General features: G+C 38.3%; 1 protein-coding gene across 2 annotated transcripts; it reads right to left on the reverse strand.

Moving 5' to 3' along the window:
- Nucleotides 1-8,165: 8,165 nt before the first annotated feature.
- On the reverse strand, nucleotides 8,166-34,223 carry LOC124171004 (UDP-N-acetylhexosamine pyrophosphorylase). 2 transcript variants are annotated; one of them, XM_046550122.1, is made up of 11 exons: nucleotides 34,110-34,223; nucleotides 25,316-25,456; nucleotides 21,963-22,123; nucleotides 18,015-18,219; nucleotides 16,713-16,888; nucleotides 16,455-16,627; nucleotides 16,009-16,202; nucleotides 15,732-15,872; nucleotides 11,370-11,549; nucleotides 10,656-10,715; nucleotides 8,166-9,116 (listed from the first exon to the last, which is right to left on the reverse strand). In XM_046550122.1, exons 2-11 carry the CDS (start codon nucleotides 25,429-25,431, stop codon nucleotides 8,936-8,938), a joined length of 1,587 nt encoding a protein of 528 aa, XP_046406078.1. In that variant the 5' UTR covers nucleotides 25,432-25,456; nucleotides 34,110-34,223; the 3' UTR covers nucleotides 8,166-8,935. The 2 variants fall into 2 exon arrangements, with proteins under 2 accessions (XP_046406078.1, XP_046406079.1); XM_046550123.1 differs by lacking the exon at nucleotides 34,110-34,223 and adding an exon at nucleotides 27,327-27,407.
- Between the last annotated feature and the right edge of the window lie 37,866 nt (nucleotides 34,224-72,089).

A 72,089-nucleotide genomic window follows, 5' to 3' on the forward strand; every position in this document is an offset into this window, starting at 1 on the left:
AAACGACGAGAGAAAACAAAATGAGAAGCGTAAAGGTAAATTACGTCAGAGAAAATAGAAATAGGTGAATAACGATAAAGAAGATGAAAGGGAAACAAATGACGATCGAAAATCATTTGCTATTGGTAAAACAAACGACGAGAGAAAACAAAATGAGAAGCGTAAAAGTAAATTATGTCAGAGAAAATAGAAATAGGTGAATAACGATAAAGAAGATGAAAGGGAAACAAATGACGATCAATAAAACAAGTGACGGTCGATTAAAAAGTCACGTGATAGCGTAATTAAAGATGGCGGAGCGTAATTAAGTGTAGGGGGGAGGTAATTAAAAATGGCAGGTGCTCCAGGGCGCTTTTTTTCACCCTACTGGTACCGACCCCTTAAACATTGATTTTTTGAACCATTCCAGCATGCTTTTGTTCCAAAGTGCTCTTTATGTACAAAATATTATAAGCATGTGATACAATTGTGTCCATGAATTATAAAGGAATGAAGGGAATGAGCAGGGCTTCCAGGGCTCCAACAGTAGATAGAAAATTCAAGGAAGACGAAACGAGGTAGTCAGTTCACGGATGTAGATCACTGTAGAGAGATAGTTCTTGTATATAGTGTGCAAGGGATAGAAGTTGCTAAGTATTTTAGGATGTAAGGAGAAAAGTGGTGATATAAATACTTTATCATGAACGTGATGTTCATTTTAAGAATAGACCAACAAGGAAAGGCGTGTAATCAAGACTAAATCCAGGCATTGAACTGGTTGGAAAAGAAAGTGAAGAAATACTCGGCTCAAATTTACCTACAGTGAGAGAAGTACTGTGTGTTTTCTCTATCACCAAATGGGTTCGAAATTTGTAAGACTTAGTGCGAGAAAAACCGTGAGAAATGCGTCTCAACCAAGGTACAAAACTCGAATTCTTGTTACTACGGTAAATAAGGCGATTGAAAAGTTAGAAAAATGACGCAAAGAATGGATGAACGTGCAACGACATAAAGAGAGCGCGAACTACAGTAGAGATGAAGAGAAGAGAATCTTTCGTAAGAAAACTTGATGATTTGTTTGAAATTGCAAGGAGCGGTACCATTGAATTTTTGACGCACGAGGAGGAAAGTGCTGTTAATCTCTCGCATAAATGTGCTTGGGGTGAAGAAATAAAGTTCTTACGCAAATAAAGAGGAGAACGAAATGCAGTTATTGGTGGAATAGATTTCAATATATTCAAGAAGAAAGGAAAAGGTGTGGTTCTCCGCTCCTAACAGTGTCAGAAGAATTAGAAATACAATGAAAATGTATTTTATTTTGGTTAATGTACCGAAATTCATGGACAGAGTGAAAATAAATTGATCTCTTGGATTGGAAGTATTGTTATGGCAATTAAATTCTTTCTAAGGTAAGCACGTTTCTTCAGAGGCTAGATCTTGCCAGTGTGAGCAAAGTCTTTGCCGAGAGAGGGGGAGGGGGTTGAGGGGAAGTCTGTAGTAAGTGGTGCGGGCCGTACCTCAGCGGTGCCGCGGTGCGGGGTGGCGCCCTGGGGGGGATTGCATTACGACGGACGATATCTCCTAAACGCTTAGAGATAAGGCAAAACAAACAGAAAATTGGTTCTAAAGGGAATTACTTTTACGTTTTACATAGGAATAGCATTTTTTCGACCCCAAAAAACTCAATTGAGGGTCCTTAGTACTTAGGGCTCTAGGGGCACGGGTTGCCGTTATTTTAAAGTAACCAAATTTTAACACGTGAATATAGACCTCATTTGGATCATTTTGAGACATAACTTTTCGCTATTCTGAAAAATAAGGGCCGGCCTAATGCCCACTGTAGTTCTGTAGTATAAGGATCAGATGGAAATAAATTGGCTTCTTCTTATTTTACCCCTCGAAAATTAAGAAAAAAACATAGTCGGCTCATTCACCCCACCTAAATATATCACACCAAGCTACGGGGGTGAGCTCGATTAATAAGTTTGAAGATATGGGCGACATCAATTGCGTTCATAAGTGTAGAATTATTAAAAGTATTTCATCATCATTTTAAACATCAGCATCAGCACTATCCTTCAAGCCGCTTCAATAGGTGTTTGGCGGGGTATGTTTGAACGCAAACCGTTTACACACAAGAAGAAATAACCTTACGAAATTACGCCTAGGATTTATTTAGTTCCTTTATTGTGCGAGTGAGAAACGAATTCCCATACCTCTCTGCTCGGCAAAGCATCTCTCTTATTTATCGTATCGGACCTGGATATGTAGTGAGGCCCAATTATGATTTTCTTTGCGTCGTTCCTAAAGATACATTTTCCATTGCTCAAACAATGTAAGTAAGTCTAGCGCGCAGACTCCGAGTCGCCTGCGGCTCCCAACCTAATTCGTTTAACATCTGAGAAACGCTTTCTGCACACCCACAGCAGTATTTGAGTGCGAAATAGCACCTATCTATCTCGTTCGAGAATATTCTCACAATACGCTTGACTAATTCTAACTTCTTCAGAACTTTGCCTTCACTTTATCTGTCGCCTTTATGTTGAAACTATCCACTGCACAGACATGGGGATAGATGGGCGATCTTCGCAAGGAATGTATTATTTATGTATATAATGAAAAATCTTGTTTAGTCTAGTAATAATAAATAAAAAGGACCTTTTTGATTAAGTTGCACAGGCTTCTCTGTTTCTTAATAACCATAACATCGTTGTTGCACCAGCGAGGTTTTTTTTACCATAAAAATTCAATTCAAGTTGTAAAGAATAAAAAAGTTGATTAGTTGGCGCAGAATTTCTAAGAAGTATTTCCAAGATGCGTCAGAGTTTTTATTATCTGCTTTAGCTACAAAGTCCGTGTACGATTTATTGAGCTTCTCGCCAAATTTAATAACGTTGGACGTATCAAATAAATAAATATTCCGTTTTAGTTTTACAAATGAGTCTACTCTAATTTTTAAGGTTGCAAAAATTACTCTATGATCACTTAAACCGTCAATAATATTGATTCGTTTTATCAACTTATGATGGCTTACTGCTAAAAGAACTCATGTTTTATTTCCCCTCATAGACCTGTAAACTACTTGTTTAAATTTGCTTCGCTTTCGCTCATAAACCCTCTGTAATCCAACTCTCTCTACCTATGACCATGTCTGCGTCCTGAAATTTATGCTCGATTTTCGCGCTCTTGTTTTCAATGCTATGGAAATTAACTACGACAAACTTGATGTCATATTTTGTGGACTGACTTTCGGTTGATTATCCACGCTTACACTCTAGGTGGGCGAATTACTCTAGAAGTGCTCATTAAATTGATTTAACTGCTTTCCCTGGAGTACGCGTTTTGGAATTTTCGTTTCCTCCAGCATTACCGCACCTAAGTTAATTTGATATTAAAAGTTTCGTAATGTGGATTACATTGGAGGCTACTTTTAGTTAAATAACTTCTGTCGTTTAAGAAAATCAATACTAACTTTTTCTTTATTCATCTCCATCATGTGATGCTCAGTTCATATGTAAAGTTAAGTTCTCTTGAGTGCGCAGAATTTGTGAAAGTGATTTGAATTCGTTTGTGGAGCGTAGTAATTTCAAACTTCCACGTGCCTGTAAGTACGTTTTTTAATAAATCCCTGAACACATTTTTCAAAATAGTTATTTTAATTTATATAACTGATTTTAAATTAAAAATTTATTATCACTCCTTTCTAAATTAAAATAAATTAAAACTTGAATTATCAAATACCACTGTTTAAATTCCAATCGATACGATATATCCAGTATGCATTCAAAACTCGTATGTGGCTGTACAGCGTAGACAAACCAAAAGAATATTTATCGATATCAGGAGTTCGATATTTTACATCTCCTAAGTTATTCGTACCCGACGCTCTTGCTCCGCAGATGTAGCACCTCATGATTCACCTGTCCGTCAGTGAGTTGCAAACTAAAAACAATCGTTTTTTTAAATTTCGAAATGACTATACTTCCCTGTAGGATGATAAATTATATCTGTATTAAGATTAAGAAAAAATTAGGAAAATAAAGTAAGCAATATAAGCATTATCTTTCCGTTGATCATTGTCAATAATAAACAGAACTTGATCGTGTAAATTCCAGAGTTGAAATCATTAAGGTCATCCACCTGCCTTTCAATGTAATGTCTTTGATTTTGTACCTTGTCTTGTATCTTTTTTTCACTTAAAGCGGATGGGATGACAAAATCGTGTCGACGACGGCCGTGGATTTCCCCTAATAGTGTCACCTAAAATTGTAGAGCCTAGATGAGAGAAGGGTCTCCGATGCAAGTTAAATTCTTTATCAAAAGTTTAGAGATAAAAGTAATTAACCAAGAGAAAGTGGAAATAAAACTTGAGTCGTTACCTGTTGCGTCGTCAATCAAACTAAGAGGAGCAAGGGAACTCATGAATAGGAAATCGTCTGAAGCAACCACTTGTTGCCACATTTGTTTCAATTGAGAGTGGCCCAAACTTCCATCAAAACCGTACTTAGAGATTGATGTGCATTTAATCACACCTTTTAATTCTTGAGTGGGGGAAGTGGTGGCCAAGCAGATACATTGTGGTTCAGTAGTGCTTCCCGATATTTCCCGATACATTGTGGTTCAGCAGTGCTTGAAGGTTTACTTCGCACATGGTCTCAGCTATTTTAATTCCTTCGTTATAAGCTGCCTTTTTTGCTAGCTATTCTGTCATAGCTGGAATACAATTCGTTTCCATGGCTCAGAGCTGTCCTACGGAGACACTGATATTGACTCTTGATCAACTCAGAGGTGCATCCTCCACTGTCACGTCAATGTGGACATTTTTCACATATTCTCCACTATGAAAGAACTCTCTTAGCCCGAGTAGGGGTCGTAGTCGTTTTTCTGCAATTAGCTGAGCTGCTGCAGTATCTTCCTTCTCTCTCAAACTAACACATGCCGCGAGAGCAAGCTCAGCAGTAGTGGAAGTAGTTTGTAAAGTTTGAATTTTCTTCTACGCGATCTAACACATGAGGTGCGAAATTCTTTTTTTGGTCGCACGGGAGATCCTGGCAAATAAAGTATGAATTTTGTAACTTGTAAAAGGTGGAATAGTATTTAATCAATAAATTTGAAAGAAATAGATTTTTACAAAAAAACCAACCGGCTCTCGTAGAAGTATCGGGAAAGTAATGAATGACATATTCTGGAAATGTTATTGATTAAGCGAACCAATTTTTGTAGCGACACAAAAATCGTTCATTGTTTCGGGAACTCTCTCCATTGTTTAAGGTATGACCATGAGATACGTTTTATTAGGAAATCACTGAGAAATTTCAGAGCACCTGAGTTTTGTCTTAAATTTAGCCTCAGCCTTAATGCAGCAGCATTTTTTTTTCTCGGTGAATGATTTTTTCCCCAATTTCAATATTATTTTATGCATATAAAGTCGATTAACCACGTGAGGAGGCATTTTATATTAAACGGCGGAAGGAGCCTATATAAATTTTAAAAATAAACAATAAATTTATAGAACCTATGGCTATCCAATGTCCTGATGAGTACACGGGGAAGAACGTGTGGTAAATATGTAACAGACAGGAGTAATCTATAAGTCAAAGTATAACTGAGAGTATGACGCACATTTAAAAAAAGTTAAAATTTTCCGTGGAAATACCCCGTTAAGACAGTCAAAGGCTCCACTCCGCGGTGTCATAAAACGACCGTTTTCGCAGTAGAATCCTGGGGGTCATGTACATAGACAATTTGAGAATCGGTATCTTGAAGCAAAACATAAAAACGGTGAATGCTGAGCGTTAAAACCCACACAGTTTCAATAACCTTACCGCGTGGCGGCAAATCCAACTCCTGACGTGCGGAGACGAACCCTGCCGTGCGATCGAAAACTCAATGTTATTTCCGGCGTCGCAAACTTATTTCAAAGATAACTCCTCAAAAAATCTTCAAAGAATGCTCTCATACAAGTTACTCCGCGGGACTTTGCCGAAAACCCATTTGAAACTCTACCTAAATGTAAAACTTTGTCGAAAAACAGTATCCGCCATTTTGTAACCGCACGGTGAGAATTTATCGATGATATTCTTTAAGATTACGGAAAATTAAAGAAAAAACACCATGACAACAGATTATGTGGTTTTCATTCTGCAAGAATCCACCTATAACTTCACCATCTACTTTGGAAGATTTTCAGAGAAAATTGAAGACGGGCGTTTTTATGGAAATTTGCTCACGTTTGAGCCTCTGTATGTCAGTAACGGGTGAGATCTATGCCAAATGAAGTACATATCCATACATTTCAATCCTTTTTGAGTATACGTGCGAAGTTTCAAGTTTATAACTCAAAAAAGCCATTTTGTAATTTTGTCCAGCTTTTTCAGATTTCCGCCCACTGTGCGCCGGCCAGTCTGGTCGACTTCCCTTATGCGAGGGGTAGGATAGCACCCATGGGATAATCTATCTTAAGCCACCCGTATAGCCCCGGAAGTCTCAGCCTCCGCAGCAACAGGGGGTTGTTGTCTTGTTTATCTTACCTTCAAATGTAGAGATGATATCTGCCGAATCAGAGCCTCAAATCAAAATAGATTTTCACCAAAAATTGTTGAAATATATTCAACACAACTCTTATGGAGTAGTATTCATCGAGAAAAAAGTAATTTGGAGCAATTTTATTCACCTGAACATTGCCGTCCAGAAGGATTAAGGAAGCAAAACCAGCTTAGGTCATGAATTGGCCCACCTCTCTATCATGTCTCCCTCATTGCTTACTATCATTCCATCCGCATTATACTCATTATTCTTCTGTAGCACTACATTTCCAAAGCCTCCACCCTTCATTTCTCCACCGCTGTCATTCCTCTTTAGGGCGGATCGGAAAAACCGATTTATTTCAAATCCATCTGGCCCAGTGAAAAAAGTTGAAAAAAGTGAAAAAGTAAGGCCTCAAAATTTTGAGACCTCTAGGTGAACCCCTGACCCTCGCTCAAACACCATTTAGGGGAGGGTAAGGTAAAATATCGGAAAATTTAATATTTTAAGATTATTTCCAATATATTTTGCCGAGTTACTGGCCTTTGAGGCCACAAATGTCGAGAATTTTGACGTATCTGCCACCATTAAGCGACAAAATGCCAAAGTGCGCGTCCGCAAAGAAAATATTCCAATGCCCACGCAGCGTAGCGGATACAAGAGCGGCAGGTCGATCCCGTCCCCTCCCCGCTCGCTTCTTCCCCTCCCACGTCTCGAATACAGCAAAATTCATCCTGCATGTGTTGCTAGGAGGGGGCTCATCTTTGATAAATTAAATCGGCAGATGGTAGCAAGTAAAAAAGAATTCGTAGTGAGACGACTTGTCCCTTTTTTGCAGTCTCGTCGGCGTTAAACAAATCGACGTTTCCAACTTTTAGAGGAGTGATGAAATATATTTGCATTGTTCGCGATATTTTCAAATCCGAGAATGCTGGCAATGAGCCTATGGTCTATGAAGAGGCCTCTCGAGTGACTTGAAGGGTGAGCGAACTTTGGAGACGGGTTTGTCTTCTATAATGTCTGTGACTGAAGGCCAGTAGGTAACTCAGCAAAATGCATTGGGAATGGTCATAAAATATTAAATTTTCCGATATTTCACCTTATTCCCCCTAAATAGCGTTTGAGCGAGGGTCAGGGGTCTTAGGATACCAAGAGGTCTAAAAATTTTCAGGCCTTATTTTTTATCAGTCCCGCGATTTTTTTCACTAGGCCAGATGGATTTGAAAAAAAAATCGATTTTTCCGATCCACCCTATTGCTCATGCCCCTCATCCGTAGAGAAAATTGAAAATTTTATTTAAAAAGTTATTTAATTTTTCTCATTAAAGTATTTAACTATAATAATCTATGAATTATTAAACAATAATGCTAATAAAACTTTTCTATAAACGTATAATTTCAACTACCACAAATAAAAATTGCTTATGGATGTACCTATTACTTTATTGTTGGTGGGAGGGGGGCAGCAAAATGATCTTCAACCCCCTTACCAAGCCCCTAATTCCGACCCTGAACTGGACAACTGTTGACTTGATGTACCAGTACATCTTAAGACAATTCTATTAACCTTTAGAAAATCGGCATTCTTCATGAAGGGTGATTGTGTAAACCATCTGAGGCATTGGGGTAGAAGTCAACTGAAATAATCTCATGAGAGAAACGTGGCCGGCGAAATATTTATTGAAAAGAAAATACAGATGATCTGTAAGGAACACTCACTGTACATATGAGAATAGGTATAGATACATTATTAAGACATCAAGTTATCTCTGAATTGATTTTATACGACATAGGAAAATATAAAATGAGCATTCAATCTTTTATAAAAAAATCGTATTAAAATATATACAATCACCAGTTTTACAATCTATTAATTCAAAAAAAAAATATAATAAAAAATTGAGCTTCCTGGAAATTGATGCAGAAAAATTACCCCAGGCCTGTGTTTGGATCTTTCCACCTCCTTCATTCATTATTTCACCCTTGGACACAAATTTTAGGAAATCCAGTCATTTCATAGCAAGATTTAATTCAGCATGAATGACCAAAACTTTTAGTGATGCCCAATGTATAACTGACCTGATTCAGGCCAAATATTTTTAATCACAACTCCTATACCAATGCACAGTATCCAAGTATAGGCAATATATAGGCAAATATATTTAATGAATAAAAATTTTCTTCATAAAGTGCTAATCTTTGAATAATAATGTTATGTATTTGCAGCATCTTGATGATGCCTTCTGTACCTCTTTCTTAGCACTTTTAAGTCTGTTTGGAATTGCGTAATTTTTTTTTGTTTTAAAATCATTTACATTATTTATATCATGGTGGGAGAGTATTGAAATGTTTTTAAATCACAGAAAATCAGTCCATCAAGTCATTGAGCACACCTTCACCATATTCAAACAAAGGTGCTGATATGAGGATGGTCAATGTTCTCCTTTGTCGCATAAGTTCTTGTTGAAGCTCTTCTCCAGTGGATGCCGTAGGCACAAAGGAGCCTGGAATTTCTTGCTAGAAACCACATCTTCCAGACCTTCTCCAGCATATGATAGCAGTGGAGAAATCTCACAAACAGGGGGACCTTTCCACTTAATGTTTGAGTGTTTACTGTAAAATTAAGCAAAAAATATTTTTCAATGATTACTTATTTAGTCAAAGCTAGTGAATTTTCTTGTAAATTTGTAAAACAACTCATTGGTAGCAGTGGTTGGTTTTAACTTGAGTATAAATGAGAAGTCCAAAGGGAGTTCTAGCAAAAGAATATAACTAACATGTAGGTAAGGCAATCAAGTGTACGCACAATGAATTATTTCCCTCAGCATTCAATGATGAAAGATTTAAACTCAAAGATAAAATGAACACTGTTCTAAACCCTTTGTAAAATGTGAATGAACACATTTCCCATGCCGTTGGCGTTGAGAACATGATTCCCTTTAAATAGCATGACTGCAAACTTAAAGATTACAATTTCTCACCAAGGAATGTTTAAGTCGAACCTTAATATCTAGGCATAAAAATACTTTCATTAAAAATCCAATTTTGCTTAATATAAGAAAGAGAAGAGAGTTATGTAATATTTGAAGAATTACCTATCTATGAATTATCAAAAATTAAGTAGTGGTGATTAACCCTGGATCAAGCTACAAAGAAGCAAAAATAAGGAAAGGAGTGAGACAAGGGTGTGCACTTTCCCCTGTGATGTTCAAAGTGTTCATGGAGAGAGCTATCATAGAAATAAAAAAGAAACCATCTTAAGTAAAACACCATGCAAAAAAATAGTATACTGCGATTTGCTGATGACCTAGAAGTCACAGCAGGGACTGAGAGAGACCTGAAGAAGATTCTATTAACTAGAGAAAACATAAAATGATATGAATAGGACATGAATAGATATAAGCTGAGAATCAATGCAAAGAAGACGAGAATATTGCTTTGCAGTGGAGGAGAAGAACCATAAACTTGAGGAGGTAAAGGAGGTCTGCTACTTGGGTAGCTGAGTGATCAACAATGGACAAAGCAAGAAGGAAATAGTCAGTAGAATAAACTAAGCAAAGAGGGCAATGCTTTCTTCCTCTTAAGGGCTTCAGTACAGGCATCACCGAAGCTTACCTACCCTAAATGAGCTGAATAGGGTAGTTGAAATGTGTTAAGGGAAATGAATATTAGCGATAGATTTTCTTTGCTTGGTTGAGGTTGTGACTGTAAAGTTTCCTCTTCCACTTTTATAAAGCAAAGATCAGAATTAAGGGCAATGGCAAGATGAATGACCAATATAGCCCCTGAGAGCATTAGTGGGAAGTTCGACTTGCAGAGGACCTGGCACTTCCCCAGCTTGTGTTCAACATAGAACACCATCATCTGGTACAAAGACAAGGTAGCAAACACACTAGTTGTTCACCTTGACTTTTTTGCTGATATGAGGGTGTTCCCTGTCAAAGCCATGGTCAATAAAAGAAATTACTAAGCCCTTGCCTTGTGCATTTTAGGCATGATAAGACATGTGCGCAATGCCTTCCTGGGAAGTTAAGGCAGGACAGGATGTTTAGGGCAGTGGAGAAAGGCTCAAAACTTTTCAGGGTATAGCACATAAGAGCAGGTGTACCACACATGTAATTGTAATGCCAATATTATTTCATTCATACTCACATTTCATTGTTATTAGTCTCTAAAATAGTACCATTTCCATTTTGGATTGGAGAGGTTTTGCTGTAACACAAAAAAACATTAATTGGAAATTAATCAGCAAATGTGAAACTATCCATAGATATAATTCATTGATACATATTATTTCATAAAAAAGACTCCACATAGGAATGAATGTCTTAACTTTTTTTCTGATTTGAAATTGATTCAATGACTGCACTCTTTTATTCCATGTAAAAATGTGTTTTGAAATTTTTCTTTTCTTGTCTTCATGAAGTAAGGTATTTACCAAGACTTAATCATAAGAAATAATTTTGATTCATAGCAAGGGTGACTCACTATTAAGGAAGTGATTTGACTCTAATTTCTTGCCATCCAATGACTTTCAAAAAAGTTAAATGAAGAGAGTACTCATTTTTAAAGTGACATATTATGAGCAAAATATGTATGAGAATTATCCATTTTTGCTAATTTGACTAATTCTCCGCCATTAGCAAAAAAGAAACATTTATACAACCAAAGACCCGAACAAAAAAAGCTCCCACCCACAGCATAACTCTTTCATCAATAAGCTATCTGTGTATTAGCTTGAAATTAGTTCATGCTGTAAATGAAGTAAGAAAATCCACATGTTGAAGCATCACTTAAGTGCTTGTCTTGGGTGTTTCTGTTTTTATAGACTGTCCATCATCATTTCAGTACATCATCATTCATTACCCAGTGATAAACGGCATGTCCTTGTCATTCTCTAGCTGACCACCAGCTGCAACAATGTATCTTTGATGAAGGGAGTAGAGATCATGCCTTGCAGTCGTTGGGGTATCTTTTTCCGCACCATCAGCATTCTTCAAAGGACTGAATTCATCTTCCCTTGGCACTTCCCACACTACAAAGTCACTGAAAAATACATTAAATGAAAATAGGAGTTAAATATAATATAATAAATAGGAGCTATGAAATACTCTGCTCCATCATACACTTCCTAAGTAATTTTAAACCAACAATCTAGGAGGCTACACCACCTAGGATTTCAGGGGAAAAAACCGAGCAGGGACAGGATCATCAGATAATAATCACAATATAAATGAGCTGCCTTTCAAAAAAATTTTAAAAATTGAAAACAATTGACTACATAAATGGATGATATACATCACTTTCAGGAAAATATTACACCGAACGCCACTATGACGCAGCTAAAATAATAAACTCAGAAATAGCTAAAAAGTACAACCTAATGAAAGTTATCTAACAATGTTACAAACATACCCCTCAGGAAGACGTAAGAAATCATATAGCAACATATTTTTTTAGTCCCAAAACATGGTAGCCATAACCTTCCAATTGTTGAAGGTTAATCTGATTTTTTTTGGTTTGCTTGGTGGCTTTATCTGCATTCAGTGTTATGAATATTGATTTGTTTCAGGTGCATCATATTGAAAACATATCTAATATAAAGCCAAAATTGTATTAAAAAATTATTGTTTTTAAAAGGTTAATAAAGCTTGAGGTGGGTAAAAGCTGAGGCCACTTGGCAAGTTTTGCGGATGTCGCGCCACAGTTTGCACTTTGCAAGATAATCAATTGAGATGACCATGTTTATGTAACTGCTACTCAGCTTAGACTCCCACTCATACTAAAAAATGATAATGTGTGCTGTAAGGAGGACTGTCAGCATCCTAATGTGCACACCACGCGCCAGTCACTTGTGAAGGATATCAACAGTCCCGTTTTTATACACTATGTTTTTATACTTTGAAATGAATTCTTCATTTTTTTCTGTGCCCAAGCAATTTTTAAATGGAATTTTAGGGTAAAAAATAACGGACTTCCAGACTTATAGTCTCATTACCCTTATATTTACTAACTTTGTTGTTATTAACGCTGGAAACCCATTTAAAATTCCACAATGCTTAAAAAACCGTTAGTAATTCTTTTAGAAGAGTAAATCATTTAAAATCAACTACAGTGTGTGGTTGAAAAAGCACTAGTAATGCAATAAGTTGACCATGAATTTGTGCTGTAATAGGGTTAGAGGGTAAAGTCCAGTGGCTGGGGTAAGGGACGTTGGGCCCCAAATCCGAGGGACGAAAATACCCAGGCAACTCACCCCCAAAAAAGAGCTCCGTACAGAGAGGTTTAAAATATTCTTATGCTACTTGTAGCACGAAAATGTTTCTCTATTGTAGGTGCCGGCAGGAAAAGGTTAAAAATTGCTTAATTACTGCCAAAGCATTCGGGTGAATGCTTAGATATAAAATTCTGTTGATTCGTTCTTGCTTGAGGGGGTGTGCCCATTTGGGCACGCTAGTTGTTCCGGCCACCGCTCTGCATTCTGCGGAATCATATCTTCATAATTGTTATTTTTACTGTGTGAAACGACATATATTTTTGTATTTACCCATAACATTTTTTTTACTTGGAAATTTGAGGTAAGTTCAAATCATTTTACTTAATTTTTTTGGCTTAAACATTTTTTTAGCTGTCCAAGGAACTTAAAAGTATGAAACTCAGTTTTGGAAACAGTTATAGAATAAAAACGCATGTTATCAATGAGTTTATTGACAAAATTAGTCCTATATAGCTGGTAGAGTCATTGAATACTATAAATTGGGTTTTCAATTTCCGAGTATGATAATCAGAATTTCATTGAAGGCAAAGACCTTAGTCGCACTTCGTACATTTTGAGTGTGCGCAGGAAGAATATTCTTCATAAGCACATCAGCGTCTATCAAAGGGGACAAATTGGTGATCCCTACCATCATACCTTATGTCATCAGATATGATTGGTTGTACTTGATAGCAAATGTCAAACGCAACCACTAGGTTTGGGAAAGGTACATCTTCGTTACAAAAACACTTGTGCAATCTCTCGCCTAAAGGCTTACTGTGGTATATTTGACCCAGAATTTACAATAACAGCATCAAGGAGATAGCTTCATCCATCCATCACCATTTTTCTCCTCTAATAACATTCCTGTACCTGTTGATATTACACTGATATGATCCGTGAGATCAGTTCCGCCCATGCATATATTGTAGCTAGAGAACACTACTGGCTACTGAAATAGTACTATTTTTGAGGTAACACCTGGGAATCTCATGACCTTTATGAGTGGGTGTACCCCATGGCAAGATGACTAGACAGTCACCACCAAATAGTCATTCTATCTAACAACAACAATATTCTTGTTTTTCTCCCGTGCGAAAGAATGGGAGCAGCGGGGCTGCCTAGCTAGTTGTTTTTGTTTTTGATCAATGGGATACCTTTGGGTATACTTTTTCTCTGAACTGTTCCAGTACTCTCATATCCTTGAGATTTTAACTGACTTATAAGAGGAAACTAGCAAACAAATTGTCAAAATAAATGGAAAAGGGAAGATTTATTGCTTGCTCTTGTAAATTGTCCAACATGGTAAGCAAATAGGAAAAGCATTTACCTATGAATTTATGGTAGTTATTTTTGTCTTCAACACTCCATCCTTGCTATTTGCTGAAGTCCACCAAGTACTCTTGAGTATTCAAGCACCACATTTTTAAGTCGAAACTTATAGTTTCACCCCATATAAACTGTTTGCAGCTATGATTGCCAAAATATTTTATCTTGGATTCATCGTAATTTAGCTCGGCAGTTGGCACATAGTTTTCTGAACAAACGCAATTTGCCATATTTATGAATGGCCTAAGTGTGCACATTTTGCTGCTCTTATCTTAGTGATTTTTATCTGCACTTTATTTATATTTTAAAACCCTGTGAATGGCATTATAAACCAGAGTGTTTTGGACATCATCGCCACTCTCCCAAAAATACTCTTCCTGCAGACAGCAATAACCACTCAGAATAGAATAGAACAGAGAAAAATACAATTTCTTCCATCATGAATATTTTGAAAACCTCAACAAGGGATTTACCAGGAAAAGCAGCGAAATTCTTTTCGAGGAATATATTCTTAGCAGATGATATATCATCTTATGCCTGTGCATACGTCTTGGTCATTTTGCTGTCTTTTCCTTCCTGTTCAGGACTAAAACTGACAAAGCTTGTAATGGTTGCTTGTTCACTTTCTCCTTGATTGTCTCCCTGCAACTTATGACAAGAGATTGGACTAAATTAGAAAATTTGGCCACGAGTTCAATGTGGTCAATGCAATCAAGGCTATCATTTTCAATAATCATAATCAATGTGGTCATTTTAGAGGACCATCTGTGGAATGGCTAACATCGTATGTCTGCTCGTCTTCTTTTGAGCCTGTTGTTGAGTCATAATTTTTCTTTTGGCCCATTCCAATTTTTTCATTCGCAACTAAAAGTGACTTGAAGGAATTAGAATAGTCGTTTTATGTTTGCTGCCGAGGACCACGGTAAATATTTGTGAGGCAAATTCAGATTCTGCCAAAAAAGACACCCCTGGCTACTGGCTAGAGTCCCCATACGGGATCACCCAAAAATAAATTCAAATTCCTTGTCTTGTATGAAGGATATCACAATTATAGTAAAAGAGACCAACATTCACTATAAAGATAAGATTAAATACATAGCCGAGTATCAAAAATGAAAAGGAAAAAAATCGCATTTACTGAAGACACTTTGCCATTATTCCTCTTTTTCCACCTTGAACATAGTGAGTAAGAATACCTATCGTGCCACAGTCAACTGCTGGTATAAATGCTGGCCGTTAACACACGAATCGAATAAAGTGATATATTGTGCATAAAAATTTCTGTCAGAGTCAGCATGCTCTACAATGTTTGGGTCAGAAATAATACGTAACTCTTTAGACCATTGCAGCTGTGCCCATGGGGGCATGCTAGCCATTCAAGGGTTTAACTATAAAATTAATAAAACTTATTAATAGTAAACATGGGGTGAGTAATTTCAACTAACGCATTTTTTTAAAATGCACCTTACAGATGCACCTATTATATTTTAGTGCCTGGGAGAGGGGAGCGATGGGGGATCAGGGAAGCGGAGTGGCGAACTGATCTTTGCCTCCCCTGGCTAAACTCCTAATTCTGGCCCTGCCCTTATGCTATAATCCAACTTTTAAAGAACCCATTTAAAACAGTAATTTCAAAGCCTTACTTGGAAAACTGGAAAACATCAAAGACGAACTTTTCCATTTTAATGCCATTTGGTTTTTCTGGTTTGACAACCTCTCCATTATCATCAACAAAGGCAATCTTCTTCCGAGCTACATGATGTTTCAATGAATACTCATGCTCACTGCAATAGAAAGAAAGGGATAGTGTTTAGCCTTTCACCATCAATATCACCAATCACTCTCGTCTGGTTAAGTGCAGGAGCAAAAAATATTGCATTAGCCACAGAAAGCATAGATGAGAATATGGGTGGCACATACTTGACAACATTTTGTAGAAATTCAGTGGTAAAGAAATGGTTGCAAATATTTCCAGCACTGAATGTCAGTCTATTGTCTGGATTCCTTTTCTGAGCAGTCTTCAAAGTAATTTCACTGTATTCCACAACTTGATATTTTCCATCAACTTTGCAAACCACGCCAACAGCCTCTGTTGGGAATGCTTTCTCTACAACCTAAAAAATTTAAGTGAACGCCACTTAATAACTTATGTGAAAATAATGATAATCATATACATAGACATAGCCACGATCAAAAGGTATGGCTGATTTAACATTTGGTTGAATCAATGGACTAGATGGCAAAAATATGCTTTCATACCCATCTTAACCCCAATTTAAATGAACAACAAGGCCAGATGAGATTGAAACAGTTTGAAATAGTTCAATCATTGCCCCCCCCAAAAAGTGTTTTCTCTACAAACTCACCTTAGCACCACAATCAGCTCCTTTGCTGATACAATATCCCATGAAGACTGGGTCAGCTAATTTCACTAAAATATTGTCCACACAGTACACATGAAGGTACTTCACATTTCTGCTATGTAAGCTTTCAAGAATGTTTTTCTCATGCAAAGCACGGTACAATCCTCCATTGCCATCTGAAAAATAGCATTTTGGGCATTCACTCAGATGTGGATTAACCCATTGAGGAGACAGAAAACTCACTACAGATGAAATGAATACCTGGAGCTTTTGCAACCTTGCACTTGCTTTCCAATATAATTTTACCGTCAAAGGTAAAGCAGGGTAGCATTCCTTGCTCGAAAACAATCAAATTTTCCTTCTTCAATCCAAAGTAGTTATGCTTTGCAAAGAATTCCAGGGTTGGCTCTCTTGTGTGCTCACTTGTCATAATGTACCTGGGTATCGAGAGCAATATAAATAATTAATTTTTGATAAGCATAATTCGAACAATAAAAAATATTTGCTGTTTGACAGAGGATTAGTAGACTTCGTCATTTATCACCATTTGTATATTATATACCAATAACACCTGTAACATTCAGCTTCTAATTGCTTTTTCCAGCAATTAGTACACATAACTGGTACATAGGAATTTAAGATTGTAGTAAATAAAAAATTCAAAATGCTGTAAAATAAAGTATCAAAATCTATATATACTTTCAGTAGAAAGACCCAGTATGCAGTAAAAGGGGAGAGAAAATACAATATAAAGATCCAAGTGTACTTTCAATTGTAAAGGAGAGGCATGTGGTAGCAGACGCATGTACTGTATATCTCCAAATATAGTCCCCCTCTGAATATAGTCCCCCCCCCCCTAATTTTGAGGCTTCAGCTTTGGGAAAATTTGAAGAAATGCATTTGAATATAGTCCCCCATTTACCTTTACCATGCATATTTTTGGAAAAAAAGGGGGGACTATATTCAGACAAATACGGTATTATGTGTGGACTGTGCCTTGGAGGTAGGGGGGGTGGGTTGTGGTTTGGGAGGTGGATTAGATTGTGTTGGACAATATCTTATGAATATATGCAGAAAGGTTAGAACAATAAAAAATGCAGTCCTCAAGTTCATCACTTTCAAACTTAGTACCTTTCAGCCTAACAAAAACAGCCTAAAAAACACCTAATTCTGGATCCAAAGTACTGGTGGCCCAAAGGGCATGGGTTCCTATTTTTTCAAAGAAAATAAATTGTAAATTGTTAATTCCAACATCATTTTGATCATTTTGAATCAGGAAAACCTCACTCACTCCGTGACTCAACGCGAATAATGATTTTGATGGGCGAGAGTTGAGCTTTGTAAACTGAGGTACATATAGGCAAATGAATTTCATTGATTCATATGGGGGACAGCCTTTCCTGTGGGCCATCTTGTGTACTTCCAGGATTCTGATTTAGCGTGTCCTGAGGTTTCACTTGGAATTTGAACCTTAGATCCCACAATCAGTAATCATACTCTCAACCCACTAGACTACTAAGCTCCCCTTCAGCAAGTTTATTAAATTATCGTATTTTCTCTTACCAAGGGATATTCCCATTCTTCCCAGTATGGTCAAATGCCAGCTCCTCCAATCTCCTTATCCTTTCCGCTTGCAGTTGATACAGGGTCTTGTGTGAGGGTAAACCCACATCATACATTCCTTTAGGATAAGAGACACCAAGGCGAGTTCCTTGACCTCCAGCCAGCAGCAGAACACCCACCTTCCCCTCAGCAATTTGCCTCAGCCCTGAGTTTTCCAAAGAAAATAGTTGGGATTGTTGTAGAGAGAAAAATATGTGATTTTGATTACATAAATGACATCTAACATTATGGCAACATTCATTCATTATTGGTGGCTTGTTAGGTGAAGTGAGTGAAGCAGGCACGCAGCCAGAAATTGGCTCCAGGGGGTTGCTTGGAAGGCATACAGGTTGCTTATCGTGATGTTTTGCTGTCAATTTGCACCCATCAGAAAGCCATGCACATTATCAAGTCAACTGTACATCTTGTTTGCATTAGGCTGAAATTTAAATTAAATAAATTCATTGTAAGTTATTGACAGACATTATGAAGTGAAAAAATTGCGTGCCAGAATGAACAGATGCCACTGAGGTGCCAAAGAACACGTGCCACAGAAGTAGCTAGTGGTCTCCTCTGCAGATGAGCACGAGTAGTCACCACAGGGAAAAAATTTTTGGGGGAACAGGCTGAAGGCCCCAAACCCTCCCCCCTCCCTGGCTAAGTGCCAGGAGTCAAGTCCTAATTTAGCTATATTTAAAGAGGAAATACAAGAATGTGAATTTCCACATGCTGGGAGAATTGGGACAAAGCTTAAAATGCAAGATTTCAACAGCTTTATATAGAAACTGTCATCCCATAGGATGATGACACGTCTATTGAATGGAACCTTTGAAACTCTTTGGCAGCTGAAGGAAGGGCCCACTACTGGCACTAACATTCAGAAATGATGCAAGAGAGGGGAAAGTATGAGTGCAATGGGCCAATAAGCATCATTTACATTAATGACTGCCACTCAATGGGTGGCATGCATTCACTAACACTTCCCCTGTGCAGTGAACTTGAGGGTGCTTTTCTGATACTACATGAGTCAGTGGCGCAGCGACAGGGGGTTTTTGGGGAATAAACCCCTCCCCAGAGCTCAGACAAATATTTAAGGTTAATCCATTTTATGTAATTGGATTAGGATTACTTATATAATATTGTTAGGATTAATCAAATATCCCACAGAAAGCCATAAAACTTGCCATTTTGAACCATTATTCTTAAAATTTTTATGGAGGAGGGCCCCCACAAAAACCTGCTTACCCTGGTGGGTATGCAATACCCTCACACCCCTAAGTATTATTTGTGCCTAAAACCCCCCCTCAGCCTTAATTCTTAACTGTGCCCCTGACATGAGTTGCTTGTGCCATATGCATCCATAATATATACAGTCCCTTCCAAATGAATACATTTAATGCAGGCTTCTCATAATATCATCAAAATGAGTTGGTCTATGATAACAGATATTCCGAGATCCCTCCATCCCAATATTTCCTTACCATCAGGTTGAAATACAGTCTTTTGTTTGGTCACTGATTATGAATGGATTACTGGATAAGGAAAACATTACGGCTGAATACTCTTTATTGCACTGCCTACATGATACAGTATTTGCATTTACCCATTGAAAAGTAGCGTGTGGCCTTAGGAGACTAAAATTACCAATGATAATTATTATGTACCTATCATTTAATTAACCTCTTTAAGAAGGTACCAAATATTGTGCCACAAAGAGAATTAATTAGGGAAGCTAACCACTCCTTTGAAAGGCCATTATCCTCCACAATCCTTTAGATCAGTCCAGTGTAAGAACATTTCATTATATCATTTTTCTCAATTAGCCCAGCAGAGGAACATTTCATTATATTTTTTCAAAATATATAATAACTAATTTTTAAGATAAACCAAAGCTAGAGCACAAACTTGCAGGCCAAAGCATAAATTTCTGCATTTACTAAAAAAAGAATGGACACTCGTGATGCCTCATTACTTTTCTTTCTCATCAACAATAGTCCATTACTTTTCACACTGGCATTCACTTGCTATAATTGAATCTGGGGTCCAAAAAAGAGTTAAGATAGAACTAAATATGATGGAGACCACTTGGGATAAGCATTATCTCATGAATACCTCTGCACTTAATTGTAGAGTGTTTTATTGAGTGGCAGCAGTGGCACATGTAATGAGAAGAGAAAAGGAAGCAATAACTGCATATCTGCCTGCTTTCAGCAGTGAACTTGGAATTCCCCCAAAGTGATTGGCACGGCTGCAACCTAGTTGGCACTATGCATTGACAACACCTAGTCTAATAACCTGAGGCTACGATGGCCTCAAACCCCCACCCCCACATCCTGGAACATTTTCCCCAGTGTGCAGACAATGATCTGCATCTAGTCCACGTCTCCATTCCTTACTATGGCCACTGGTGGTGTTTCCCCTAAATGCGTTAATGTTGATGAGGAGAAGGGTACAAGCTCTCCTCCTCAAATTCAATGGAGCACCTTTCACCACAGAGTAACACATGCATGGGATAATCCTTCAAGTGCCAAGCAGACTTGCTTAATTTCATACACAAATTGCCAAGAGATTTTACAGAAAAATGCAGGCCTCCTGAAAAATGCCTAGAGAATCAATGATTTCATAAAAAGTTAACTGGGAATAGAAAACATTCTCTGATTTATTAAACAGAGGGCTTGTATGTGAGCCAGTGGCCTGCTTCAGTAAAAATACTTTAAGCTCAAGGCCAGCTGACATGAGAAAAATCCTGGCAGAGGGATGATGACCCTGTTTCCCTTGGACCATAGGGTCCTAAATTCAAATACCAGTTTAGATCTTGGGGTAGCCTGAGCATAAATCCTCAGGAAGTGACATAGTTGAAGGAAAGAAACTAACCTGAAAAAACTAACTCCCCTACTCAGAATGCATTTCATTCCCATACCTGTGGCATAATGCCTTAATTACGACCAAAGTAGTTGAAAAACTGAATGAGTTAAAGAAATAACCATGGATTGCCACAGACTGAGAGTTCAAGGGTCAAAAACTTGGTTTGTGAATAATGGAGAGCAAGGGAAGGTTCTCTTTTTTTTCGTGCTGCTGTTGAACATTGGACTTAACCCTTCGCTCTGCTGTGGACGCACCTGGTACGCTTTCACTGCTGTGAACATACTTTTTCTTCCTCCCTGCCATGCAAAGCACTTGAAAGGGTCCCTAATCCAGGACCCTTTCCTCAACGAGCTCACCCTCGCTGGCCCCTCTCTTCGACCCTCTGAGTGGGGGGCCTCCCTCCCCAAAAGTGACCGCTCTGACTGCATTTTGAAAATCTATCAATCAATGCAATCATCAAAAAATGATTGTTTGCATCGCACTCCTGCCAATCAGGCAATTAAGTATGTCTTTGAACCGTGTTTCTGCGATGAGAAATAACGATTTTGCTAACTTTGCTAAAATGGCCAATTTCCGGTGGTCCGCAGCCACGTTTTTAGCAAAGTTAATAAAATTGTTATTTTTCAATAGAAACACGGTTCAAAGACGTACTTGATTGCTTGATTGGCTGGAGTGTTATGCAAAAAACTATTTTTTGATGATTGGATTGATTGGTTGATTTTCAAATTGCAGTCAGAGCGGTCACTTTTTGGGAGGAGGCCCCCCGGCGGGAGGGTCCAAGAGATGGTCCAGGCCAGCAAGAGTGAGCTTGTCGAGGAAAGGGTACTGGATTTGGGACCCTATGAGGGTGTACCATGCCCATCCTGGAAGTACCTGCTCCATGGCCCAACGAAACACATTTTAACCTTTTTGCCGCATGTGAGGAGAAGGTTTACCGGAGATTGAACAGCAGTGAAAGGGTTAAATTGACAACGGTCGAGCATAACCTTTCTGCTATGAACTTTATCAATATAATGTAACTAGTTTATTTTTGTGTTTACTGACCTTCATCTTGATAGATTTTCAATTTTTCCTTGGAAGTCTGAACAGCAGAGCCATATATTTCTGAGGGAACAGGTTGTAGCCTATCATCTAGTTTTCCTTGGTCTTCATTTGAGGAATCGGTTGTTCTTTTGAAAAAGGTGGTGACGTCTCTCAAGTTTATACTGTGAAAGAAATATTATCATCAGTTTATCAGTAGAATATTTATCTTGCTCTAATGGATAAACCGAAGCCTTCTTACATTTTCAATGACAGCGTTCATTATTAATGTCCAATAAATTAGTGACTAATGGCATTATATTTTAAGTAAAGTATTACTAAATAAATGCACCAATGTGTTAAAGGAATCATTACATAATATATTATTAACTATCAAATTGACATTTGGCACAACTTGTTGAACATCCTGGGCTATGGATTAAGGATGGACTGGCATGCACGAAGGAATTAACCTCCTTTGCTGGAGAGTAATTTTTTTAAAATCTATCTGCTGGTGGGAAACAAATATTCCATGCCCATTGGGTGACCATCGTATTCTTCACTTATAATGTAATGCAGTTACTGGTGGATTTTGTCCATGGTTGATGAAGGAATGCAACCCAAATTAGTGCATATATTGATGGTTTTATCTCCAACATTTATTTTGAGCCATAGATAGACCCTAATCCAGCTAAAATTGAGTCCAAAGCAGACTACATATGCACAAAGGAAGAAGGGAGACAAAGAGTTAAATTGAAAAAAGTTTACACAAATAGCTGGACCAAGCCAAGTAAGTTCTCGGATGTATGGAATGCAGAGCAAGCCCAAAGACAGCAGAAGGGAAGGATATGTCAATTGGTGAAACATGAATCATCACAACATATGGGACTACTATATCTGTTGACATGGCCAACACTAAATGTATCAAGAGTTGGACAAGCCGGTAATGAAAGTTTAAATAAGAGGGTTTTGAAGAATGGATCAGAATATAGGGTTGACACTGGCTCAATGAAAAACAAGGTTAATCAAGAATCAAATTTAAATGTCTGATGGAGTACTTTGTAATCTACCCAGTTGGGATTCAATCTTCTTTCTGTTCAACAGGTGAGGATGGTACCCTGCCACCACTAAGACCAGTCCACCATATGGCACTGTTACCATGAGAAATCTCTTTTCCCTCTGGGTTTCATATCATTGTACTCCAGGAAGAAAATTACATACTTATTGTAAATTCTGACAGAGCTAGGGTTGAAAATTTTGTAAATAATCTGAGATTTTATAGCTATTAAGAATAGGCGAATTTATAATGCAGTTTTTTTCTACCAAGACATTCCTGGTTGCCCACATACCCCTGAGATCAGCTAGAACCAATACCTTGTCTCCAAAAATCTCAGAAGCTGAAACCACTACGTGACCAATGACCAATAAAGGAAGGACAATCCAAGGAAGGCTTGGGAAAGAGTGACATGATGAAATTTTCCTATCTTTATATTTAGGTAAATTATCTACTAGAAGAACAAAAATATATCTGGGATTCATGAAGAAAGAATTTTTATGGCTCACAATAAAACTTACACTCCATCCCTTGACGGATTACTTAACTCCATCTCCGGACGACATTGATTCCATCATCATATGGACAAGATATTTAAATGATTACAGCAGTACAACTATTTGCACAATTATTGCCACCTAATGTACATAAACACAGAATTGACCCATAAATTCTCCTGTGAGCTAAGAAAGCACTGGAGATTTCAATGCATGTGATGAGGAGTATTGAAGATACTAATTATGTGCGTGATATCTTTACGTTGTATTTGAGTGTCAAATCTAAAGTTCGTCATCGCACTCAGAGTGATTAATCGTGAGGCACAGATATTACAAACTATTCTATGAAAACATAGGAGCAACCACCAGGGCTTTACATCATAATCATTCCTAGAAAAATCAAAAGTGTGATGTCATACCCATCCAGTTGCAAAATATGTGATTCTTTAAGTGCAGATAGGAGGGATTGGATTCTAACTTATTGGGTATAATCTCATAGCTGGCCATCCGTTAGCCATAATAAAAAACTTAAATATTTAGTGGGGATAAGTAGCACGATGGTAATGCTAACCAAGACATCTTGTCTAACTATGTCAATGCTAGAAAAATGTGACTCTTGGAGCAAGTATTACTGGTACCTCATCAAAAAAAAATTCAGATGCCATACTGCCTAAATGGTAGCGTTTGAAAGTCTACACATTATAGTTTGCCAATATCCTAATTTCTTGGTTTTCTCGCCAATATTAGAGTAAATTAATTGTCTCATTCAAGCAGCAAGGAAGCAGATATGTAAAATCTTTTCCCTACCATATTGAACTTGTGTCCCCCTGATGATTCTCATCATTTGAGGATAATCCCAGAGGTGGATCCTGGTAATTGCCTTGGGAGGGGGACGGACAGGCGAGAGGAGGGAATGTGGAATACACAGAATAAGTGGAAAATGAAGAGTTTCAGACTCTCTACGTGACAAAGTTAGTATTTTTCCTAGTTGAGGTCCTTTGCATTTCAACTTGTCAGAAATATGGCAAGTGCACAATTGATGATATTTAGTTTCATTATTCTCAGACTTCTCAGAACCACTGCCCCTCCTTGGTCTATTAATCTATGCCCAACTCCACCCTGCAATCTTTGGTGAAGAGTCTGCCTCTAGCACTCCACTGTTGACCCCCTTTTCAGACTATTTTCATTTTATAATCGCCCTCTGGCCCAGCCTCTTATGGATGGGCAATACCAACTATGAGAGCCACTGAGCTAAATTGTATGCCTCTGAAAAATAAAATTTACCCTTAGATTTGAGATATTTCCTCTCCTCCGTGGATTTGCAATTATCTGATGCTAGGTTGCTCCCTGTAATTCAATGTTGCTCGCACAATCCTAGCATGATCATAACAACCTATCCATAATAATCATCTATGATACTGATTGCCTTGGAATAAAAAAAAAAACAATAGATTAACCAAGGCAATTACAGATATGCTTATCATTTGAACACACTCCTTAACACATTTCGTTCAGCCTATTCATTTCCATTATCTTCCACAGTATGGGATATCATTTGGCATAAGTTAAAGATTTCACCAATGAGCAAGGTGTGAACGCTAAGACTTTTGTCCATACTGAATGTTATCATGAAGGGAAGTGTCTTAGTGTACCAGAGTCCATTCATTTCCGTGATTTAGGGTGCGGAATATCATTTTTCAAGTTATGTTACAACATCTTCATATTTCCCAAGCAGCATGGGTATGTTAGGAATGTATCATTTCATATCACTTAATCTGCACTGAAAATCATGTTGAAGAGAAATATGAGTACTCTTAAAAACTTACTCAGTGATATCCTTGTAAAGCTCTCTCTTTTCATGATCATCCAGAGTCTCCCAAAAGGCGAGGAGGTGTTCTTGGCCATACTCTGCAAGGCTCTGCTTAAGCATAGAAATATCCATCCTCCTTCTTTAAGGCACTCTTTACCTGGAAATTGAATGAAAATAATATTATCTCTTTCAGTGATTGGAGGACTGTTTAAGAAGTTAGTCTTGAGTCATTACAGGGTCATTGAATGTCACAATTAAGCTCAATTAATGGTAATTAAAATTTTGTAAACCCTAAATATTTAGTTCTACTGATCGATTTCAAGCCTTGGTTGCAGGAAAGATGTATTCAATAAGAAATAAACCTGTTCTTCAATTGATAGCCCACAGTTATGTGATGTAGGACAACAATTTTTTTAGTGATTCGCCAATGATACATACACTTTCACTTATAGCATATGCCTCATTCACCTACCTATTCCATTGTGATATATTGTAATCCTGAGATAGTTGGTAGTTATTCAGAGGAGGTGACCCACAACTCATGTCAGTTGCACCACTGGGAAGGATGGCAGGGTGGAGGGAAGCCTTGATTCGGCTTTTGATTACTTTTTACGGAAGGCCTAGAGGTCCTAGAGGTCCACCCCTTCAAGTGCCGCCGGAGGGATGGAGTGCTATGCTTAAATTGCACAGCATTCAAACTGGGATTCGGCAACCCCAAAAATAAAACTCTCCAAACCCAGAGTGCGAATTTAGGCCAAATTGTATTCAGAGACCCAAAGTGAATGTAACTGAACTGAACCAAACTGCCAATGTAATGCAGTAATCTTGAGAGATTTTTTGCTTGAAAATTAGAAGGATTTACACTTGATGACAGGGAAATTTCATGAGGTTGGTTTCACGATCTCATGTAACAGTTAATAACGGAGGTGCAGGAGTGGACTAAGGCCGTTGTTTTTTGGTGGTGCGGGTCTTTATTTTGAACGGCACCTAATAGGTATGCAACTCCTCTCACCGAGAATCCCTCTGAGTTCTGTCGTCTGATTTGCAAAGACAAGTGCTTTTTACGCATTAATAAATTATTTTAAAACATTCTCATTCAGGTGACATAAAAAACTTTCATTCGAGAACCACTTTAAAGATGACCATATTTTCAATTTTTACGGAAATCACGGGGGGGGGGGGGCTCCCCCCTCTAAATCCGCGACTGTGTTGTTGACAGCTGGTAAGCGGTCATCACCTACTCATTCCCCTCATCTTCAAACTTTAGGGGTATTTCTAACACCATTGATCAATCACTTAAATTTTCGTTCTGTAGGCTTTAATTAGTTGAGCAGAATTATTCTTGAGTGTTGTCATAACATGAGAACTCGTCCCAAAAATACTTTCGAAAACACTCGAGAAAACGTGTGGGAGGCAATTATTACATCGATCACGTACGTGCATCACATGAAAACACACTGATATCGGGAGAGGGGCGGCAGTGAAGCGATCTGAACTGAGTGACACAACGGTCTTCACAGAATTATCCAACAGGTGGTGCCTAGCGCGATTCACTGCGCGGCCGTACGTATGCCGAGCGGGCGGTTGCACGTCTGAGCGCGAGGTCCGTCACAGTCACGGAGCCAGGCCGTTGAACGGTCATCCGTCGAGGAGAGTGGGGGAGGGTCAGGCTAGACTTCCTTCCGCGGCGGCAGTGAAAACGCCACAACCATCGAAAGCAGAGTTTATCCAGAGCGCACGGCAAAAAATAAACAACGTTGGACGAAAGTCATTGCGTTCTTTCGGAAGGGTAGGTCACCGTTGCGTTGAGCGTCCGCCACCACCAAACACTAGTCTTGACCCCGTTGCACGGGGACCGCGGAGGGAAAGCGACGAGGCCCGCACTCTCTCGCCGGAGGAACAACAACACATAGGCGCGCGTTTCGAGTGGCCGGGCGGTGGCGGAGAGTTGCCGGGAGGCGAGAGCGGAGTCGCCCGGGAAGCGCGTAGCCCGAGTCCGCAGAAGCAGCAGTGGAGGGAGCACTCACCTGCGGAAGGTGTCGGCCGGCCGGAGTGAGCCTCGCGAGTGACCCACTTGCTGGTCGCTTTCCCGAGATGTAGCCCTCCGCCCCCCCTGCCTCCCTCCCCAGTCACGGCCACGGGGAAAGTGCCCCTCCAGGAAGAATCCCCCACCCCTCCCCCCTCGCGCACTTCCTTTCATCCTGCGCACCAGTAGGAATGCGGTGCCGTACCTCGCCAACCACTCCCGCCCATCATTATCCATCATATTCGGCGTTTAACAACACCGTTTCCAGCCTCCTGAATGGTTTCCAGCGGCCCAACTCACGGCAGACGGCGCCAATCGACCCAAACACTGCACCTCGGCGCTGCAGCCTCTCATCTGAACTCGCTACGTTCCATGGTTACGCCCACTCGGATTTTTCGCTATAATAAGGAAATTACGGCGAATTAGGCTCGATGCCACGACATCCACTAACCATTCCGACGGTCGACGATCTAGAACCGCGTCATTTTCGGCGTTTTCCTATCTCCTGAATTGTTATCATCGCCCCAAATTAAGGTTCATCCCCCCAAAGATTGGTTTGCTGCGCTACAGTATCTCATCACGTAAACTGCTATGTTTCCGCCTCAAAGCTCCGTTTGATTAAATATTTAAAACACGTCACCGTCGCGTCTGTTCCGATGCAGCGACCTCAGCCGCGCCGACCGCTCCCCTGGGAGGCGTGCCGCGATCAAGAACCGCGTCGAACGATTTCGGCGCTTCCAACTCCGTTTCCAGCCTTCGCATTGGTTTTCAGCGACCTGCGTTACGGCGTGTGCCGTCAACCACCAGAAGACTGGATCGCGGGCCTCTGCGCTGCAATATCTCATCACGTAAACGGCTACATATCACGCACAGGGTTTTTTTTTGTTGGTAATGGCCTCGGCCCGTTGCAACGGCATTCACCGCGGGTCAGCGTATCAAAAGCCGCACCCAACTAATTCGGCGTTCCTCATTCTCCAGGCACGGTCCAAGTGAGTTGATCGAGAAGGAGTGATCAAAATAACGGGGAAGAACGTCACCAAGGAGTGCAGTAGCTTGACGCACCTCATCAGGGTCTGCTGTAATGTGTGTTCAAGCAAAAGCTATATTTTTTCCGAGAGATTTATTTGCTTAAATTTGCTTCATTTTATCATTTACATAACAGCCGACGCCTGTCCAGGAGCAAAAACATGCGCCTCTGTGACAACCGCTTCTACAGTCGGCGTACAGTGATTAAGGACTGTATCCATGGATTTTGGAGTTCCTCAGCACAATATAATGTCTTCAGTGTCCAAAATTACGGCGAATACCGTCGTCAACGTGAGGATTGCCTCGCTGCTCAACTACATTCCAGTCTCTCACCAAACAGCCGCTAAGTTTCCCCAAAATAATGTATTTTTTTATTCACTAAGATAATTAAATACCCGCGGATATCGTAATCAACCCGAAAGCTGTCTCACCGTAGGTATTTCTGTCTGTACTGAAATCCTTCCCAGATCGCACCCGGAAAGGAATAAATTCAAGGGGGATTAACGAGAGGGGGAGCACTTCGGGGGAAGTTGGTTTCAAAATGGTACACTCAAGCTCAAGGCAGTCTCTTTCAAATGTTTAGGGCGGGTTGAACCCCCAAATCCACCCTTCGCTAAGGCCTTTTGTCTCTTTTTCGGCGGAATTTAAAAAAGGACACATTTTGGAGGGTGGGGTGGTGTCGTTTGTTTGGGGCGAACTCACCACAGTATCTCCCAAACATTTCGAGGGGGTTTGACCCTCCTAACCTCCCCCGTCTTCTATGGCCCTGGTCTCGTGATCGCCTTGTTTCCCCCATAACGATTCATTTACTAAAAGAAAAAGGACGAAGGATGCTGTTATCAACCTGAAGATCGGCTTACTGCTCGTTAACAAGATGTATCACTTCGTATTGGTCAGTCGTATTCCATATTTCGAACGCATGTGAGAAAACTTCCAAGCTAAATGTTCAAATTTGAGGCACAAGAAAAGAATGAGAATGGCATCATTTTTCTTCCCCTTGCCACTGAAAAATTTGGAGATATAATTGAATGCCTACTTTTAACCATTATTTTACCGACGTTTCCTAAATTCCACAAAGGCCTATCTCAGCATGTATGATCCATGATATTTTTTCCAAAACGTGAGTTGGCTACCTTTTACGTTCGGATGGGTGAGGTCACCCACGTCCACAATCCAGGAGAATACATGAATACCTATGGAAGAAAGTATCGTAAATTTTTGCACCGAATGAAGACACTCGTCGCGCACATACTCATTGGACTTGATCGCGATTCGACTTTACATGCCCTGAGAATATCAAAATGGTTTTGTAACTTTAAATTAAGTCATGTAAAAAGGTTGTTCGAACAGGAGCGATGTTTACAGTATCTCATCATGCAACCGCTACGTTCCCTCGCAAGGATTCATACACTTTAATACACTGAACTCTTTAAATTACTGCCAGATATTGTCATCAACACGAAGTCTGGTATGCTGCAACAGGTGACCACTTTTTTTCTCTTCATTAATGTATAGTAATTTCAACTATGTTCACAACGGGCGGCGAGTCATTATCATTTCCTTCCAATATTTGTATTCCAGGGATTGTGTTGCATCAGAATGTGCCCAATCCCATGTGCATTTTCTGCTTCACTGAGCTCCCATTCGGAGTGCATTCACCCCGAACCTCCAACTGGATTGTTGGCTTCCTCCGTTCACTCCATGTTCATCATTATCCAGAAGCTTTACAACTCCCTTACAACATCACCTTACATTCAAAAGCATAGAGGATGCTGTCATCAACCTGATATCGGCCTCCTGAGAATATAACCTGGGTCTCCAATAAACAATTAACACGTAAATGGACAATAAAGTTTCAATTAACTAATCAATGTGAAACATGGTTGTTAGTGAACTTCATGTTGCAAAGATGATTCCGTAAGTTTAAATTAAGCCATCTGAATAAAGTGGTCGAGCAGGAGTGAAGATATTCTCATTAATTTCTAATTAACCTCCTGTGCAAATAGCAAACTCGATTTCAAGGTAACAAGTGTCTTTAGCCGTTCCGATGCCATAGATACACTATCTTTACGCTTGAATATATCACTTTCTCTTTCTTGCTAGCACGGACGCTAAAATACTAGATTCTTAGGGTACACAATTTTCTTCCTCTTACCACAGAAACTTTTGGAGATATAATTGAATGTTTACTTTTAACCACCATTTTTCCGAAGTTTCCTTAATTCCACTAAAAGCTATCCCAGCATTTATGTTCCGTATTTTTTTCCTGGGAGTGAATTGGATATTTTATACGTCCGGATGGGTGAGGTAATTAACGCCCGCTATCTAGGATAATATCTTTGGGAGAAAATATGGCAAATTTTCCCAAAAAATGAAGACACTCACCGCGGACGCATTCATTGGTCTTGACCGAGATTCGAACCTGGATCTACTAATCCCTTGACATTTTAACGCTGAAAGTTTCAGTGAACAGAACAGTGAGTAACGTTGATGATAGTGGACATGATGGATCGACCGACCTCTTTGGTGTTAGCCTGGATGCTGAAATATTGGATACTTAAATAACATCTCAATAGCATAATTTTCCTTACGCTTACCACTAGAAAAATTAGAGATACAATTGCATATCGACTTTTTATCATTATTTTCCAAAGTTTCTTGAATGCTCTTGAACACTTGCTCAACATTTATACTCCGTAATTTATTTTCTAGATGTGAATTGGTTACGGCATAAGTTCGGCTGGGTGAGGTCACCCATTCTCAAAGGCACATAATTTTCGCACACTGTCGGCATACGCTTCATTCCTTGATCTACTTCGCGACGCGAGGCTTTTTTATCCAGCGGAGTCCATATTTGACCAAAATTGACCAGGATTTAAACTATACCATGAGTAGGCAAACGCTTTACCCACAAGGTCATTACTCTTTTATTATGAATGCAATAATGCTAATTTTAGACTACGGTTTAAGATTATGCCCAAGATTCGCTACCTTGTCGCCAAATGCCTGAGAATGAAGCCTTGCATGTCACACAAGGATGCGCGTATGAGCAGTCGTTCCAGGTGCAATCTTAAAGGATTCATGAACACATTTGGATGAAAATCGAAAATTTACTTATAAAAATATTAATAGCACGGCTATTTACGCTTACGCTCCTTTATAAAAATTTGATGATAGTTGTAATGTTTTATTTGAAAAATGACTACTCGTACGTGAGCAGGTTGAAAGAAAAGTCTAGGTAACAAGTGCCTTCAGCTAGTCTGATGCCATAGATGCTTTAGCTTCACACTTGAATATATCACTACTAGCTGACCCGGCGAACTTCGTACCGCCTAACAATCAATGAACTTACAGTTTACTTACACCATTTATAAATCAGGAGCGGCTGTATCGTTTTTAATCATGTTTAATTTATTATAATAAAATAAGGGTACAAATTCAATAAAACTACGTAAATGAGTACCAAAATTGCTTGCCATAAAGACATTTTCTTTATTGAATCTACATAGGCTGAATCGGAGCACGTTTACGCGGATTTTTTCAACAAATTTTCTTATGTTTTAAGAAATTTTGGGCATTGTGGTTTAATAAAGCAGTTCATGAAATAAAAGTTATACGGATTCAGTTGTTGGCTATTTGCGTTATTAGCTGTAAAAAAATGTTTTTAGGTCCAAGTCTGTTGCATACACTTGGCCCAATCAGGGGGCAGGTTGACACGACCCCAGACCGACGCTTGAATGATGCTCAAAATCGTGCAAGAAAAGCCCCTATGAAGCAGCATTCGCATTAAATGACTTAAGGCGCGCCAGTTTTAGTATCTCTGTTTGAAAAAAATGCACTGCGTAAACGTACTGCATGCGTAAACGCACCACAGTGAGCCCTACACATTCGGGTTTAATGTCTTGCGTCAAGCACCTTCTGAGAAACAACAGTTTTTGTTTTGTTATCAGGCGCAAGATGAAGCGGATGAAGCTAAATAAATATAGCGAAGCAAAGCAGTGACGCAGCGAGGGGAGGTTTTGGGGGATAACCCCCCCCCCCAAGAGCTTAGAGAATTTTTTTATGAAAGATTTTGTTATTAATATTAGGGGGACGGATGACTAACAAACAAAACATATTTAACTATTCACACAGCCGCAAAACCCACTATTTTGAACCATTTATCTCAAAAAATGTCTGAGGGAAGTGCCCCCACACTTCCCGCTTACCTTAGCGAGTTTTCTATACCCTACAGACCCGTGGTATTAGCTGCGCCCAAAACCCCCTATCCTAGCTACGCACTTGAAGCGAAGGATGAAATACAGAGGATGGTTTATCGACTCGTGAACATAGCACGCTAAATTGACCATGAGAAAATCATGGGTTTTCATTAGCACATGAGCACAAACAACACAAAAACTGAAAGAATGACCATGCGATTTTTTTATCGTTATCACTAATGCAACACGAATTGTAAATTGAATACGTTTTAGCTCAAAAGAGCATTTGAGTTGAGATCATGGAATCTACGGAATGAGGACTTCCTAACCTTTGAATTTTCCTTTGAGTAAAGTTGCGTGAATCACATTCCTCACCAATTTTTTTAATGATCAAACACGTTCCGTTGGATAGTTATGGTTGGTTTAGGCTTCGAAAGATCATGAGCACAGAAACTACATTTTTCTGTAAATCGTGCCTTGGTAAGCCAGGTACGTCCAAGGACTTAAAATATTCAAATAGATAGTTGGTGATTTCGTCTTCGTTTGTTACACATTTAAAAGATTCGAATCCATGCAGAGTACGAACTATTTGAATTTACCTCGTTTTAGTCATCCACATCTTCGGTCTTGCTCGCTAAATCAACCATCTTTGATTCTTTTGGTGATCAATCATATTCTGGAACTCTTTGTTGATGAGCAAACTACGCGATTCCTCGACAGGAACACGGACATTACCGTTTGTCAACAATTGCTTGGAGATTTGTTTACAAACACGGTAGTGAAGTGTCAACTCGAGCTGGGCCACGGCTGGGCTTACAATCAGCTCGAATTAAATTTTAAAAATTTAATTTCAATTTAATTAATATTTTGAATATATTTAGTAATTAAAATGTTATATTGTTACTAAATTCAGTTATTAAAGTGGTAAAAACAAAACTAATTATTTAATTTGTAGCTTTGACCGACTTATCAATTGTTGTGTTACTATAACTCCTAAATGCATGTCCATAGGAAAGAGATGAATTTTTTTGTGAAATCATCCTTTTTTTAATGGCCTATATGTTAACCCCGCCTGTGACGAATCCAAAGAACCAAATCTCATTGAAATCGGTGCAGCCGTTCTCGAGTTATAAGTGTTCTAACTAACACGATTTTCGACTTTCTTTTATATATATAGATGTCATCATTTTTCCTCCCCTTACCAAATTTGGAGACATAATTACATGCTAACTGTTAATCATTATTTTACGAAGTTTCCTGGGTACCACTAACCACTTCCTCGGCATTTATGATCCATAAGTTCTTTTATAAATGTAAATTGTATTGTACATTGTATAATTTCCTGGGGGATTGCGGGTATTCGGGGGATATTTTCACGGAATTCGTGGGAAAATCGGTTCCAAGTTCGTGAGTTGGTCAGTGTTCCCACGAACTTGGATTTGCTGATTGTTTATTCATCTCCATCACCTTTACAAGTGATGTAGCTGGCAGATGCGTCGAAAGAAATCGCGGAACCGCTCCGTGTGTGCAGATGCAATGAATGTGGAATAAGACCTTACCTGAGGTTACAGCGATGTTTGATCCGCAGCCAGTCCTTGGTCGCCTTCCTTGCAGCGGAGGCAGGGGCGGGAAAAACAGTGAAGTTGATCTTGTCGTGAGTAGCAACTGTCAGCCACGAATGTTTCGATTGGAAGAGTTCCCGCTGCGTGGCGGCCTATCACTCATTATCAGATTATCTTTAAATTACTCATCCCCCGGGACTTCATTTTCAGCCTTTGGACGAGGTGGAAATGATTAAGGCTGATATGGAGTTGGACTCATCGATAGGCCAGACGCAGTTGCTCATCTGCTGGATGCTTTATTTCGCGGCAATTGTTTTCGTTCGCAGCTATCAATGCATCTGATTCAGTCCATTCCGAATTGCGAAATCGTTCACAAACGAAAGACTCCAAAATATTACCTTCAATTTTTGTCATGCCGGATAAAAGCACAGAGGTGAGCAATGAGGCAATGACCGCTTGCAAAAAATGTTGCGAAATTTGATGAGCTCCCAAGTTGTAGATTGCAGGATTTGGTAGCAATGGACCACTAGCCAAGGTTTGTATTTGTTTTGTACACATTAACAACTAATGTAAAATGATATTATAAGTTAACGATGAGAACGCGTAGAATGCAGTAATAATCTATAACAAACAAATGAATATGGTAACAACAGATATAAAAATACTTATTTATATCCCAAAGATTTTAATTATATCTTGGGAGAAAGCTCGTTTGTTGAAACTGGCTGGAAAAATGTAAATTCGCCGTGATCCTTGCTTTAAATTTTGCATTTAAAATTTTCAAAACAGTGGTCCAATAATGCATTTAATTGGTACACCCTTATCTAAGATCAAGGGTATGAAATTTCAATTATTTGTCAGCATGCGCACAAGTCAATGTATACTGTAAAATAGTGTGCCTAAAATTTATGAGAAAAAGCTTAACCCTCAGGAAAGATATATCACGTGAGGAATCTCAATTTGTGTCCCCAGATTGATAGCTTTTTAATAACGATGGCGACCTTAAAAACTTCCGGGCTTGCTAAGCAGTTTTACGGGTCAGATGATAAGAAAATGGCTTAAAGTTCATTCTGCTCAATAAATAATAGATACGTGAATGCTAAAAAGTATGATTAATCTCATTTTCATTTAAAATTTCAAAATTTTGAAAGTAACGTGACTTCAAAACTCCACACAATAGTTTAAAAAGTCGATTATTAATAAGTACGAGCCTCTGAGAAAAAAGTATGAAGGCAACGATTTATAACAATGATTTTGTTCAAGCTTATGGAGGAGATATTTCCACTCAGAATAGTTTCATTCCATTCAAATACCCTCTATATGTCTTTTAATTGAATCACTTTCACATAAATAATGGCCGTTTAATCACTTTCCACTATCAAGATCTTGGAAGTTAGTTAAACTGAAATTGGTTGCAATAAAAAATGCGATATTTCGATCCGACAACGAAAGTGAAGGTCGCAGACGGGACAATAAACATTTGTCAAGTATCTAAAGTAAAAAACACTGTTTTCTTATCCGCGGAAGATCCCAAACGGGCGGGACATGACGACTCTACTGATTCGAATTAACCTGATAAGCACCCTCTAAAAATTATTACCGTCTTGAATTACTAACGGATTCATCTTTTATTTTCTGTGGGCAACCTTAGTGTAATAAAAACGCCAGTGATACTAAAAATAAACCACGCCTATGAAACTTACCTCCCTTTCATTGCAGTGGAATCATAGGATGTATCAAATTTTCCAAATTAAATAGTTTAATTCTTATGCACTAATTAATCAAGGAACCCGTTAGTGGAAACCGTCGATATAAAGCTCTGAGTTCCACTTTCCATGTCTGCGCCTTGAAAAGTTCACCACAGCAGTTTGTTTGCTGCGTTTGCGGCCCACCTACCCTGGCAATACGTAAACATGATACGGCCGAGCTCTTACCTCACCTTACCCAGAGCAAGCAACTGAGACTCCCAGCTGTGGCAGAGCACACTTGGGTCAGGTCCAAAACAACATGAAACCTGAAGATGCAAAGCTGTTTGCCCATGAGAAACTCACCTTTCGGATATTAATGAGAGAATATTTGCAAAGAAAAACGTGAAAATTTCAACCAATTTGGTAGCGACCCAATCGCAAACGCGTTTATAAGGGGAATTACGTTATTGCAGCCACAAATCAAGGTTAGCGTGACTCCTACTAATGTGGTTTATAAGTTGACCGAAAATATTGCATCCATTTAACTCGAAAACGACAGTGTCGTTGACGTTGTAGCCGTAGCCGCACTCAGAATGGATTCCCGTAGATCTGAATCCTGGAAGCCTGACTCCTGATGTTTCACTCTTACGGAATTATAAACCAGAGTTGTGGTTCAATAGATGAACTTTAGTTTGCTGCAAATCCATTCAAAGGCGTTTCACACTCACGGCTTCAGGTTAAGGGGATGGTATTTCTCGGGGAGGCCAAGTCCTTTAGTTCCGATGCGCAGAATACCATATTATGAGTGTTGAAGAGCGGGGTGTCTGATGATTTTTAATTATTTGTTTATTTTAAATTATATTCACTGCCCCAAAATACAGATAATTTGAGGCATTAATACGGGGAAATGTAACCTAGCAACGCTTGAATTCGCGACCAACGGTTTGGCGGATTTGGACTGTACCCCGCCGACAATGAGGTCGGCTATTTATTTCGAACCCGAAACACTCCAGCCGTAATCCAGCTGTAGTTTACCGTCCGCTTCAAATTTATGTCATCGATGAAAAGAAAAATGTATAAAGCGATGGCCTATTCTTATTTAGAGCGATTCCCCTATATGGTTATTTTTGCGATCTCTATGTTTTGAATAGAGAGGCTTATCGCTAAGGTACGTCCAAAGTAACTCTGTAAACATTTCTATCCTACTTTTGTCCTGAAAGGCTTTCTAGAATTTATATAATGACTAAGCTAGCCTCAAGGATGTTTCCGTCTACCCAAAAACAATGCGGAGGTCACGCAGCTCGGATACTGAGAAACTTCTGTATAGCTTTCCAGTCTACAAATGAAAAATAACAAAATCTTTCTCAAAATTTGACCATTTTCAAGTTAAGACTGAATGGCAAGGCAACCATTCCATGGCACTTTGAATCAAAATGTAGATAATTTATGTGACTAACGGATGATAGAAAATTATACACTGCATTAAGTCTAAAAGATGTTGTCCGGCGTGATACGGTGGAAATCTTTGATATTCAGCTTATTAAAACCACTTGTCTGTTTCCACACACACCGACCATGGTTTCGGCAACTTGTGGCATTATCATTATAACCTTCATAATGGCACAAGTTGCCGAAACCATGGTCGGTGTAAATAAAAGTGTGAGGAAACAGGCAAGTGGTTTTAGTAAGCTGCATTAAGCCTATTTAACAGAGGAAACTAATGCGCCACCTGATTCACATAAGGACTCGCAATTAGAAATTCATCAAGAAGTGCGCAAAAACCTCATGCGCAAATTTTATGAACGTAAGGTTACAAAATAGACCCTGTCTTGAAAAAAAAATGATTACTAGACGTACAAAAATATGCAGTTGGAAGATGTGCAATTTCGTGCTCTGAGAAAAACAGCTATCAAATAGTCAATCTCGGCATTCGCAAAAAAATAAGCCGTCAATCAGCATTATGATTTATTTATTGTGGTGATTTCATTATTTCAGTTCCTGCTCATCTTAAATGCATTAAAAGAACCACTTCAAGCGCTTATCGTTGAAAATTCCGTTAAAATAAGCAAGCATTACAAATCCACCTGACTTTCTGCCTTTTGATCCACCTGCGCTTTTGATCATAATACCAACCATAATGATTGCTCAAATGTTAAAGCCAGTAAAACAAACACGCTTCGGCAGTAAATGGAGCGGAAATAAGGCATAAATTCTTTTAGAAATTAGGCATGGATTCCTTTATAGTTGTTAGCAAAAATATGGCACACTTAAAATGCGCATGGAGCGTACAAAATCTTTTTTTTAGCAAAACGGTGTCGGGGTTTTTTAATAAATAAATCATAACGCTGATAGAGTACATTGAGTTTTAGGTGATTTTGGGATTTGACCCGTAGAAATGTTTTACCAAAATTGGAGACACTAAGGGGAAAAAAATTGTTAATTTGAATTGGAAATGACCCATATGAAGTATAACTATCATTGTAAAAATGTCAAGATTTTATGATAAATTCATTTTTAGGGCTAGAAGTCGAAACAGTTGGTGATGTTCAAGCTGAATTTTCTTTCTGACGACTTTGCTAATTGATTACGGCTAAGATAGATAATTATGATAGGTCATCATCAAGAGCTAGAGTAGTATCAGGAAACAGGAATTTTAAAATGATGCCTTGTGTCAATGATAAGATAGGAAGGCTGAACTGTAGATTCCGTATAAGATAAGTGGAGGCAGCAAGAAAAAATAAATAGGTGTGAATAGCGCGCTTTTATGGGGATAAGGGATACCCAGTAGATAGGGGCCAATCGGTGAAGGTGATGCGATAAAAGGACGTAAAGATATCGAGAAGATATCAGCACTAGAAATATTTACAATGCTTTATCGAAGTGGCCGGAATAACATGGATGATAAAGGCGCCGTCTGAATGCAGGAGAATATAGTCAAAGTTTAGGAAGAGGAATTTTGCATCCATAGTATTTAATTCTACACAAAAAATGAAGAAAACGATTTTCAGTTAAACTCAATGTTAAGGAGTAGCGATGAGAGTAATACGGTAATGATAATGATCATATTCTTATTTATGGGAGAGAAATAATTAATACCTTATGAAAACTTTCTATGCAAAATAATTAAATACTAGAAATATTATCATTATAATCAATAGTTGCGGGCGTAACTTTGTGGAAATCCTTTATCGTAGGAGTAGAAGAAATAAAAACTTGTCTGTTTCTTCTATTTATATTATTATTATTTTATAAATATTATTGATAAATTGAACTGTGCTCATTTCCCAGCTACAGCAGCAATTTCATGATAGAGAACCTTCATCTTTGCACCACTTCCACCACCACATCTTTGTACTTTCACTTTTGATTTCCTTTACCTCAGAACTGTTTATTAGGTATTCCAACTTGCAATAACGTAAAGCAAGGAGATTATTTCACAAAAATTCATTCACAAGACTTAGTTTCGATGGCAAATACGTACTTGAAAACTGATAAAATGTTAAACAATAACTGAAATGGAGATAATGTCAACTCACACTTGGCATTTTGAGTAAAACTTTAGTATTGATAACGGGTTAATTGACGTTTTTGCATCTCTTCACAATTTCTTGCAACAACACGCATTAAATTTACTCTGCAGTAATTTCTTCTCACATTAGCCTAATTTCATCCCATCTTTTTTTTTTTGCAAAAGCTTATGCTGCGCTGAGCGGCGCTTGTGACGGAATTTGGGCGATCGTGCGGGATAACGCAGTATTTCACCATTCAAAGCAGCCCCATTATATCGTGATAACTGCCAAGTAAACTGTGTATATTTCATCACAATTGAATTATTCCATATTAAATGGAATATTTGTACCTGATTTAACCAAAATCACATGTATAAGTTTTAGAATCCAGTCATTAAATTCAATCTATACAAAAAGCCTCAGTTTAGCTTACAAATAAATCTAAACTTTTGTGAAAATATAAAACATTATTTGCTGGCCAAATTAGAACATACATTTTTAAGAAAGAAATTGGCTGAATTCTCAAAAACTGAAAAAATAAACGCCTGTACTTGTCTGCCTAAAACCTACAATGCCGGTCATTTGGATTGCAGTTGAGAAATCATCTGGAAACGAGTTTATTTAATTCACATTAGGTTGTTAGTAACATGAGAAAGACGTGATTGTCTTAAGGATTAATTTATACTGATTCGGAATATTTTACGTTTAGAAGGAATAATAGTAATCAAATTATATATTGGTCATTTTTAGAGTTTATGCCACAAAAGATCACATATTTTGTTCAAAACTTCTCCTTGGATTCTTCGTTAAAACTTTCGCGGGAGCTCGTCATTATGATTAAAAACTTTTGGACTATGTCACCGCGTCAATTCTTGGGTGACCCCAACGTTTCCCGACCGATGCTGGTCGCTTTTTCAAGGGAGTATGGGAAACATTGGGGCCACCCAAGAATTGACGCGGCGACATAGCCCTAAAATTCTCCTTGAATGTTTCAGAATCTGAAAAAAATCATCAGGAGGTCATTTCATGAAAAAACTGCTATTGCGCTCTTTAGGGGAATTTTCATTCTTTCGGATTTTAGAAGAAAATGATTGCTAGAATCATATGATTGCTTATATCTTCGCCCATAATTTTCCTGGATTTTTAATGCATTTTGAAGGTTATCATTTATTAAAATTTCTTGCAATTTAAATAAGGTTTTATACAACTCATTACATCTTTATTTTTTGTTATTGTTATTTTAAAAACTGTTTCATTTTATTTCTCAAAATTATCCATCTCGGAACGTGCGAAAACGTAATATTCATTACCATGCATGCTCCATTGCTCGCCTAACTATTGCAGAGATAAAAATGAGAAGTGATTCCGAAATAAGTTCGTAAAAATGTTTAAACATTTACAACACCGCGTCAGCTACCCCATTCATCAGGTTTTTGATTTGAGCTCATGAACTGCTACAGACTGTTCTTATATATGATTTATAGGTTTTAAAATGTTGATAATATCACCTATATTTCCCATTTTCCTTGTAATTTATACTGAAATTTTTGATGCATTCACAATTTGTCGGACATAGTTTGTGAAGCTGAGGAGCAATTTTTAAAACACCAAGATATTGGACCGATGGATATGCGTTCGATTTACATCCCGACGTACAGACTTAAAAATTCAGAGCCACCAATATATGAACAAACCATCTCGGTTACCAATTCAGTGAATGAATTATTTTGAAGTTGTAATTTTATGAAATGGTTATTATGAAGTGATAATAAATGTTCTTATAGAGCAACTTCATAAGAATTTCTTTTAGCGTAGCGATTGCTACAAACCCCTCCTAATTCTTTACTTTTATCCATATAAACTCAAATTTGAATTTTTATATCAATCGGACGTCATTAACCCATGCTGAATCGGACAGAAAGTTTACATGGGGATTTCAGTGGGAAAATGGGAGAGGATGTTGTTTTTTTGCTTCAGCCAGTAAAATATCCGAAATCAACAGTTTCTAACACAATTTGACTGAAAATAGAGTGAAATGATGTTCTTCATAGAAAAATAATTGTCTAATTGAGAGCAGATACCTTTTAATCAATTTTTTTCACCCTGTAAAATCGTTTTTCTATGACTCTGACAACGTTAGCAAGGAATCTGATTTTGTACTTCATTGCTACTATGATAAAAGTGAAAAGCATCATAATTTCTAAAGTTGGGTCATTCAAAGTTTTGAACCTTTTCTATATCATATGCTGCGCTAAATCCTATTAAAGAGTCAGAAACGTCGAAGGACTTCCATTTGATGACCTCATTTCCGTCTATGGGAGAGAAAATAGACCTCTAATCTTCTATCTGTGGTCATTTATCGTTTATTTTACGATAAGAAGCCTCCATTTATTGAAACTGAGGCTTCTTAACCAAGACATTTAACCAAGAAATTAAATATATGAATTATAGAATTGAGGAGTTTTAGCAGAATTAAATTATATCTGCAATAGGATCTTCCAACTTCTTTTCCAAGACGAGGTTAGCAAATGAATCTCCTTTTCAATGTTAGATAATATTTTTCCTAATATGGTACAGTTAAAAATATATTATGCATTTTAGACGTCATCAATAATCGAAAAATGGTGATATTATACAACACCTTAGATGAGTGCCACGTATGCTACATTATTATTGTTTTGAAATTACCACTGTAATCGTGAAATCCCTATCTCACAGGCTTCACAACATTCTTACGCGAATGCGAGCACTGAAATCACACTTAATTGAACTCAAATGAAATTAGCTGGGAATAAATTATTGCAGTTGTGCCTCAAAAAATTTACCTAAGGTTTGAGCCTGGCAGACAATTAAGGAGGATATTCTTTTTATCGTCGAGCTGACTTTGGCGTATTACTCGAAGATCCTACGCCCTGGACCCTTCATCTTTTCATTTTAATTTTACATAGTGACCCACCTATCCATTTATAGCAATATGGCTTTCGTACATATGTTGCTTCAACATTTCACTAATTTTTAAGTCGGTGGCATGCTATTCCAAATACTTTCGTCGCAATTAGAAATGCATTTTTCATCTTACATCACAATTTGTCGATGAGGCACGTTAAAAAGTGCTTTATTCCAAATTTAGGGCTATGTGTGTCGATATAACCTAAAATGGCCTGAGGATCTTTATAGCACAAATACATATAGGTGAACACGAGGGGAAAATATTGAATCTCTTGTTTATATGAAAATTTTTCTGGTTTTTGGATCTCCTGTTTTTTTCCTTCAATCCATCTACAGTAGATTCCGGTTAATTGGGACATATCGGGACTTGTTATTTTTGCCCCAATTAAGCGGCTGCCCGAATTAGGCGAACTCTTTTGTATATGGGCATAAACAAACGTTGAAATGATAGAAAGAAGACTAGAGAATGTTTATAATGCAACATAAGTTTATTAAAATATTAATTTGATTAATAAATCAGCGAGTTTTGTTAATTTATTATCATTTTAAAGAATTATAACGTTTTTGTTAAATATATTTTTCACAGCCTCGGGCGACGCTGAATGAGTGTCTTTTACTAAGTCGTATTAAAGAAAAGTCCAATCCTCTTGCGGAGAGTATAACAACAAGAGCATTCAACATAGGGCAAGAATAGGAACATTTGTGAAAAATAAGAGTAAATCAAAGGAGGAAAATATAAAGCAATAGTATTCTGAAAACAAAAAATTTTAATTTCGTCGCGAGTATAGAGTCTATGTCGCCGACTCATGGCCCAATAAAGCGGCATCCTGTCCTAATTAAGCGGAGAATACTCTGGGACATTCCTCTATTGGGTTCCGTTCTTCAAGATCTGCCCCAATTAAGCGGCTGCCCCAAGTAACCGGTGCACCCATTAAACGGAATCTACTGTATTTCATTTGATAGTAAATGCTGTATTTATACTTATGTGCCTTTTTCGATTGCATAATAATCGTGTGACCAAGCATTTTTTATCCGACTTTTGTAAAAAAGCCTTTTTTGCGGTGCTGTTTAAAAACTTCTTCTACTTGAGGGATACAGCAAAATATAAATATAAGCAAATTTCTGGCGATATGCCAGCTTGGATTCATTATAAAATTATGGCTAGACATGAGACATTTTTTGAATTCAGACTTATGAGGACCAAAATCTCTTCTAATTGCGCAACATTTTGTTTCGGAATTTCTGAAAGCCATCAATGCTTGTTTATATGCAACGCAGTAAAAATCTACCGAAACCATTATGCAGCACATGAAGAAATTCGTATTATACCCGAGTAAAATATTGGTTGAATCAACTTCCCCAACCCCTTGAAATCCTATTACGTTAAAAAAAGAGGTGGGCATTTCATATCTCACCTGCGGACGAAATGAACGCTTCGGTGTTCTGGAGTCAATCTGTGAGAGAGATGTAAAAAAAAAAAAACACGTTAAGATATGAAGGCGAAAACATGTATGAAAATAATTGCAATGCCGTATCAGAATATCTGGAAAAAATTGAATTACAGGGATGATATATATCCAGATACAGAATATCTGGAGAAAATTCAATCATACCAACCATCTGAACACAAGAAAATACATAAGTAAATAAGGACCTATGTTAAGTTCCTTTAACTTAGGTTCTAAGCTAAGCTAAGTTAAACTAACCTAAGTTCTGAATGCTACATTTCGTTGAGCTTGAACAGCTGTAGCAATTAAGAAGTTTTTAAAGCATTAGCATTAACAAGGTACGTTTTCCATCATTAAAAGCAAATTTCCACTAAACGTGCACGCCTGAATTCAAACGTAATTGACACCAGTGCAAAGGATAGTTCATTTTGCCTGGAAAAGTTTAAGAATACTCGTAAGATACTCGTGTATCCTAAGCTATTATGCCCCCATAAAATTATAGTTTAATGTGATATATCATGCGCAGATGCATACAAAATTAATATCTTTCTTCAGTCATTTTTTTGTATTCAATAATTTTCAAAACACTTTTCATGACAAATAGCCTTTGTAAAGAAAAAATTAAAACATGATTAATAACCTGTGATTAAAAAGTAATCCTTACAGTTCAGGAACAATGATTTTTTGTGAAAGATGAACCCATAAATGGATTAATTCATTTATTTTTTAGTGGACTTCGGCCCTACGTTTTACTGGGGTATTAATAGCAATTTTTTTCTTTAAATATTTAGAAAATTAGAGAAAGGTAACAATTTGCAAAACTATTATTATGGATAGGTGTGATGCATAGGTTCATGAACAGTGAATACGAAACCCTAGGGCGGGCTCGCCAGGTTACACTCCTGGGCCGAGGTCTGGAAGCGTCAGCTTATCACCTCTGCCCCGTAGAAGGGGGTGGACAGGAAGGAGAAAGGAAGGAGGCGCCGCCGCGATAGGAGCCCGACGACGCCTTCTGAGACGGGATAGGGAAGGAAGGGATGGGACGAGGAATCCCGCACCGTCAGAAAGGCGGGCGGGTCCTACCACCACCAGCGAAACCAGGAAAAACCATTGCTGTGCCAGCGATTTTAGGGGATTATCCAATGAGGAAGAATAATCCACTGATCAAATCGCTAGATATAGGTTCATGAACAGTAGGAAAGAGGTAACTATTCTTATCCGTCATGGCTTAGACTCACTTCAGCCGAAATTTCAGTGTTGATTGAATTTTTATACACGCCTCACCTACACCTGAACATCACAGAGTAATATCACACATACAAGGGGCATGTGAAACTTAGTTCACTCACAATGAGACAACTGGTTTTCATTTCGGATAATTATGAGCTTGAAAAACAAAATTAAAAAAATCGCCGTTATCTTGCTAATATGATTGTAATTGTCTACTGCTATCCGATTCCTAGAGAATATGGCCGAATAAAATAGTAAATTGATGTCACTCGCAAAGCAATTATTGAAGAGTGAGCTTTGGATTCTAGAGTTACCTCTGGAAAGAATAACTCCATTTTTGAGTTAAAATCCACAGCAGCCGATAAATACGGGATTAAGCGCAGAATAACTGATTCGCAAAAGCCTGGCTCACAGGATCATTTGTTCCGTCCCTCCGAGCGATTGCTCCAGGGATAGATTTTCAGAACCCTAAAAAGTGATCGCTGGACCCATCATTTTCTGAATCATAAGGTCATTCCGCCGTCCCTTTTTCCATCGCTAATACCGCCAGTTACCCTATTTACTGCTGTAGTTCAAATAAAAGCCAAGCGTGGCGTTGAAATCGCTGTTAGCGGCCGTGTATTCTGATTGGCTGAAAGACGATACCAGAGATGATTTCAGCAACGGAGAAAGGGGCGTGCCGAGAGATGATGGCAATCTCGTCCTTGGAGCCATCGTGGAAAATAATCGTGTGAAACGGTTAATTGTCCTTGATTATTGGAGCTATCACTCAGAAGGACGGAATAAAGTAATCGGGAGCTAATATATGGGTCTCCTGCATTCATTGCCAAGCTATTCTTCATCTCGACTTTTATTCATGCCGGGGTATTTTATAGCTTATTTCTCCATATGTATGCTGTAAATATTGGAGATAATTTGCTCTTGATGAATATACGAATCTATTTTGCGCTAATGGGTCATTGATATCATAAATATCTATTTTATAAAAAATGTCGGATAAACTACAAACGGTCGGATAAACTGGCTTTTGGATGGCCCCATTTAACGAAAGATGGCCCTATTAAGCGCAGAATAACTGATTCGCAAAAGCCTGGCTCACAGGATCATTTTTTCTCTCTCTCTCAAGTTTCTCTCTCAATCTCAAGTTTTTCAAACACAATGTATAGAATCTCTATTTGTAGGATAAGTATTCGAATTTATTTGTATAAAATATTTTCAAAATTATGATACAAATTTTGAATAAATACCTGGAACTGTTACGTATGAGATATTTATTCATGGCAATACATAGGGAAAGTTGACGGGCTCTTTAATAATAGTTTTGGAGAGGGCAAATCTTTATGGAATTAAGCTGAATCCAGGCAGTCATGAATATGGCAAGCCAATGAACACCTTCTTTGGACAACATTTAAAAGAATGAAATTTGGGTTGATAATTCAGAAGTAAAAGCAGTTACTTATTGAATTGAAAACTTCACAAAACAAAAAATGACTGAATAGAACGAATTCTCGAGTGAAGTACTTAACCATTAATCAAAGTTCATCCCAAAGCGTCCATATTTATGTAACCCTCTTCATCAATTACTGATAAAAAAGTTAATTATCAATAGGAACAAAATCACTATTTTTTTAGAGAAAGTAAGATTTATGAACACAAGTGAACCAAGCATATTCGTATCCTAATTCATAAGCCTATTCGTATCCTAATTGACCCATGCAACTATGCGAAGACTGGCATTACTTACTTTACTTATTACTGGCTTCTACTGGCATGGGAGCAGCAGCATTGAAAAATGAGGAACCGTTGGCAAAAGAATTGGTCTTACACTGATATACAAAAATGGTATGCTCAAATGTTAAGTTGGCAGCTACGGTCCAGCCGTTTTTTACAGTGTAACATTCCGCATGTCATTAAATGTTTTTGGCACATCGTTTTAAGTCATTCTAAGAAGAATATTTTGTTTTACCGGAATCTACGTTTTTTAAGTTACTAATATGCTGTCACAATTCAACTCATGGACACGAGGAAAGATTTCTTTATCGAATCTTCGCTGGCGACGAAAATGGTGCCAGCACATCAATATGAAGCAGAGTAAGGAATGATAGGCCCAATCAATAAGTGATTCAGCGCGTGAAATAAGATCTCCATCCGCGTAAAAAGATGTTGTGCGTATGGTAGGACCTTGTTGACCAAAAATTTGTGAACGATAAAGGAGAATACAGTATTGGTTAATTCATGAAAAACTTTGAAAATAGTAAAGGACTAGGCACCATTTTCCGTCGCCAGCGAAGATTCGATAAAGACACCTTTCCATGAGTTGAATTGTGACAGCCAAGCAAACCAGCGGAAATTGTGGCACATTGATTTTTGTTGTTGTCACTTAAAGTTTACGGAACCCATGCTCTACTCTTCTGGATCATTCCCATCGAGTTAAGATACTTCTTTGTAGCAGTGTAGGAGCATTCCATATTCTTTGCCATTTCTTTCGCTATTTGACGCGGATTTTCGTGCAAAAGTTTGCCAAAAAGTCGCCCTTTATCTAACTCAACAGGACGTCCATATCGAGGTCGTTGAGGTTAACATTTCCATTTCGAAATTGGCATACCAATCACGAACGGTCCTTTAAGCTTTATCACCTACTCCATACACTCCAATGATGCGAGAAGGTTTTGCGACCTTAGAACCTTGATTAAAAGCAAAAAGAAGGTGGTGTCGAAAATGCTAATTTTTTCGACTTACATTCCATTGTAACGAGCTGAAAGGTAACAGATATTAGTTTCTTAAAAAAACATTGATTCCGGTAAAACAAAATGTTCTTCTTCGAATGACTTAAAACGATGTGCCAACAACATTTAATGACATGCGGAATGTTACACTGTAAAAAACGGCTGGAACCTAGTTGACAACGTACTAAAAAAAATCTTGATTACAGCAAAAGACTAATGAAAATACTTTCTAAACTAAGATCTAGCACCAGAGTAACTTTTGGGGTGTGTGAATCCTCCTCCTTGAGCTAGCAGCCAATCAATCGGAGGGAAGATGGATTTGCTGGGAATATTTTCGGATCGGATTCCTGACTCGCGGGCGCTCACTTGCACTTTCACCGCGCAAATGTCAAACCGCTCGCACCCGAGCGCTCCCTTCACCACCAAACGACCAAAGGTTGCGCAAATCATTGTCTCCTCAGCAAATAATCCTCCCCCCTTGGTGGCGGGGCGCGAGCGATGAAGCTGAATGCTCCTCTGCTGATCGAGTGCATGTCTCGAACACATTCCACAGGAGATGCATGCGAAAGCCCGGGGTTCCTTGTGTGCTGGAGGTGAGCCAACATTCTCTACCATCAACTGCACTCGTTTTGACACTCATCAGCCAGCCAGCCAAGTGCTTTTGTGATAGACTCAGCAGTATAAGTACTTAATTTACCACCGCGTGAGCAGTGGCACTCAATTAATCAGAAAATTGGACAATTGGGAAGCCTAATTGGAAAAGACTTGAAGCTTATGAGACTTGGTGCTGGCGGCAGGCGCTGAAGATCAAATGGACGGATAGGGTGAGAAGCGGGGAGGAGTACCTCTGAATAGGTGAAGAGAGGCAACGGCGGAGCACCGTAAGCGAGGAAAGGACCCATGGATGGAGAGGTCATGTCACAATTACGTAAAGGATGTAAAGGAGGAGAAATTGAAGGGAAATCAAGTCCCCTCGAGAAGAACAAGAGAAATTGCATGGGACAGATGAAGAAGGAAACGAGGAAGAAGAAAATGAGGGAAGTGAAAAAATAGATTGGTAATCGGAGAAATGAAATGGGCTGCAGTTTACCAATCTTAGGATTGCATATAATTAATGACGTCATCAAGGTATAAAATGATAAAATCTATCCCTTAAGGAAATCATGGTATGAAACGAAGTATTGATGAATATATTTTATCATCTTAAACTTTGATGACGTCATAAATTACACGTCAGTATTACAACCGTCGATTTGTGTATTTGATGTAGCCGTCATAGTAGAAAAAAATGGATTCGAGGAAGGCTCCGCGAAATAAGCAAAAGACAATGACCAGATATTAGCTGAAAAACATAGACATTGTTATGGAGCGAAAGAGAGGAGATCAAGCAATTCTTTTTATTTTGACCTCCTTATAAAACACTATTTCATTAAGGTATGGATTTTATCATCCTATACCTGGATGACGCCATAAATTGCACGTCAGTATTACAACCCTTAGATTGTATACTGCAGCCCTGCATCAAACCCTCACATAAGACCATATTCGCTTGGAAAATCTCACCTCAAGATTACTGATTTGGAATGTACATGAATGAATGAAAGTAAATAATTTTAGCAGCGGAATTTAAATTTCCTACAAATGCATTTGCGCTCATTTGGAACTTCTTTTATGAGGAGACACACATCCCACCGGTCCATAGACTCGCGACACCATTCTTCAAGCATATCAGCATGTAATTTTACCTGCCTAACCCAAGTCACTTTTTCGCAGTGAAGGTAACAAAATGATCCAGGCTATTCCAGAAAAAAGCAATGATCGAAACGATGGAAAGGTGTGACTGTGGAGAGAGAATGTGAAGACCCGAAGGCTACGGCAGTTACGAAATCCCAGTAAGCGTCAATGCGATGAGCTGCAGCATATTGAGAAACTCGAACAGCTGCCAGCAATAAATTTACCGTTGGGTTCTTAATTTTCGAAAAGAATTTCTACTGTATCTTGAGTAATACTGATAGGACCATCATGCATTTAAATAGATAGAAGTAATGTTAACCATCATTTACTTTGGAAGTTATTATATTGGATGTAATTTTTAGAAGAACTTTCTCTAGAAAACTCCAGTAAACATTGCACTCCGATTATAGGGAAATATAAAAATGGGAATTTCAAGTTTCAGCGCCTCATTGGGTCGATACTCGGACAGTGTTAAAAATATCAGTGGAGGTGCGGATCAATCCGTACGCTTCCTGTCTGACTCCTATGTAATGCGGACAAAATCATGACTTCGTGAAGACTAACATCTCAACCAATCTTGAAGAGTAAAAAGTGAGGTTTTCCAAACAAAAATGGTTTAATGCGAGGGTTTAATGGAGGGCCGCAGTATACCAATCTTAGGATTGTAATACTGACGCATAATTATTGACGTCATCAAGGTATAGGATGATAAAATCTATTCCTTAAGGAAATAGTGTTTTACAAGGAGATCGAAACAAAAAAGAATTGTTTTGACCTCCTCTCTTTCGCTCCATAGCAATGTCTTTGTTTTTTTCAATGTTTTTCAGTTAATATCTGGTCATTGTCTTTTGCTTATTTCGCGGAGTCTTCCTCAAGACCTGTTTTGTTTCGGCTGTGACGGCTCCATCATCAGAAAATCGCAACATACTGATTCTTTCTCCGTGAATATTGACACCTGAATCTTTATCTCTGTTTTGATTATTATCTTTCTCAATGTAAACATTAAAACATTCAGGGTATATTGCACACTTTTGTCAAAACATTTTCCCTCTTCTAGTTTCTTGACAGTCGTATTCTGATTTTATCACAGTTTCATAGTTCTTATGTAAATTGTGTGCAGTTATCCGACTATTGTAGAGCACTCCCATATTTTCAGAACTCTAAGCACTGAATTCCAATTCACGTTGGTTACAGCCTCCTCCAACTGGAATAAAGCCGAGGGCATTGGTTTCTTATTTTACATTTCCTTCTCTATGAGCAGCCACAGGGCAAAATTGCTTCTCTTGTTGCCTTGGTTTTCCTGGACACGAATTGTTCTTTGTATGATTTTCAATTAGAATTAATTGATGTCACAACTGCTTTTGAGCCGATAATTCTTTTTAGAGCATTTATCCGTCAATGTTTCACAGCAGAATAAACATCATTTCAATGTGGGAGGCAATGATATTAAGTAGAAATGAAGTTATATTTTGTGTTGAAGGTGATAATCACCATCAAGTAAGTGAAGCCTGAAGAAAATGCTCCGAAGTACATACCGTTTCTATTGTTGATACTGAAAGCCTTCACTGTTTATCAAATTAAATCCCATCGCAATACCACATGGTGAGTGGAAATAATTTTACATTTGGCTGACAATTACGTAAGATACTTATGACGATAATTATGACTTGGTCTGATAATAAAATCATTCTTCAGATTTGCTCTTTTTTATTTTACGATTAGTTAGTTAAGAATATTATGTAAAAGTAGCATTCGTTTGCAGTGAATTAAAAATAAATTTCTCCTCCGTTTTTACTCATTTGATCTTTAAAAGGATATGTTTAATATAACATTCGTGACCAATGGGAAACATTCAAGAAAAGTAGCTGGGCTCCAAAATTCTCTCAAACTTCAGGTATTCTCTCGCTTCCTCCCTGGCGACTGAAGCTCTTGATGTGAGATATAATTCAAATCTCTTATCTCTTGATATTGCAGATATTCCACTCGTATCAAGCAGATCAGTGAAAAGCAAAAACGTCGAAGATGGCGTAACTCACTTTTTATATTCCTATTCTTCATTGCACGCCATTAGCCCCCCAACACTCAATAAAATTTACAGCGTTGATAAAATGTGCTAATATGTTATGCGATAAAAAGAATTTTTTTGTTTAAATGTGCAGAGGTTAAATCTTTTTATGCTACCTAGCAATATTTTCGAGACAAGGAAAAGGTAAATCTTGCCATTGGTTCCACCTCGCGTTCCCGTTAAAGGCATCGTGAAGAAAAATAATTTATATCCATTTCTTGATCATAATCATTGATTTTCTATTTTCTTGTAGATTACAACATACACCCAGCAATCCAAAAAAGGATTTTGAATCATGATGTCTCATCCCATTTATCATTTATCTTTACGCCGAAGGCGGGGGCCCCATGGGCATGCTTTCCTCCTATTTAAAACATTAATAGTTTTCAGAATAAAATAATTATTAATGAAATATAATTTATTTCAAAGATGTTGCATATTCGCGAGCAATAAGCTTGGGATACAAAGGGAGTTAAATTACATTCTTCTGCTATTGGGGCAATTGGCTAACTATTTGGTTTGGTAAGCTATCATGAGGAAAGAGAATTATATGCCTTTTAATCATATTAACATCTATAATATACCAAAATGCAACATTGCACCTTACTGGAATGACGTAGGAATACTCAGATTCATACAATCGTGTATGAACTTTTATTAATATATCTACGTTAACCTGAGTCAATGATATAAAAAGCTCCCCATTATTGGAAAGATTATAAAAAAATTTTTAGGCGATACTTTACAGTCATAAAAAATAGAGAAAAACTTATCCGCGATTCCAAATTTTTGCTACATTTGTGCCATCCTACAGACGATAGGTGTATAATAAAAAAGAGGAGCAGGCTCAATGCGTGAAATGGTGTGCTGTTATTGTTACTAGCCCTTTTACATCAACTTAAAAGCATAAACTTTAGTACTACGAGGAGGTATAAGAGGAAGAATTAGGAAATAATCTTTTCTATTGAAGGTAAGATAACATTTCGCTAATTCTTTGACTTCTATAACGAGAATAACAGAAGTCATCACACACTTATTAAGGTGTTCACTGAAAAGGTGTCAGTGGAGGCATGCGATAATTGGCTTCAAAATGTACAGAACCATTTAATCATGCCCCTTAACGAGCTCACTCAACAATGAAGTTCTTCACATAGAACGTAGGGAGGGGACAACTTGCTCCTGAAAACTTTCCTGCCAATGCGTCCTCATCTCAAGTTTCCATGCTTCCACACCATGATCAGCGAGCACATCCGCCACCGCATTAATCCGATCTTAAACAGTATTTTTACTCCCGTATCGTGAGAGTTTATCGAGACCATTGTTAAAGATACTTCTCAAACCCAGGCATTAGATTCCCAATCACACATCATTAATTTTCACGCATACTAATGCATCACTGTTGAGCTAAGCAAAAGGGATTCACTACGGCTAACTGGTTTCATGCATGCAACGTATCCAAATTATCGTTGTTCATCCTCTTCTTGATCCAGACCAACGTATGAAATTATGTCCATCCTCTTCTAAAGCCACACTCTAACTTTCAGATGTCCTTGATTATTTTAATTTCTTTTCAGAAAAAGTAAGGCAGATTTCAAACTGAATGAAAGCCTGAATCGCATGATCATTTTTTCCATCCTTTTCGAGTGATAGTTCCACAGGAATCTCCTATGATGGTGGGAAAATGACAATTTTGCGCGATTTTCCGCGATAGCTCCAGGGATGGGAATCTCATCTTTTTTTATATCACTCGGCACGTCCCTTTTTCCGCGGCTGAAACCATTGCTGGCACCGTATTTCAGCCAATCAGAAAGCAATGCCGCCAACAGCGATTGCACTGCCACGTTTGGCTTTTAATGGGATGAGTTGCAAGCACGTAAAACGGCGGAAAAAGCGATAGAAAAAGGGATGGCAGAATAACCACATGATTCAGAGAATAATGGGCCGAGTGATCACTTTTTTGGTCCTTGGAAAGATCTGAGGGACGGAGAAAATGATTGTGCATTTCTGATTTAACCTTGGTTATGTGCGGCTTAAATGGGGCTTTAGAATTGTTTTGCTGGATAAAATATCATTTAATTTATAATGCCCTATCTTCCTTACATACTTCAATTCTCAGGGTTGGGATGCTTTTTCTCGTGGCCCGAGCGCTAAAATGTCATTCATCTCCATATGGCATCACAAAACCCCTGGTTCATCTTGTACATATGCATGTCAAGTGCATTTTACTTCATTGACACGACTCAGGAATTGTTCCATGGCAACTTAAAATGCCTCAAAGTTCACAAGGCATATTTGAACATGGATTACTCCTTTGATGGCAATCCTGTAATTCATGCAAAAAAAAGCACGCATTAAGTGCGAAACTTATGTATAATCTATGGAGTAGTGGAAATTGATCATTCAAATAAAGAGCCAATAATTTCCTTAACCTTTAATTGTTGTCTAATCTGGCCGATAAGCCAAATAGTTAAAAGTTAAATATTATAGCCCTTTAAGGAACTCAAGGTTCTATGTGATCTTGTCTCGTTAAAATAATTTGGTACTCACCGAATGCCACACATGGACAGGTGTTTTTTGAATGCGACGTAAGAAATAGTAAATATTAATGTATACGTACATCAATCAATTCAAAAAAGAAAATAATTAAGAGATTTGATAAGAGCCTTTGGTAATACCGTAACAGATAAACCGATGATTTTACGCTGCACTCATGAAATACAAGATAATATTAAATGAAGGGGTTCTTGTGTATTTAAAATAGGAGAATGCGAACGCTGTGTTCTTCCGAATGAATCTAATTGCCGACCGGTATCGACATATAAGGTCGCCCTCACGAACAGCTTAGGAAAAATTATTTCAAATATATTGGGTAGAGAAACATTATGTCACGAAATGTTTACCCTATATAGCTGATGACAGTAGGAAGAAGCAACATTACTGATGATGTTTCGGTCGAAGACGTACCATTTTTAAGCAACAGAAACTTTGAGCCAATGATCGAATGATCGCCCTGTTGCAAGATGCCTTGGATGCATCGCTATCTCCCGCAGGCAAAGCATTCCAAGTTTTAAGTTGTCTAGAGTATCCGGCAAACTCGCGGCCAATCGGAGAGCTTGGCTTTAAGTTTTTATTAGGGATGGACGGATCCAGGATTTTTTCCGGATCCGGATTCGGATCGGATCCTTGATTTTCGAAGCCGGATCTTTCGGATCGGATATTTTCGGATCCTAATGCATTTTCAAATTCCTGACGCTGAGATTCCCCCGATGATTCTTCAATCTCTTGGGAAGAGTCACACTATGTGCCAGTCGTATTTTGCCTTTTTTATTTTCCGCGGCTGAAATTCTACTCGCAACCTCTGCGAGAGCTTTCAAACAAAACGGTTCATGAGTAGGACAAGAATCGCATGCGACGGCGCATTCGAAGAGAGAATCGGAACTCTTTCCACCCTTACGGGGAGTTACATTAATTAAAGCTATTATTTAAAATTTCGGATCCAGACCCGATGTCTTCCGCGACTTTGGACCCCAATGCATCCGATGAAGGGCAATATCCGCGGATATTTGGATCCGAAGTATCCGATCCGATCATCCCTAGTTTTTATAGTTAAAAAATGGTGCGTTTTCAACCCAAACATGATTGGTAATTTCGATTCCAACTGGAATCAGCTATCCAAGGTGAGAATTTCGTGACACAATTTTTCTCCAACCTGCGCAAGAAGTTGTGGGTGGGGAGAGTGAAGAGGGTGGGGGGGATGGTGGGATGGGAGGAGAAGGGACGGATACATGTGAGTGAGCAAGGTGGCTGAGTGTGTCACTGGTGTGGTAAAGGCGTTGGAAGGGATTATCCAGCGGGGGATTATCCCGTGATGAGGTATCCTATAATGGAAGAGTGGAAGGTCAAGGAGTGGAGAATACATAGGGAGCATAATACAAGGAGCGTACATATATTCCTCATCAACATTATTTCCGCAACGGACACTATAAAATTTATAAAAATGTTCCAATTCCGGTGCTTCCGGTATATGATTTGCATTTCCAATTAATTTCCGCAATTCGAGCGTTCAGCCGATGTCAGCGTTACGAGTGTGCGGAATGAATTTGTTTACCAAGATTTGAATAAATTTGTTGAAATCGGTGGCGGCGAAGTAAAGTCCTCTTCTGTTTAATCCGAAGGTGGCAGGCTCGAGTCCCCATTGGGTCAGTTACCTCAAAGCAGGGCATGGGTGTTCGTGCTTGAACAGCTGTTCATTGCTGGGATTTTAGATGCAATGGCCAGAGCTGCTTTCGGAGTATGTGGGATTAAATAAGTAAATAATGAGATATAATAAAATGGAAGAGTGGAAGGTTTAGGAGTGGGGAATGGGATGAATTCCTCATCACCAACGGACAGTTAAAAATTTCTAAAAGTTCCAATTCATTTCGTTTCAAATTCATTACCCACAGGAAGGAAATCTTGTTTCAAGGCACACTTATGATTGGTTTTTAAAATGTGTTTCGCTAAACGCGAGTTAGCGTCTTTTTAATTCTTAACGCATATCTAGTGTTCTCTAATCCGTTCCCCTAACTTGCGTCCAGTCCGTCCAGTGCACATTCTACAGCTCTCACATATATTTATGCCATTTATATGCCAATTTTTTCACTGATCGGGATAATGTGCTTGACCCCATGCGATAGGATTTTAAGAAGGTTTTGCCTATCGAAGGAAATTTTCACTGTCTCTTAGGAAATTTCCGGCTTCCCTTCATGGATATCTTTCAAGTAAACAATCAACAACCATTTGGTGGGATAATCCTCAGGATCTTTTGAATTAATGCTATTGTAGCCAATTTTATTTTCCTACACCAACGGATGAAGTTCGCCATGGAAAAATATTTGACTTAGCCGGGATTTGAACCCGGATCTCCCGATTTGCGGTCAGGTCAGGCGTGCTGCGTACAAAGTCACTTGTTCCTGCAGTGCTTTATTTTCCTAGTTTGGTCCGTGTACATATCCTCCCGGAAAATCGAGAAGTACATTCCGGTTTTCAACTTTTGGTTCACAGATGTCATGGGTGAATTTTCTTCTTTTTCCCTCATCCTATCGGAGATCTGTATGGACTACTGCGGAAAAGATTTTTCGTATTTTCCCTCGTTAAGGATTTAAAATGCTTGTATAGATATGTGGAGGATTTTCTTTGCATGTAGACTGGCTCGGAGAGGCAGCTTGACTTTCTCCTCTCTCACCAAAGTATGTTCAATTGTACCTATGAAAAAGAAGAAAATGGCCGACTCCATTTTATTGACCGATCAATCTCAAAAGCTGAAGACGGACCAATATACTTAATTTTTCGGAAATATAAGTATATCGACCATATTGCTCCTCATATGCATAGAGGCTTTCTGAATTCCATTCACCGATTCATCGATTTGCCTTGACCTTACGCACCTTAGGCATCAACAAAGAACTAAAGAGGAGCGGTAAACATTCGCCTGAGACGATTCCTTTAAACCAAAAGGATTACCATCAGCAATGGCCTCGCATAAGAGCTGATCGAAAAACTGTGGGAGGAAAATAATCTAAAAAATAATCTCTGTCGTATTTTTTTCGAGACCGAATTATATGCATTTCACTTGTATATATGGAATGAAATATTTCGCCAGGTTAATAATTCCTGCGTAAAATAACTAGGTACCTTAGAAGCCAAGGGATACAAGTGCAATTTTTGAGATAAGTGCAGTTAATGGTGGGTGTGATACTAAATATTATTGTGACGAAGGGATACAAGTGAATCACTGATAAGTAAATGTATATAGATTCAGTGATTCACCTGTATCCCTTTGTGACAGCAACATTGTGTACCCCACCAACACTTATCTGCTCAAATCTCCAAAATTATAAAAATTGTGTATTTACCCCTTGGCTTCTAGAGTCCTTAATTTGATTAAAATTATTTAATGATTGAAGCTAACTATAACGCTTTACGCTAATTCATCTCTTTACCATCATTGTAAAAATGATGGATTAGAGCACTATTAGATGGAATAGTCCAGTGTGATTGATTACATACGAGTGAAGATATCTTAATACCAAGAGGGTTCCTTTTTTCCTGGAGGTAAGAGTTGATCCATCCATATATTGTCTCTCAATTCAAATGAAAATGTTTTGTGCTATTATGTACTGCAAACGATTTCGCCCCTTTTACCAATCACTACATGAAGTTTTACTTGGGAATGGCTCTGCGTGGGAAAAAAATCCTTCCATGTAAATAAGAATATTTGGAATTTTATGGGTGGTTATCAGTGCAGGGCTCATTTTCAAACTCGCATTCACTGGTGCATAAGTTGTCCGAATTTTCACTTTGCAAGTTTCAATTTTGACGGAATACAAATATCATAATGCACATTATGATATAATTACTCATATATTTATAACCTTGAGGCATGGTGTACTGCGCAAAATACTGCACTTAACGGAGTATACTTTTAAAAGGACGCATCACTCCCGCCCTGCTGGTCGTATTTTACCCTATTTACTGAGATATGCTTACCTATCAATTGTTAAAAACATATGCCATCATCTAAAAAGATTCAAGATACACGGAGTAAACGTTTGTTGACACTAACTTGCATTTCACGTAAGAAAATTTACCTCAGAATAGCAATGAGTAGATATTTTTCAGACGCAGCAGTTAAATGCTAGCATGAGCTTACTTTGTGTACGCCGAAAAATTTGAAAGCGTACGCCACATTATAATCAAGTAATATCTCAGGGGATGAGACCAGTGGGGTGGGATTATTTCATCCTCGTAAGTGACTGGCGAAAAAAACGGCCTCGTGATGATGCAACACTCCCACATGACTGGTCTTTGCGCGTTGCATGTTACTGATTTAAAACTTCCCCCCATTCTGAAATTTTCAGGGCATAATAAGCAGAACGGTAAAAATTCGCCTGATAGCGTTTCTTAAAATCAAAAGGATCGGTGGGAGAATCCTCCAGGCCTTTTGAATAAATGCTATTGCAGTCAATTTTATTTTCCAAGTTTGGTTCATGAACATATCCTTCCGGAAAATCAAATATTTTAGTTTTGTCTTTAACTGCTGGTTAACGCGTGAATTTTCTTCTTTTTCACAGGTCCTAGGGGAGATATATATATGGACCACATCGAAAAAGGTTTTTCTTCTGTTACCTCGCTAAGAATGTAAAATGCTGGCATAGATATATGAACGATTCTTTTTGGCATATGGAATGCATCGGAGTGGCAGCTTGACTTATTACTCTCTCAACTTAATTCGTCCTACTACTTCGTAAAGTTAAAAAAAAATAAGAAAATGACTAATTTACTCACATTCGTACTTCCTCGCTAATATTCGACAAGATCGTAAATTTGAAAATATTTACCCGTTGTACTCTTAGCTTTTTTATTTGAGAGACAGTTAAATGATGATAGAAGTTGAATCAATATCCCTTGGAATTTAAAGATGATAGGTTAATTTTTAAACGAGTACAAGCCATCGCACCATGAAAAAGGCAAGAGACGGCCGGTTGGGAGGGATCGATGCGCTCCCTTGAAGATTTATCTTGAAATTTTCGGCGCACATCGAATGGGCCACTGTAATTGCCCGTACCTCAAATTTAAAATATTACTTCCGAGAAAAAATAAAGGAAAATTTCCATGTTTAAGATACAGGCATGTGTTGATCAAAGTATACCACATGAATCCTAGAAATGTCAAAATGGCAGCGCACATTTTCAAACTTCGCGTGCTATGGGCGTAATATTGCGCAACGTTAAATCCTTCGATTTTTGCTACGGACGGAATGACACGCTATCCGTCTTTTGAAAAACATTGTATTTTGCCTTTTGTAACAAATTGGTGCTAATACCTAAACAAAAAATTAAAGAAAACAATGAAAAATTCATCCTTTAAATTCATACCAAACCAAAAAAACCTTTATATTCATACCAAAAAAAAATTATTCCTCGCATAAAAGGTTGGTTGTAAACACGAAAGTATTTAGATGGCCAGCAATGGGGTACAGACCTTAGGTCAGCACGTTAAGCGTTAAACAAGCAGGAAAGTCACGAAAAAGCCGAGTGATGATGAAGTCTTTGCTCAACGAATCTCGTGAGAGACATGAGTTCTCAACCTGAAAGTCGAATGCAAAATCTCGCGGGAAAAATGCGAAGATCGTGAGGAGGAATCTGTCTGGGTCCGTGAATCGGTCCACCAAGCGTGCCCGCTTCGAACTACCCTCCCCTCCCCTCTCCACCGCCCCCTCTCCCCCTCCCTCCCTCTCCCCACTCCCACACGCTCGTCAAATATTTCCAAACACATTCTCGCAACCGCCCCTCCCCAGTCATTCCGACCCACGGCTCTGCTCACCTTTAAGTCGGCCTCTCCCGCAGGGAAGAACCTCTCGGCAACGCTTTGAGTACGCTCATCCAATGCACGGGCGAGCGCAGGAGAAAAATCTCAGGGAATAATGACGAAAGGAAAGTTATGCAGAACATTTCGGTGCAATGAATGAAAAGGGCTGGTTCGAATGTTCGACTGAGACGACGATTTTGAATTTTTGTTCGAAGAGACTTCAACGCAAGGCTAAATGGAAAGGCTTGTAGACGGAACGGAATGCATGGAACCGTACCATAAAAAAATCTTAAGACAAGGGCAAGACAAAATTTAAAGTAATACAGTTATTATAAAATAAATTAAAATCTCTAAATCCGAAATTAATAATGAAAACTTTGAATTTGCGGATTATAGTACAGTGAGAATTAAATATAATAGTGAATAATAAGACGAACGCGATAATAAGACTGCTAATAACGTTTCTGAACCAGTCTATTGACACATAGGTGCAGGGAAAACGCTACTGAGACGAAGAAAAGAGAAACCTCTTGGAAAACTGTTCTACTTACAGCCAAATAAAAGGACATGTACTGATTTTAAAGGATTATGAGGACTTCAAATTTGCGAACAATAGATCTAACAGAATTGAACATGCAGCTAAATTAGAAGAATTCTATTTATGCATACGGCAATGGATAATATTCGGAAGCTGCTCGGGAGTACAATATAAGGTACAAGAGAAATTTTCTTAGAACAAGATAGGTATGAATTAAAAATTATTTGCATCAAAACATTAAAAAGACCTGTCTGGAATATAATTGATGATGAAATCTATTCGAGGATTGTAATAATTGGAGAATGTAATAGAAAATTAAATAAGGAAACTCTTATAATTTAAATTATTGAACTTTTTATGAACCAGCGGATATGTTATACCTGCAAGAGAAAGGTTCATGAAACCCAAGGAGGAGAAACTTCGTGGACGACAATATTTATGAATAAAATAAAAAACTCCTTTCTATGTGTTATAAATGTTTTTGGAGGATTTTGAATTAGCGGATTATGGTTCAAGAGACTTAATAACACAAATAACTTAAGAGAGTCATACAAATGTACGCCCCGATGACAGCGACATTAAACTGATACACACAAAGCTGCATCTGATAAATGTGGGATCTGCATAGACATCGAGATTCAGCTCCTTAGCTTTGGATACGAGATACAGTTTTCTTCTTCCTTACACAATGGTGAATATAACATGGCATATTGCAGTAAGCATGGCATGTTGCATCGATGTAAAAACTGGTAATTTTACAGAGCGAAAATAGGATGGCGTAGGAACCTGGGACATCGCTCTCCTCGTTGACTCCCTACTTCCTCATGTTTCCCAGTTTTCTTCCTCTCAAATGAAAGAAGCATATGAAAATATTTTAGTAAACAGTCATATTCAAAATTGATGTTCTCGACCCAACAACTAGAATATCAACAGGTGCAGTCCTTAAAATAAAAATAATTGTCATTAAAAAATTTCAGTAGAAATGCCAGTTGTCAACAGGAGTTATACTTGAAATAATAATATTTTTGTGTTATTACCAATGTGCTCAGATAAAGTCCTTACAGCAACTCATGAGGGTATAAACTTGCATTTATGAGGTCCCATTTACAAATATAATCTGAGTTTTGTGAGAACATACGAGTTTACCTCGGATTTTTTTCAGAAACCTTTTCTTCAGAACAATTGTGCCTTTTTAGGCCGCATTTTCTCCCAAAATTTAGGATCAAATTTCGAGGTCTAGTAATGATATAACGATGGCTAAGTTCTAACAACACGTTTTTCAAAAATAGCAACTTTTCAGGAGAGCAAAAAAACGATTATTTTTTTTACTTGTACACGTAAATTAAAAACCAAAAGTACATTAAACTGAAAAGGAAGCATTCATTTGCAAACAAAGAGTTGAATTTTGCTTGTATTTTTAAAAATGTTGTTACACCTTGTTTAAGATACCTGTCACCAAAACGGCCGAATTGGAGATACGTGTTGTTAGAACTTAGACATCGGTTATGTTGATTAGACACCTGGTATAGGATATTGTGCATAGTTTTTTTTCAATCTCGACGACAAAACCGAGTAAGTCTATCGGTATAACAGACTGAAATCACCAGCAATTGTTTCTGAAATGCTGCAGCTTGCTGTACGTTCTTGGTCAAGGGGGAAAAGGGGAAGGGGAACGTTACATGGTCATAACAAGTCCATTATTCTAAGATTGGTCGGACGCAGCTCTCCATTCCGTTCTTCTTTCCTCAGCGCCTTTTCACACTGACGTATTTCTTCCCTTTTACATCCTCTTTAACCTGACCTATGTGTCTCATTCGAGGCCGTCCCTTGCCTCTCTTCCCTTTCACCTGTCCTTCTCCGATTGTTGGTTGTCTTTCAGCCATCATGTCTCCTATCGTGGCCAAATAAGTTGTCCCGTCTTCTGCTCGAGATTTTTTAAAAGACTTCTCTTTTCTCCCACTCTTCTTAGCTCTTCCTCATCACTCCTCGGCCGATCCATTTATCTTCATCGTTCTTCAGTAGCAATACATTTCGAATGCTTCCACTGTTGACTTCTCTGCTGCTGCAATCCCTCAAGCCTCGCTCTCACGGGAACTTAGTACCACGTCAAAAGAGTCGGGCGACTCACGGAGGTCACAAGCCAACACTGAACCATTGGATGGCTTAAACGGAGGAAATAAAGGAGGAAAGTAAATGAAAACAATCAGGCAAGCAATGACTCATGGACAGTTTGTTTGAATTTCGAACTCCTTGAAAATGAGTAATCCCACATGACAATGTAGAAATTCAATTGGAAGTGAGGAAGAATTGGGTGGGAGGGTGGAGAAAATAATGGTGACCACAATCTATCCTTCGCAATTAAACTAGATGCGTAAGTTTGCGACTTAAACATTGACGGAGGTGAAATTATTGCTAAGGAAAAGACACCATTGGAATTCTCAAAAAGCTGAAAGGAATCCAATTATTCCATGAAACTGGTTCAACTGAGTATTCTGATGAATTTGCTTAAAAATTTCTCACTGCATTAGGACCTTCAGTTTGTTATTTGTTTCTTCATTATTATCACTGAGTCCATCACAACTGTTATCAAAGGTGGGGAAATAATAATTAGGACCAATATACATTTACGATATATTTTCGTATATTTCCTGGCAGCAAACATTTGTTATGTATAAATAATAAAGCATTTCATGGCTCTTACTCTAATATTTAGACATTGCGCAACCCAATTAAAGTTACGATCCTTAATTACACCCAGAAATTTTACTTGATCTTCATAGGGGAGAGGTTGAGGTTTGACCCTAATTTCTGGGATTTAGTTCAAATTTCATCTGTAGGAAAGGTTCCTACAACCAAAGATGTATTTGGCTGCATGAGCCTACAGATAAAGATATATATGGCCTTTGTTCTATTTTTATTCAGTTTCAGACCATTAGTCTCAGCCCACGTGTCAATTTATTCAATATCAGCATTTAGATTATCGATAGTTTGAGGAGGTGATACTTTGAGAATGAGGTTTTCTGGAGTTGTATGCTGGTGTATTTGAAAATCATCGGGGTAAATAAAATATTGTGACTGGAATAAGCATTTCGATAGGTCGTTGAAAAAGATGGATAATAGTGATGGGCTAAGAACAGATCCTTTTACCATTCCAGTGTCCACTTCTTGCGAAGTAGATATTTCTCCTTCTTTCCCTATTACAGCCTGCACTCGTCCGGAAAAATGTAATAGTAACCATTTAACAGAACTGTTTGAGAAATTCCATGCTTTAAACTTCTGCAATAGTAGAGCGTGGTTTAAGATGCACAACTTATCTTGGTTTTGAAATTGTTGTAAATAAAACATTGCTGTTGATAGCTGTGTGTTGACGAATGGGTAGGTTCATTAATATTTGCTAAAAATACTAATGCTCCGTCATGTATTGAGAGGAACTCAGCTAGGGAATTGAATCAATAGCAATTTGCTGGGTAACTCAGGCCTCCATGAGTGGAAGCACTGTCTCAAACGTTGTGTGCAGACTTATCGGATGGCCTAGGCAGGAAGTCAGTGGGAGCCATCACATACGGAGGAAGGAGAAAGGAGCATGATTCAAGGTTGCAGTAAATAGGGGAAAATCGTCGAAAAAATAGAAAGTGAGTCAAGTCCTATTTAAAGTCACCCAGCTGCAAATTCCGTTTGAGCCAAGAATCCATATTTTTTCAGTTAAAAATTGTAAAAGCTTATAAGTTGTTTAAAAGTAGAATTTTTTTAAAGTTACCTGAGTCCTTGAAGAGTTTTCAACAGGAAAGTTGAATTTTTGTATTCAGCAAAAAAAAGACCACTCATATCTGGCCTTCAATTATTTGGCACCAAGACTTTATAGGAAAGGACTGTCGCAAACTGAGTGATTAAGAGTTTAAGATGCTGGCTATGAGCCGAGGAATCCACAAATGATAGAAGTGGCCGAATTGGGACTCTAAGCAACACGGCATACTTCATGAAGCGATTCATAACCTTGATTGAAAGTGGACACTGATAAGAAAAGTATGACTTGCACTCAACGCGAAAGACTTTAGTAATCTAGGAATTTACAAATGGAAACGATAAATGAAATATTTAGACTAGACCAATGCAGTCCTTTATAGACTCAAAGGTTGGATGCATAGATTTCTTGGACATTATTTGATAAACTTAATCCTATTTGAATATTTGCGTTAATTTTCAACCTTTCCAATCTTGGTTTCAGTTGCCATAAAGACATTGCCTGCGCAGATCTTGCAAACGATTGTATGGAATTTGAAATCTGGATCGGAATGATAAAAATTTAGAGGAAATCGCTAATTTGTGTTTGTTATACCAGTTATTCTCAAAATCACTAAATAATAATATAATCTCCATGAGCCTTAAGGTCTTCACTTTATTGCTAAGTGATTCGTCTCTAAGGCTCGGATACTTATAGAGTAGTGATCACCACGGATTAAGCTACAAGCGTGAGGCATTACAGATGCCATTTAATTTCCCTAGGCAACAAAAAAATTCGTGATTTTATATTTCTTTTTTAGGTTTTCGAATGCTTCATCCGGATTTTGGAACTAGGACCTTCCCATCAACTCATTCCACCCACTGGCTCACCATACTCCCCTCGCCTCATTCACTCGGCGCTTCAACGTTTGTTCGGGCAGGTGAGGATAGAGGCCACCCCGGACTAGGCTATAGTCCTGTGATTTGGCACATACAGACCCTGGGCCACTTGGACAGTTTTGAATGTGGTTGTTCGAAGGCTCCACGTTCCAATCGCACCAAGGGTGTATTCGTATTGAAGTAATCACTTGGGTTAGCCAGGATTAGAAGCCATCTTTTCCGATTGCTGGTCAGGTATGCAGTATATCGGTTAAACCACCAAGCTATCTTCTTTGTGAAAATCTCCTCAGATGTAGGTGGGTTTATGGTGTAACTGGTATTATGCCTGAACGGCAATCGGGAAATCGGCAACCCTTTGCGCCGACTACGTACTAAGTTACTGGTTTCATGCAGTAATTCACCATGGAATGGAACTCGGAACTCTTTGAGCAGCCAAGCGTTCTGTCCACTGGGCAGCATGCTTCGTGCTCTGGTGAGCATGAGAAATTTAAAGATAATTTTCCAGAATAAAATGACTGAGCACTGGAATGATCCAGCTTTTCGGTGGCGCCGAGTGATGACGGCAGCTGCACACCCGCTCTGGCCATTTCCCCCGAGGCGCGCGCGCGCACACATGAGGGCTCATCGGTGACGTTGGCAGCTGCTAACGGTAACTTGAGTAAGGTCGTGCAGGGGTCTGGCCGCCGCCAGTGCGTTTCTCGCGCCAAAGAACCAGTTAAACGCTGCAAACAAACAGCTCTTCTTCACTCGCCCAGCAGAGGACGGCCTCTCGGCCAACTATTTGCCTCAACCCGCGCATTTTTGTGGGAAAAATGTCAAATCAGCGTCGTGTGAAATTAAAACAAAAAAAAGGAAAATTTCGCGCAGAAAAATTCCCAAAGTTGCTCAACAAATGTTCAACAACCCTTATGGTAAGTTTAATAAGGTGTTACTGAGGTAAATAAACTTTGGTACAAGTCAAAATATAAGAAATGCATTTGAAACGAATGTGCTTTATAATAAATATTTGAGTTTTATAAATATCAAACCCATAATCACATTTTAAAGAGTGCTCACACTGCTATATTTTCTTTAAAATTGCATATCCACACTGCCTCTAAATACGTAATAAGTGTGTAGTATACGTACATGCTCTTCTCCAGAGCAGACAATGGCCTCTTAATGAGAGAGCGAACTTCATGAGCTCCATAGCAGTGTATGAATACTAATCAGCTGAGTGCCTGTGATTCATGAGGAAATGAAACAAAGGTCTCAAACAAGCCAATGACCGAGGGTCAAGAACAATTGACTGGCTAACATAAGAACACACTATGGAGGATTGGGAATTTTACTCAGCGGAATTCATGTTCCTTACCTTTATCAAAACAGTTGGTTTTTGGCGATGAGGGGAGAAGATTCTCTCAGACTTGGAGAGATGAGGCAATTGCATAATCAGATTGGGCTTCGACACATTGATAGATTGCGTCCATTTCTTGCAATAGCCCAACTGAATGCAATTATTTATGTGACAGGCGTCAAGTAAAAGTAAGTACCAAATATTTCCGTGTATCAAGCGCTTCCGCGTAAGGTGCACACCTTGTAGTTTGGCAAATTAAATTAGAAAAATAATGATTTCGAAAAAATCGGCACAAGAGAACGAGAGTTATTAGATGGAAAATGGAGAGCATAATTACAATGGCATCGTATTACACTGTTGAGCAAGGACGAACGAACTTGCTTTTACAATGGGCGGCCACCAACACCATGCACACGAGATGAACGGAAAGGGCTGTTACTGTGGCGGGTGGGCTATTGCGGTCTGTGGACCCACCTCGGGCATGGCCACTGCCAGGAACAAAGGAAATTAACTAAGCAATTTTCCGGCCGGAGCTTGTTGATTCATTGCGATCATCATCATCAGCACTGATCAGCAATCCTAAGAGTGATTAAACGCAGCTCTCCCATCAGCTAATCTTTTCACACCTATGTATTTATTCGCTTTCTCGTCCTTCTTTACCTGTTCCATGTATTTTATTCGACGTCTTCCTTTTCCGTCCTTGCCATTTACCTGTCCCTCGATGATTATCTTCATCAGGCCGTCATGTCTCAAGATTTGGCCAATTAGATCGTTCAGTCTTCTTATCTAGGTTTTCATGGGGTTTATCTTCACTCCTACTCTTCTAAGGACGTTTTCATTAATTTCTCGATCGACCCATCTGATACATCTGTAGCACCACATTTCGTAGGCCTCTATCCTCCTTTCTCCACTGCTGTCATTGTCCATGCCTCACTTTCGCCGAGAAGAAACTTCAAATGTAAGTTCTGATAACTTGTTTCCTTACCTCAGAGTTTAACTTTCCCGCTGAAAGCAGATCTATCTTTCGCTGAAATGCTACCCTAGCTTGTGATATTCTGCTGATAATTTATTTCTTTTTTCATCGCTAGTTATTTTGATTCCCAAACAACAGAATTCACTCACCTCTTCCAGTTTTGTTCCCATGTTTCAATGCTAATCATGACTTCTCTTTTCCTGCACACTAATACCTTACTTTTCTGTATGCTTATTTTCAGCAAATATCTCTCTATTACCCTACCCAAATAAGCCATAAGCATTTAAAATCCTTCTCTGTCTCTGATATGACGGCTATGTCACTCCTGAGGTGTTTTCTTTGATGCGTGTAATCCAAACGTTGTAAATCACGGGTGAGGAAGCTTTGTCTCAGTTCTTTCCTTATTCTTCTTTCTTCAAATCTGGGTTTCTGATTGCATCACCGCTACTTGGTTTTTGTATAAACTGTGGGTGATTATCCTGTCATTGTAAATAACTTCAATATCTTTCAGGATTCCAAAGATTTTGTTCCAATCCACGTTGTTGAACGCTTTCTCTAAGTCCAAATACGAAACGAACGTGGACTTGTTCATCTCCATTCTCTTTTCTATGAGTAGCCTAATGATCAATATTGCTTCTCTTGTGCCACTGATTTTTATGAATTCGAAATCGAATTGGGACTAACTGGAATGAGTAAAAATTTTCTTTTGAAAAGAAAACGCCTTCAATGAAACAGAAGTATATTAAATTAAATTCCAGCACAGTGTCTTTTGGCATAAAAAATACCATTCACTTTCTCCGTGATTTAACTCTAAAGTGGGTCTGGATGGCTCAGGGTACAGTTCATCCCAGAAAAATTAGACGTATGAAATCCAAAAATTTAGGAAAGGGGAGCATCCTATCCCTAGGCCACCTTGCATGCCTAGGAAAGGGTGTTCAAAGGGTTAATCTAAAGTTTGAAATCTTTGGTCAGTAACTGAAATATTTGCCTGCAGGACTGCTGTGCTCCGTCAACCAGGTAATATTTGATATTTTTCTTCAAACTAGTAATTAGAATAATGTAACAATTACGGAAGGGGAAAACTGATAGCTAGTCCGCAATTGGCCATGTATTTATATAATAATAATTCGACTTTATCAGGCGAGATTGCGACTAGAAAGTCCCATCTTCCACCTAACCCCTCGCCATATATTAAATATTTTCAGATGAATGCATGTTCAAGTTACTCTTGAAATCAAATGCAGTCAAATTATAAAAAAAGAGATATAGATTTTGTATCCTTTAAAACAACAAAAAATTCAATTTGAACAAAGTTAAATCAGCCAAGTGAAAAAAGGGGGGAGGACATTTTATATACTGGGCAAAAAAATTGTTTCACGAAATTTTGACCGTGGATAGTTGATGCCAGGAGGAATCAAAATTATGAATGATGTTTAGGTCGAAAACGTAACACCTTTAAACGACAGACACTTCGAGCCAAGTGCTCCGATTGAGCGTGACTGTGCCTTGGATGCATCACAATCTCCGGAAAGCAAAGCATTCCAAGTCATGACTGATCCGGCAATAGGGCAAACTCGTGGCCAATTGGAGCACTTGGCTTAAAGTTTCTGCAGCTTAAAAATGGTGCATTTTCGACCTAAAAATCATCTGTAATTTTTGTTCTTACTGGCATCTCAGCTATCCTGGGTTAAATATCGTTGTATAATAGAAATGTTAAAAGAAAATAGAGATAGCACTTTTCCGCAGGTTTATTTAAAGTACGACGCGTTTCAACCCTTAGGTCATTATCAAGTACAATTGTGGTACTTGATAATGACCTAACGGCTAAAATTTCTTAATTGTACATGATAATGACCTAGCGGTTGAAACGCGTCGTACTTTAAAGAAACCTGTGGAAAAGTGCCATTTTTATTTCCTATTAATACTTATATAGGATGTCATTCCACTGCATTTCGCTTCTCTTACTTTTATCGTTGTATAATTTTTCTCCAGCGTGTATAGTGGAGAAGAAGTGACACAGAAGGCTATACGAGGAAAACATGGAAAGATAGAGTGAAACTCGCTCTTATTATTTATGCTGAAGTCCAAACAAATCCTAAATTATATGAGTGAAACGGACGGAGACGGAAATATGCGAAGAAATATTGAAAGGAGGAGGAGAGTCATTGTCGTCTATTCTGGCAAATATTATGACTATTCTCACACAAATTAGAAGAAACTCATCAGCCAGCTCCAAATTCTAATTAAGATTTATATTCGACGAGAATATCAAATGATTCAAGGTAAATCTATAAAACGTGTATAAAACATTTAGCAACTCGGGATAGGCATTCATGGGAAAGTTTTCGTTTTTGTACCGTATTTATATTTATCAAACATTCTTACTGCTGCTTAAACAGTTCAAGCTCTAATTTAATTTACCAAGATAAATAATTTTTAATTTAATTCCTGAAAGAGAATTGATTCCAATGAGACCCAAATGACAGGCAATGAATAAAATGAGCAGAGAATAATGTAATCTCGACTAGATATTTTTGGACTTTACCCAGGAATATTTCAAAACCAATTTCGCTTCACCGTAGGAATCTACGTTAAACGTCAGATATATCGGATCTGGTACACGGGTTAATTTGATCAGATCATTACTAGGTTTTTACTTTCACAAAAGAATATTCACATCGTCAGAGCGAAATGGAGTAAATTTGTAAGGAAACAAATTGATTCCGGGTTGAACCCTCCTATCGGGTTGAGTCACGGTGTGAGTAATGGAGTGCATGCCCCAGATAAAGTATTCGATTTTAGGTGGAAGCAATTGTGTAAACTGACGGTTTAGGCAATGATCAACAATTCTGTGTTCATTAAATCGAGAGAAAAATTCTATATACGTCCGTGTAGGTTGGAAAATTAGATTTTCTAGCATGCATTTCGTAAAGAAATAAATGCATTTAAAATTTGTCAAAATGTTTTGGGAGTTAATATAATACGCTGGCAAAAAGGCAGAGCCGAAAATGAAAAAGATAGAGAAGGAAAGATGTATAAAGAAGAAGTAACTCAAAAAAATTTGTGAAATAGGTGCCTGCCGACTTCTTTTTTTCGTTTTTGGTTGAAAAATGTTGTAAAGCTGGCCCAAACTTTTGTAAGTTTAAACTCAGTTTAAAATCAGTAGTGCACGGTCAGTCAGTATCTGCCAAAAACGTTTTTTTTACAAATAAATTTAGGTTATTTACTACAAATGGCATAATCCCCGGCAATTTCGAAAATAGAATTCATCTATGTGCGAAAAGAATCCTAGAAAAGGTATCGTGAAGGTACATTGTGGATCTATCTTTTTATGGTAAAAACAACTGTTGTTAATTGAAAAATAACAACAATAGTGTTCATATATTTATAATAAGATACGTTTTGTGCAAAACACCTTGCACAATGATATCGAAATAAAATTAAATGAGATTACCGATTTGGCTATAATGCTCCATATGCGTAGTCGAATCCTGTGGTCAACATATTCGGGCTCCCAATATTTCGAAAACTGAACTAGTTAATTTTTTTCAAACTGATTTATTTTATATGGCTTATTGTAGCGTCATTTATAACAAACACTACTTTTTCATGAAAGCACTGATCTCAGGACTGAAGAGTCAACGTCTTTTCTGCCGATACCATTAAAAATGAAATACCACCGCCCATCCTCGTGTTCGACGGTCACTCCGTTTTTGACGTCGCTTAAAGTAGAGAAGTAGGCAAGCGTGATGGATAGGATAGTAAGGTATTTACTCAAGTTTACTCTATGCAATTAAAAAATCTATAGCCTTCAATTTTCACGAAAAGAATTCAATCACGGATACTCAGAGTAAAGGGCAATGGTTTTGCTTTAAGATTTGGGGGAAAATTTCCTTTTCCACGTTAGTGAAGTGACTCGGAGATGAGAACAGACCCCCTACACAGATTGTGTGTTATCACCCACCTGTGGAATAGCGTAGGGTGAGCTCTACCCTCACATATCCAAGCCAACGTTTTGGTAGAATAACTCAGTGTGTGAGGTCCCTTTCCAACAGCATGACCCCCGGAAACACCGTTGGGAAGTTATTTTTACACAATAATTTTTAAATGTTTTAAAACTTAGGAACAAGGATGAATATGATTGCATTTCATCAAGCGATTCTGACTAAATCTGAGACTGTTATTTGCCTAACATATTCTGTGAGTCTCCATTTAAAACCCAGTGTCATTACAGCTCGGTGTCATTTAGTCCGATAATATATTTTCTTCATAGTTCCACCATTTGCGCTTCCTTCAAGACAGAGAATTTAATTCCAGACATACAATTGGTCCTGTCCTCAGGGTCCACCGCCACGGTTCTCTTTTTCCCTCAGCCGATGAATACGGGGCTGTAGTCACTGAGCAAACATCATCCCACAGAGCGATAGCCTCGGAGTCAAAATGGGGAAGGGGTGCAAAATCTGCGCAAATGCAAGGCTCAAGGACAAAGAAAACAATAACTGAATCAAAAAAGTAATTTTACTCAAATTTCTACCAGTAATTGTGAATAAAATCGTTAAGAAGTAAAATTTCAAGCATGGAAAGTGCATAATTTGACACACCCGAATAATATTTTGCCCGTACCACCGCTCAGTGAATGTCCTTTTCGCTCTTTCAAATTATTCCATTTGCTCATGAGGACGAAGAGTAAAATAATAAGCATTTTTTAATATTTATTATCAGCTTTTTAAGGTAGAAAGAATCCTTGGTGCTTACGCGAATTTGTCGAAGAATCAGAGGAGTATTTGAAAAAGCATATGAAAAATCTGCTGC

This window comes from Ischnura elegans, chromosome X, assembly GCF_921293095.1.
Source record: "Ischnura elegans chromosome X, ioIscEleg1.1, whole genome shotgun sequence".
NCBI classification, from domain to species: Eukaryota; Metazoa; Arthropoda; class Insecta; order Odonata; family Coenagrionidae; genus Ischnura; species Ischnura elegans.

Excerpts from the sequence above, each read along its gene's own strand:
- LOC124171004 (XM_046550122.1), bottom strand. The coding sequence starts at position 25,431 with ATGGATATTTCTATGCTTAAGCAGAGCCTTGCAGAGTATGGCCAAGAA. Across the intron at positions 15,873-16,008 it reads TTTCTACAAAATGTTGTCAA|TGAGCATGAGTATTCATTGA; the intron begins GTATGTGCCACC and ends TTTCTATTGCAG. Across the intron at positions 9,117-10,655 it reads GAGACTAATAACAATGAAAT|TAAACACTCAAACATTAAGT; the intron begins GTGAGTATGAAT and ends TTAATTTTACAG.